Source organism: Zalophus californianus, chromosome 9 (genome assembly GCF_009762305.2).
Source record: "Zalophus californianus isolate mZalCal1 chromosome 9, mZalCal1.pri.v2, whole genome shotgun sequence".
Taxonomy (NCBI): domain Eukaryota; kingdom Metazoa; phylum Chordata; class Mammalia; order Carnivora; family Otariidae; genus Zalophus; species Zalophus californianus.
In genome coordinates this window covers 65,272,643-65,344,556 of record NC_045603.1, presented here as the reverse complement: position 1 = coordinate 65,344,556, position 71,914 = coordinate 65,272,643, and the positions used below count along the sequence as shown (strand labels likewise).

At 41.1% G+C, this 71,914-nt stretch overlaps 2 protein-coding genes and 1 long non-coding RNA gene across 5 annotated transcripts; 2 read left to right on the top strand and 1 right to left on the bottom strand.

The window, feature by feature from the left end:
• Positions 1-21,278: 21,278 nt before the first annotated feature.
• On the top strand, positions 21,279-68,339 carry LOC113921748. Its single transcript, XR_003519780.2, has 3 exons — positions 21,279-21,326; positions 65,877-65,990; positions 67,886-68,339. It is a non-coding gene; the product is annotated as an uncharacterized LOC113921748 (long non-coding RNA).
• Positions 46,979-48,014, top strand: LOC113921747 (testis-specific H1 histone). The gene has a single exon (XM_027592909.2). It carries the CDS (start codon positions 47,075-47,077, stop codon positions 47,846-47,848), a length of 774 nt encoding a protein of 257 aa, XP_027448710.1. The 5' UTR covers positions 46,979-47,074; the 3' UTR covers positions 47,849-48,014.
• ZNF641 (zinc finger protein 641) lies at positions 56,075-67,340 on the bottom strand. Of its 3 annotated transcripts, none has more exons than XM_027592908.2 (6): positions 67,112-67,340; positions 63,575-63,783; positions 62,945-63,036; positions 61,656-61,785; positions 60,919-61,032; positions 56,075-59,822 (listed from the first exon to the last, which is right to left on the bottom strand). In XM_027592908.2, the coding sequence occupies exons 2-6, from the start codon at positions 63,756-63,758 to the stop codon at positions 59,068-59,070; spliced, it is 1,275 nt and encodes a 424-aa protein (XP_027448709.1). In that variant the 5' UTR covers positions 63,759-63,783; positions 67,112-67,340; the 3' UTR covers positions 56,075-59,067. The 3 variants fall into 3 exon arrangements, with proteins under 3 accessions (XP_027448709.1, XP_027448706.1, XP_027448707.1); XM_027592905.2 differs by lacking the exon at positions 67,112-67,340 and adding an exon at positions 66,741-66,868; XM_027592906.2 differs by lacking the exon at positions 67,112-67,340 and adding an exon at positions 66,009-66,138.
• Positions 68,340-71,914: the final 3,575 nt, after the last annotated feature.

Genomic DNA, 71,914 nt, shown 5'->3' with positions numbered 1-71,914 from the left:
AGTTGCATATAACACCGAGAACTCATCATATGCCCTCCTTAATGCCCATCACCCAATTACCCCATCTCCCACACACCTCCCCTCCAGCAACCCTTAGCTTGTTTCCTATAGTTAAGCATCTCCCATGGTTTTTCTCCCTCTCTGATGACTTCCCATTCAGTTTTCCCTCACTTCCCCTATGATCCACTGCACTGTTTCTTATATTTCACACATGAGTGAAACCATAAAATTGTCTTTCTCTGACTTATTTTGCTCAGCATAATACCCCCCAGTTCCATCCACGTCAATGTAAATGGTAAGTATTCATCTTTTCGGATGGCTGATTAATATTCCATTGTATGTGCGTATAGTATAGAAGATATACCACATCTTCTTTTTTTTAATTTTTTTATTGTTATGTTAATCACCATACATTACATCATATACCACATCTTCTTTATCCATTCATCTGTCAATAGACATCTTGGCTCTTTCCACAGTTTGGCTATTGTGGACATTGCTGCTATGAACACTGGGGTGCAGGTGCCCCCTTGGGATCAATACATTTATATCTTTGGGGTAAATATCTAGTAGTGCAATTGTCATAGGGTAGCTCTATTTTTAACTTCTTGAGGAACCTCCATACCATTTCCAGAGTGGCTGTACCAGCTTGCATTCCCACCAACAGTGTAAGAGGGTTCCCTTTTCTCTGCATCCTCGCCAACATTTGTTGTTTCCTCTCTTGTTAATTGTAGCCATTCTGACTGGTGTGAGGTGGTATCTCCTTGTGGTTTTGATTTGTATTTCCCTGATGACAAGTGATGTTGAGCATTTTTTAATGTTCAATTAGCCAATATTAGTTTTTGATGTAGTGTTCAGCGATTCATTAGTTGCATATAGCACCCAGTGTGATGTTGAGCATTTTTTTTTCATGTGTCTATTGGCCATTTGGATGTCTTCTTTGGAGAAATGTCTGTTCATGTCTTCTGCCCATTTCTTGACTGGATTATTTGTTTTTTGGGTGTTGAGTTTGATAAGTTCTTTATAGATCTTGGATACTAGCCCTTTATCCATAATGTCATTTGTAAATATCTTCTCCCATTTCATAGGTTGCCTTCTAGTTTTCTTGACCATTTCCTTTGCTATGCAGAAGCTTTCGATCTTGATGAAGTCCCAATAGTTCAGTTTTGCTTTTGTTTCCATTGTTTTTGGAGACGTGTCTAGCAAGAAGTTGCTGCAGCTGAGGTCGAAGAGATTGCTCTCTGTGTTCTCTAGGATTTTGATGGATTTCTGTCTCACATTGAGGTTTCCATCTATTTTGAATTTATCTTTGTGTACGGTGTAAGAAAATGGTCCAGTTTCATTCTTCTACATGTGGCTGTTCAATTTTCCCAACACTATCTGTTGAAGAGACTGTCCTTTTTCCATTGGATGCTCTTTCCTGCTTTGTCGAAGATTAATTGACCATAGAGTTGAGGGTCCATTTCTGGATTCTCTATTCTGTTCCATTAATGTATGTGTGTTTTTGTGCCAGTACCATACTGTCTTGGTGATTAAAGCTTTGTAATATAGCTTGAAGCCTGGCACTATGATGCCACCAGCTTTGGTTTTCTTCTTCAACATTCCTCTGGCTATTGGGGGTCTTTTTGTGGTTCCATACAAATTTTCGGATTATTTTTTCCAGCTCTGTGAAAAATGTCAATGGTATTTGGATAAGGATTGCACTGAATGTGTAGATGGCTCTGGGTAGCATAGGCATTTTAACAATATTTATTCTTCCAATTCTTGAGCATGGAATGTTTTTCCATTTCTTTGTGTCTGCCTCTATTTCTTTGAATCAACTTTTTATGACAGAGCCAGAGAGCTAGCCCATATTCATTCTCACCCTTATTTTTTAACAAAATCGTGGTCTCACTTAGTGTAGCAATGTGCTCAGCTGAAAAAAAAATTTTTTTTTCAGGCTTCCTTAGATATAGAGATGGTCATTTGACTAAGTTCTGGCCAGTGAGATAGAAGCAGAAGTTTCTGGGTGGGACTACCTTTAAGAGGGGTAGGGGCTGACTCTGATGGTTTTTGCCCCTTGCTTACTCTCCCCTTCTCCCTTCCCCCCTTTCCTTGCCGTGGAATGAAGATATTGTCATTGGGATCCAGAAGCTCTTTTGCAACTGTGAGAAGATCCTGACGATACTAGCACACTATTACTTCTGCCTACATTCTATTGGTCAAAGAAATGATCATGTCCAGATTTATGTGACAATGGATAGGAATTATTATTGTATTTCAAGGAGAGAGAAACTAGTCTATTAAACCAGTCAATACAATTGCTCATTCCAGAAACCTAGGAGTCATCTTTGATGCCTCCATTTTCCTCACTATTCACATCTAATCCATTAGGAAGTCCTGCTGAATCTGTTGTTAAAGGACATACAGAATTCATACATTTTTCTCTGCTGCCCTAATCCAAGATACCACCACCTCTTTCCCAGGCTCCAGGAGTCTCTTAGTTGGTCTTTTCCCTTTTACCTTCCTCTCATCAATTTTCCTCACTGCTTCAAGAGTAATCTTAAAATGCAAATCAGTTTGCTTTGTTCATTCACTTAAAAAATGACTTTATGGGGTGCCTGGGTGGCTCAGTCGGTTAAGTGTCCAACTCTTGATTTCGGCTCAGGTCATGATCTCAGGGTCATGAGATGGAGCCTGCTAAAGATTCTCTCTCCCTCTCTGCCCCTCCCCCTATTCATGCTGTCTTACTGAAAAAAAAAAAAAAGACTTTACATTGCATTTAGAATAAAATTTGAATTCCTAATAATAGCATTCAAGGCTATGTATCATCCTCCCTCTGCCTGCCTCTCTAATCTCATCTCATTCTGGTTTCTTCTCTATTTCAGCTGCATGAGTCTTATTTCAGAAACTTAAACTTCTAAGCTTTCCTATTTCACTGCCTTTTCATATGTTGTTACATCTTTCTTGAATGTTCTTTCCTTAATTTCTGCCATGACTAGCTCACTCTCATGCCTTAAGTCTTTGTTAATGTATCATTTTTTCAGATCAGCCTTCCCTGATCCTCCTCTTTAAAGCTGGTCCCCTTGCTATTCTCTGCCTAGCTCCTTGTTGGATTCTGTCGTAATTCTTTTTTGTCTGTTTACTTACCTCCTCAAATAGAGTGTAAGCACCATGCAGGCAAGAGCCATTTCTGTTGTTCACTGTTATATCCCCATACTTGGCCTTGACCCTGGTACTTTGTAGGTTTTAGACAAAAATGTTGAATGAGTGAGTGAATGGATAAATGAGATAATGAAGGTCTGATCCAGGACAGTGGCCATGGGTAAAAAGGGAAGGAATATTTGAAAAAAATTTTTATTTTATTTTATTTTATTATGTTATGTTAGTCACCATACAATACATCACTAGTTTTCAATGCAGTGATTTCACGATTAATTGTTTTCGTACAACACCCAGTGCTCCATGCAGTACATGCCCTCCTTAATACCCATCACCATGCTAACCCGTCCCCCCACACCCTCCCCTCCAAAACCCTGTTTGTTTCTCAGAGTCCACAGTCTCTCATGATTCATCTCTCCTTCCAATCCCCCCCCTTCATTTTTCCCTTCCTTCTCCTGACGTCCTCCATGCCATTCCTTATGTTCCACAAATAAGTGAAACCATATGATGATTGACTTTCTCTGCTTGACTTATTTCACTTAGCTTAATCTCCTCCAGTCCCATCCATGTTGATGTAAAAGTTGGGTAGTCATCCTTCCTGATGGCTGAGTAATATTCCATTGTATATATGGACCACATCTTCTTTATCCATTCATCTGTTGAAGGGCATCTCGGCTCTTTCCACAGTTTGGCTATCGCGGACATTGCTGCTACGAACATTGGGGTGCATATGGCCCTTCTTTTCACTACATCTGTGTCTTTGAGGGTAAATAACCAGTAGTGCAATTGCTGGGTCATAGGGGGGCTCTATTTTTAATTTTCTGAGGCACATCCACACTGTTTTCCAAAGTGGCTGTACCAACTTGCATTCCCACCAACAGTGTAAGAGGGTTCCCCTTTCTCCACAACCTCTCCAACATTTGTTGTTTCTTGCCTTGTCAATTTTTGCCATTCTAACTGGTGTAAGGTGGTATCTCAATGTGGTTTTGATTTGAATCTCCCTGATGGCTAATGATGATGAACATGTTTTCATGTGTGTTTGCCATTTGTATGTCTTCTTTTGAGAAGTGTCTGTTCATGTCTTCTGCCCATTTTTTGACTTGATTATTTGTTTTTTGGTGTTGAGTTTGAGAGGTTCCTTATAGATCTTGGAAATCAGTGCTTTGTCTGTAGTGTCATTTGCAAATATCTTCTCCCATTCTGTGGGTTGCCTCTTGGTTTTGTTGACTGTTTCCTTTGCTGTGCAGAAGCTTTTGATCTTGATGAAGTCCCAAAAGTTCATTTTTGCTTTTGTTTCACTAGCATTTGGAGATGAATCTTGAAAGAAGTTGCTGTAGCTGATGTCAAAGAGGTTACTGCCTACGTTCTCCTCTAGGATTTTGGTGGATTCCTGTCTCACATTGAGGTCTTTCATCCATTTTGAGTTTATCTTTGTGTATGGTGTTAGAGAATGGTCAAGTTTCATTCTTCTGCATGTGGCTGTCCAATTTTCCCAGCACCATTTATTGAAGAGACTGTCTTTTTTCCATTGCATGTTTTTTCCTGCTTTGTCAAAGATTATTTGACCATAGAGTTGAGGGTCCATATCTGGGCTTTCTATTATGTTCTATTGGTCTGTATGTCTGTTTTTGTGCCAGTACCATGCTGTCTTGGTGATCAGAGCTTTGTAATATAGCTTGAAATCGGACAACGTGATGCCCCCAGTTTTGTTTTTCTTTTTCAACATTTCCTTGGCGATTTGGGGTCTTTTCTGATTCTATACAAATTTTAGGATTGTTTGTTCCAGCACTTTGAAAACTGTCATTGGAATTTTGATCGGGATGGCACTGAAGGTATGGATTACTCTGGGTAGCACAAACTTTTTTTTTTTTTTAAGATTTTATTTATTTTTTGACAGAGAGAGAGAGACCTGAGCTGAAGGCAGACACCTAACGACTGAGCCACCCAGGCGCCCTTGGGTAGCACAGACATTTTAACAATGTTTATTCTTCTGATCCATGAGCACAGAATGTTTTTCCATCTTTTTGTGTCTTCTTCAATTTCTTTCATGAGTGTTCTGTAGTTCCTAGAGTATAGATCCTTTACCTCTTTGGTTAGGTTTATTACGAGGTATCTTATGGGTTTTGGTGTATTGTAAATAGAATCGTTTCTCTAATTTCTCTTTCTACAGTTGCATTGTTCGTGTATAAGAAAGCAACTGATTTCTGTGCATTGATTTTGTATCCTGCCACATTACTGAATTGCTGTATGAGTTCTAGTAATTTGGGGGTGGAGTCTTTTGGGCTTTCCACATAAAGTATCATGTCATCTGTGAAAAGAGAGAGTTTGACTTCTTCTTTACCTCCTCAAATAGAGTGTAAGGACCATGCAGGCAAGAGCCATTTCTGTTGTTCACTGTTGTATCCCCATACCTGGCCTTGACCCTGGTACTTTGTAGGCTTTAGATAAAAATGTTGAATGAGTGAGTGAATGGATAAATGAGATAACGAAGGTCTGATGCAGGACAGTGGCCATGGGTAAAAAGGGAAGGAATATTTGAAATCTTTAAGACACTGGTTAAGTGCCCAGGCCTCTCTGAGGTCTCTCCTTATCTCTCTAGTCAGAAATTGAGTATACTGCCCCATGGCTGAACATCCTCTCATTTCTGTTTGTCCCTCACTTGTGCCCCTTAACATGCCCTAACTCTTATAGTGATTTTTTAATGACTTTTTTTCCTGCCAGATTTTTACCTATCTTAATGCAAAGATTACATTTTATTTACCTATCTCCCATAATGTGCAGCATTGGCACATAGTAGACTGAATATATGTGTTGAATAAAAGAATGAGGGGATGATCTGAAAATTTTCCAGTTCTAGGGTAAGGAGAAGAGGTTTCCATAGACTGGGTACCTGGGTAGCTTCCCTGTGAATCAGCCTCTTGGGGAGGAGCCCATCCTGCTTGAAAGTTTTCCAATCTCATTACAAAGGTTCTTTGTCCAGGGCATGAGCTTACCATATTTCACTTTCTGAAGTAAACCAAAGAAAGATACAAATAATGGACTGATCTTCTAGATTTAATAATCTCAAGTAAAAGCCTGCTATTCCCCCAGTGAATTATAATACAGAGCATTTGAGCATTTCCCAGCACATCCCAGTTAGACCAATAGAAATGACCTTGAACTTCCAAACTTTGCTACCTGGGGAAGCCTGGTAATAGTATTGAGCATACTCTGAGGAGGTACTTGGGTCCCAGCCAGTCTCTGCTCAGGCTGAGCCCCTCATCCTCCCTCCTTCTCTGGTGTCTGCAGGAACAGACCTTGGGGGAGAAGAAGGTAAAGTCGAACTGAGACTTTCAGGGCCTCATTAGCATTTGCTACTTAGAGAGTCCCCAAAGTTCAAGTGTGGAAATCCCCACAGGCAGCTTTACTTTAGATCAATTAAGGTCAGCCTCAGATTTGCTTTTATTCTAAATAAGTCTCAAGAGGTTAGTTAGAAAGATGCCTACAGGAACTCCCCAAGTGACAGCCCAAAGAGAATCAGCAGGGATTTATTAAAAGAGTAAGTAAAGGGCACATGTCCAGGAAGTGTCCCTACAGATCTTATTCCAAGCATCTTGAGTAACCTGGCAACTCCAGGGCCAGCTATCTCTGCTATGTAACTTAAGGACTGTCCCTGGAAGACCCTCTCTACTCCTACCCTAAATCTTTGCCCTGCAGTCATTTCTGGATTAGTCAGGAGAGGCTAATCTCTGACTTTGGGACATCTTTGTTAATAAGCACTCTCTAATCTACACAAATCACCAATAGCCAGATTAAATCCCCTCTGGAAACAAAATCTTCATCTCATCATACCCTGCATTACAGATTGTTTCCAATAACAAAACAAAAAGAACCCAAACAAAACAATTATTCAAAAAACAAATAAACTGTAAAATATGGAAACACCTATATAATGGCATTTTGTGCCGTCACCGAAATATTTATGAGTTCCTTACTCCAAGAATAGCTATTTACCTACAATTTTAAGTGAAAAATCAGGATCAAGAATTCTATATATCATATAAAAAGCTCTGTAAAACCACATTTAGGCAAAGGATAAATGGAAAATACCAAAATGATAACCATGAAAGTATTATGGATACTATTTCCTAATTGTTATTTTTCTTTAAAATTTTCTATTGTTTTAATAGCATGTATTACTATCATAATCAGGAAAAAACACATTAAAATGGTAATGGAGTCATTTAGCATAGACTTATGATGCTAGATGGCAAGGAAGCCCATGATGGAGACCATACAGATTATTCGCTGGGAACAGTGACCAGGGTGGAGAATGGATTTGTAAAGGCAAAAGGAAGCCATCCAGCACATGGATATTTATTTAGTGTCACGGGTGTTTGTATGCTTGCACAGAGGCCTTGGTTCCTCTCTAGTATACAAGAGGCTACCCTCAGTTCCTTGCCACATGAGCCTTCCCACTTTGCTTCATTGAAGCACACAAGAAGAGCCAAAGAGAGAAAATGCCAGCCAGATGGAAGGAGAAGTCCCTTATAACCTAATCATGCAAATGACATCCCATCATTTTTCCTGTATTATATTCAGTAGGAGCAAGTCAGTAGGTCCAGTCCAGACTCAAAGGGAAGGAATTAAACAAAAATGTGAACAACACTGCTCCCCTTTATTCTAATAGATTCCTAATTTTGTTCCCTCTCTTCCTAATGATCAAATGCCCCAGGGGTAGTTGGGTCTCTTCCCAGTTCCAGGGGGTCAATCTTTTCTTTTTCTTTTTTTTATCTTTAAATTTTTTATTGTTATGTTAATCACCATACATTACATCATTAGTTTGTGATGTAGTGTTCCATGATTCATTGTTTGTGCATAACACCCAGTGCTCCACGCAGAACGTGCCCTCTTTAATACCCATCACCAGGCTAACCCATCCCCCCCACCCCCTCCCCTCTAGAACCCTCAGTTTGTTTCTCAGAGTCCGTAGTCTCTCATGGTTCGTCTCCCCCTCCGACTTACTCCCCTTCATTCTTCCCCTCCTGCTATCTTCTTCTTCTTTATTTTTTCTTAACATATATTGCATTATTTGTGTCAGAGGTACAGATCTGTGATTCAACAGTTTTGCACAATTCACAGTGCTCACCATAGCACATACCCTCCCCAATGTCTATCACCCAGCCACCCCATCCCTCCCACCCCACCACCACTCCAGCAACCCTCAGTTTGTTTCCTGAGATTAAGAATTCCTCATATCAGTGAGGTCATATGATACATGTCTTTCTCTGATTGACTTATTTCACTCAGCATAACACCCTCCAGTTCCGTCCACATCGTTGCAAATGGCAAGATCTCATTCCTTTTGATGGCTGCATAATATTCATTATGTATATATACCACATCTTCTTTATCCATTCATCTGTCGGTGGACATCTTGGCTCTTTCCACAGTTTGGCTATTGTGGACGTTGCTGCTATAAACATTGGGGTGCACGTACCCCTTCGGATCCCTACATTTTTATCTTTGTGGTAAATACCCTGTAGTGCAATTGCTGGATCATTTGGTAGCTCTGTTTTCAACTTTTTGAGGAACCTCCATACTGTTTTCCAGAGTGGTTGTACCAGCTTGCATTCCCACCAACAGTGTAGGAGGGTTCCCCTTTCTCAGCATCGCAGGGGGTCAATCTTAATTAGCCTATACCAATTATGGTGGTCCTGTTTCCCTTGCCAAGCATTTTAAGTATAAGAGTATGATGAAATTCCACTAAAAATATGTGAGGTTGGGGTGCCTGGGTGGCTCAGTCATTAAGTGTCTGCCTTCGGCTCAGGTCATGATCCCAGGGTCCTGGGATCGAGCCCTGCATCAGGCTCCCTGCTCGGCGGGGAGCCTGCTTCTCCTCCCCCACTCCCCCTGCTTGTGTTCCCTCTCTTGCTGTGTCTCTCTCTGTCAAATAAATAAATAAATCTTAAAAAAAAAATATGTGAGGCTAATCTCCTGGTAGCCTTCTGGGAAGATTATCCTCACTCTTTAAAGGGACATAAACACAGGGACACTGCCTGCTCCTCTGAATGTGTGATGTCCAGAACTTTGTCAGCCATCTTGGAAGTAAGGGACAACCAGATTAAGAAAGCAAATCAACACCCAGTGAGGACAGCAGAGCAGAAAGATTCAGAAAACACTTGGGCGGGGCGCCTGGGTGGTTCAGTCGGCTAAGTGTCTGCCTTCGGCTCAGGTCATGATCCCAGCATCATGGGCTGGGATCCCATGAGCCCTGCATCGGGCTCCCTGCTCGGCGGGAAGCCTGCTTCTCCCTCTCCCACTCCCCCTGCTTGTGTTCCCTTTCTTGCTGTGTCTCTTTCTGTGAAAGAAAGAAAGAAAGAGAAGAAGAAAGAAAGAAAAGAAAGAAGAAAGAAGAAAGAAAGAAAGAAGAAGAAAGAAAGAAAGAAAGAAAGAAAGAAAGAAAGAAAGAAAGAAAGAAAGAAAGAAAGAAAGAAAGAAAGAAAGAAAGAAAGAAAGAAAGAAAGAAAGAAAGAAAGAAAGAAAGAAAGAAAGAAAGAAAGAAAGGAAAGAAAGAAAGAAAGAAAGAAAGAAAGAAAGAAAGAAAGAAAGAAAGAAAGAAAGAAAGAAAGAAAGAAAGAAAGAAAGAAAGAAAGAAAGAAAGAAAGAAAGAAAGAAAACACTTGGGCTTCTGATGAAGTTACTGAGTTGCTGAATTAACCAACTCTGGATCATCCATCTCTGTAGTCCTTATTATGTGATTTAACCATGTATTCATTGTTTTGTCACTTTTGGTTGGATTTATATTACATGCGACTGAAAGCATCACAACAGATAATAGTGTGCCTTATTTCTTAAATAGCTTCTCTTACACACAGAATAACTCTTTTTTTTTTAAAGTCTGAGACCCTGAGCAAGTTATTTAATCTCTCTTTACTTCACAAAATGGGAGAAATAACAGTATCTACATCACATATCCCTTGCAAAGATTAAATAATGTACATAAAGTAAATAATGCCTGACACATTACAATGGTGCAATAAATGTGTGGTATTATTATTACTTATGTCAGACATTAAACTAGGCAACTTACATGGTGATTATTTTTTTTCCAGGGAGGCAAACATTATCATTTTTATTTTACTGGTGAAAAAATGAGATCAAGTAGATGAAATAATTTATTCAAAGTCGCAGAATGACTATATTAAATAGAGACTGGTATATTTCCATTTTATAGATATGGAAATTGAGGTTTGGTCACACAACTAGTAAATAGCAGAGCCAGGATTTGAAGCCAGACATTCGAACTCCAGGGACAGTTTTTGACCATTTTTCTATGTACTACCTCCACAGATGGATCATAATTTATTGAGCCATTCCCCTGTTGTTGGATAATTGGGTTTCTAAACTTTGTTACAAGTAAATGAAATGAATATCTTGTACAAATATCCTTGACACAGCTGAACAATGATTTCTGTATGATAAATTCCTAAAAGTGGAAGAAGGTCTGTTTTTTAATAGTCAGCAGTGCCTTACATAACCAGAGGAGCAAAAATCAGAAATTAATAGAAACTTTTTAACATGCTCTAGAGCAAGGCATCTGAGCTGAGGAAGAAAGAGATCTTTGTGTATTTTCTAAATTGGACTTGGCCATGCAAATTAGGAGATCTGTGCTCCCAGCCCCTACCTCATCCTCACAAATTTAGGACTCTTTTTTTTTTCGATATTACCTTGAGATTAAAGCAAGACTATGACACAAAAAAATCAGAGAGGAACTCATGACAGGGCTTCCCAGGAATGGGGCTGCTTGCTCTAGTCCCTCCTCCAGCTACTCTCACCCTAAGCAGCTTCTTTCCCCTTTTCTTCCTCCAGACCTTCCCCTACCTTATTGGAAGGCAGGGATGTAAAATGACTGAAGGGAGCTGTTCCACTCACAGGAACTACATGGCATTATCCAGAATTAACATTCACAGATGACATCATGATTTTGGATGTTGGTGTTATCTGTGTCATCCCCATTCATTTATTCATTCCACAAATATACACAGATTGATTATCATTTGTCAGGCAATGTTCTAAGAACCAGGGATACATCAGTGAACAAGAACCAAAATTCCTTGTCCCGTAGAACTATATTCTCTGACAAGGTGTTGAATGAATGACTATACATATCTGCCAATACACAGATTCATTATGTCATTTTGAATACTAATACATTCAGAAAGTCTCTTCTACCTCATTCCAGAAATTCTCTCTAGCCTTACCCTGTCCCCAGAAATGTCCAAAATATTTGCCTCTCCAGCTAAATGATGCCTTCCTTAGATCCACTACTCCAAGCTTAACTTCTTCACCTGAGTGATGTCCTGCCCAAGGAAAATGCACACCTCAATCCACTTCCATCAGGCTGTTAGGCCTACCCTTGTCCAGAAACTATTTAGGCACAGCAAATTCATAAGCAAGTCCCCCATTCTCCCTTTTTAAGATTACTTTATTTTTAAATAGATAATATAGACACATAATTATGTCTCCAGCTTCCAAGTTTCCTTTGCCAGAGGCAACCACTGTTTCCACTTATTTATTATTTCAGGGGGAAAAAAAATCACTGTAAGTGTAACTCGTGTTGAGTGGAACTATCTTTGTTGCTCCAGAATCAGTGTCTAGGGCCTGTAGTGAGGCAGAGAGTTATTGAAATCCTCATGGAAGAGAAACCACCAAGAAGCCAGCCACACTTGGGAGTCAGATACTCCCTCCAGGTTTAATAAGATTCAGACAAACCAGTTCTGCCATGCTCAACTACGTACTCCACATTTCCCAATTCATAAAATGAAAAGACTAGGGAGGGGAGAGGAAGAAATTCTTAGAGTTGTGACAGCTCAGAAAAGATTTATGGCTTTTTTCTCCTTTCTCACAGAAGACAGGGCAGCTTCCTCCACTACCACACCAAGAAAAGTAAGGAGGGAAGTCCCCAGAAAATCCCCAGTAGGTTTTAGGGAGTGTATTTAGAAAGAGGAGGCAAGTAGATAAATCCCTGGTTGGATGCTCACAGAATGGTGGAATTGATAATGCTACCATCATAACTTTTATGGGGCACCTGTCATGTTTATATGTTTCTAAAGTTGTGTGCCTACAATTTGCCTTGAAATATCTGGACGTGAGGCTTGCTGGAGTAACCTGAGCCAGTGGGGCAATAAGGGGCAATGGAAGTACAATGGTTGATTTTACATGTCAATTTGCCTGGGTCACAGGATGCCTAGATGTTTGGTTAAACATTATTTCTAGGTGTGTCTGTGAGAGTGTTTCTAGAAGGGATTAGCAGTGGGACAGGTAGACTGAGTAAAGCAGACTACTCTTCCCAATGTGGGTGGGCATCAGTCAATCTGGTGAGGGCCTATAAAAGATTTAAAAGGCAGAGGAAAGGAGAATTCACTCTCTTGTCTGCTTGAACTGTGGCAACAGTTTTCTCCTGTCCTTGGACTGCGGCTTATATTGTTGGAACTCCAGTTCTCAGGCCTTTGGACTCAGACTGCAACTACACACCAGCTTTCCTGTGTCTCTAGTTTGCAGATGGCAGATTGTGGGACTTCTCAGCCTCCATAAACCTATGAGCCAATTCTTCATAAATCTCTTAAGATATATATACTATGCTATTAATCCTTATCCCAGCCTTCCTGAAAGGTAACTGTGGCCTTTTACCAGAGCTACTGTGCACTGGGAAAGGGAAATAATTAGACTTTCAGAGACTACTGGACACTGACTCTTAACGGACTCTGAACTGATGCAAATTCCAGGCGGCTCAAAATGTCACTGTGGTCCCCCAGTCAGAATAGGGGCTTATAGAGGTTAGGTGATCAATGGAGTTTTAGCTCAGATTCACCTCACAGAGGGCAAAGTGGGTCAACAAACCTACCCTGTGGTTATTTTTCCATTTCTGGAATACATACTCAGCAGCAGGCAGAATCCTCACATTGGTTCCCTGACCTGTGGAGTGAGGGCTATTATGCTGGGAAATGCCAGACAGAACTGCCTCTATCTAGGAAAATAGTAAATCAAAGGCAGTACCACACTCCTGGAAGGAATGCAAAGATTAGTGCCACCATCAAGAACCTGAAAGATAAAGGGGTAGTGATTCCCACCACATCCCCATTCAACTCTGGCCTGTGTGACGGATCCATAGATTATCATAAACTTAACCAGGTGGTGATTCCAATTGCAGCTGCTGTACCAGATGTGGTTTCACTGCTTGACCAAACTGACACATCCCTTGGTACCTGGTAAGCAGCTACTGATCTAACAAATGCTTTTTTCTTGATACCTTCTAGTAAAGATCACCAGAAGCAGTCTGATTTCAGCCGACAAGGCCAGCAATACACCTTCACTGTCTTACCTCAAAGATATAACAACTCTGCAGAACTATGTCATAATTTAGTTCACATGGATCTTGGTCACCTTTTCCTTCCACAATATATCACACTTGTCCATTACACTGATGTTGTTATTGGAAGTTTGAAATTTTCTTTTTTCCTTGGATTGAAATAATTGTTTTATAAAGTAAGGATTTTCTTAGCAATGTCTTCATCATGATAGTCAAACAGACTGTGTATTCATCACCAGTGGAAAAAAAGCCCACGTTTTCATGTTTATACATGAAACCTTAGAAACCATGGAAATTATATAAGCTTTAAAGACATCACGCACCCTCTTGCCTTCTCGCCTCAGACTGTAGTCCCTAGGGAGTATGCCAGCCACCCTTATTAATCTTACTCTTCAACACGGAGCTAATTCCATAAGTGGACCCAAGACTCCTCTTTGGAAAGGATGGTATCTTTTTCTCTTTGCAGGCATACCTGGGAGTATGTGGTCCAAAACTTAGAGTTGGGGATCAGGGGAAAGTGAGAGCCCCCACTTAAGCCTTGAGCCTAAGCAACACTTGCTAACTCAGAATTTACCAGAAAGTCCTATGCTAGGAGTTTTTAGAGACTGACTCAACTAATTAATGACTCTCATTCTGTCAATTCTCCTTACTTCTGGGTCTAGGATAAGGTCAGTGATGTACAGGCCCAGTGAAATTTCAGAAGAAAGATCAATATTAGATAAGGCTGGGGGCACCTGGGTGGCTCAGTCGGTTAAGTGTCCGCCTTCAGCTCAGGTCATGATCCCAGGGTCCCGGGACTGAGCCCAGCATCAGGATCCCGGCTCTGCGGGGAGCCTGCTTCTCCCTCTCCTCCTGCCCTTCCCCCCTCACTGTGTGGGCTCTCTCTCTGTCTCTCTCAAATAAACAAAATTAAAAAAAAAAAAACAAGATAAGGCTGAAGTCTAGTACTATCCAAAAGATTTATCACTGATTCCCTCACATGAAATGTACCCACTATCTTGGTAGTATCCTATTTTAAAATTCCTCACTTTCTCTTTCCTTAGCTCAATGTTATTCTCAAATAGTAGAAAGACAAATAGTTATATAAATATAAAAATAAACAAATATAAGTAAACTTGAGATTTAATACTTGAGGAATGTGGTTGTATATTTCCTGACTCCTGTGCTATTTCACATAGGAACCAAATCTCTCTATACCCCAAGCAGTTATTATGTAAGTGATGAAAAGGGGTAGAGTTTTTTAAAACTAGCAACAAGAGCAGGCAACAAGCAAAAGATGTGGAAGTCAAAAGGAAGGTAAGAAGTTTGCTTAAGGAAAGATAGGAAAGAATAAGCATCAACTATGCTCCAGACATTCTTTTAGATGCAGGAGTTGCAGCAATGAAAAGACGGATGAGTTCTCACTATTATGGATTGTAGATTCTGGAGGAAGGGGAAGTCAATTAACAAATCAATAGGTAAACAAAGAGGACATTATTCAGATAATAATAAATGCTATTCTACCTTAGACTGGGTGGTCAGGAAATGACCTGAGACAAGAATGATGTGAAGGAGTAAATATCAAGATTTTGGAATAGAGGATTCCAGGCAGAGAGGACAAAAAGTGTCAAAGTGCTAAGGTGGGAATAAGATTGGTGAGTTCATGGAACAGAAAGACTAGAGGGACTGGAACAGAGTGGAAAGGACAGAGAAGTGACAGATCATGTAGGGTTTATAGATCAGGGAAGGAGTTTGAATTTCATTTTACGTGTGTAGAGAACAGAATTCTCTAGAGTAGGATTCATAACTTCATCACAGAGAAAGGTAAATGAAGAAGAACTGCAACAGGTGGCAGCGTTCTTTCTTTTTTGGTTGAACATTTCTTTTGCTTTCAAAATAGCTTTATTATATCATATATCAATTATGAAATCACCTTCCGGGGAAAAACATAAACAAGAATAAAAAATACATTAAAAAAAACAAGGATTTCTGGCTAAGGAAGAATTTAACTGACAGTTAAATATTAATACTCCATTAATAAGAGCTTTTACAAATAGAATCTACTTAATTAATAAAATATATTCATGAAGAATACGTTCTTAAATAAAACCATAAAAATTCTTCATATTCTAGAATGCTATTTTTTAATTTTTTTTATAATCTTTCATCTCCTCCTCTATTTGCTCCTCAGCATCTAGCTGTGGTAGCAAAGAGATGGTGTAAAGAAAATGGAAACATATTTGAAATGCTATTAGGCAACACATGATTTTTTTTAAAAAGTTTAAATAATAGTAAATAGTGAAAATAAAGGGGCGCCTGGGTGGCTCAGTTGGTTAAGCCGCTGCCTTCGGCTCAGGTCATGATCCTGGAGTCCCGGGATGGAGCCCCACATCGGGCTCCCTGTTCGGCAGGGAGTCTGCTTCTCCCTCTGACCCTCTTCCCTCTCGTGCTCTCTATCTCTCATTCTCTCTCTCTCTCTCTCAAATAAATAAATAAAATCTTAAAAAAAAATTTATAAAAAAATAGTTAAAATAAAGAGGTAAATTTGTCAAAATGATGATTTCATGACAATTTGGCGAACTGGCCATTTGCTTTTGTTGCACTGGCATCCTATATATTGTTAGTGAATTAACTGAGGGCTAATAGGAGAGGTCAAATTTCATGGGAGCCAGAATATTGTACTTGGAATACAAACATCTAATTTAGCAAAGGGATTTTTTTTGAAAGACACAAACCTACAGAGTAACCAAAAGATAAAACATCAGCACAATATATTTTATTTTATTTTTTAATGAAGATTTTATTTATTTATTTATTTATTTATTTATTGAGAGCAAGTGAGCGAGCAGAGGGAGAGGGAAAGAGAAACTCTTAAGCAGACGCCATGCTGAGCGCAGCGGAGCTCGATCTGATGACCCGGAGATCAGGACCTGAGCTGAAATCAAGAGTCAGACGCTTAACTGACTCTGCCACCCACTGGCCTCAGCACAATATATTTAGAAATGGAAGGCAGAGAGATGCATGGTATCTGATTTTGCAGAACTAAGAAAGACAAATTTTAGGCAGCAGCTAGGCGGGAGGATGGGACTAAGAACAAATACGATGTGTGAAATCCTCTGGAATTGAGAATGTGTGGGGTGGAGGCCAAAATGGGAAGAACTGGTTGGAAGTTATTTCAAAAACTTTTTAATCCTTCATCCTTTCCCCCATTGCAATAGCTGTGAGACCATCTCTTACCGACCCTAGCAGAAAATCAGAAATTTATTCTTTGGAGACAGTAAACAGAGTGATTTCATCTCAGCTACAATAGGTCTACTTGAAGGCATTAATATTATGCCAAAAAATAGGGGGATTAAAGAAACATATGCTTCCTAAATGCTAAGATTCTCAGATCTCTTTTCCCATTTAACTCCCAGAATGCTGGCAGCTAGATTTTTAGCCTCTAAGTAGACCAGAAGAGTCTTTTCTGATGAATCAGAGCCACCCAAGAGGAAAAGACCTAAACACATTGATAGCAGGGCTTCCTAACCAAAGACTCAACCAGTTTAACCTATAAAGAAAGCTCATCATTGACAAGTCCCCACCAAAGCACTTTGGAATTTCAATCTATATTTTAGTCTTCTACTCTACATATGAACAGACAACCAAGTTATTACCAGGCAAATGAGAAGTTTCCAGCATGAAAGATAAAGGCCAAATTAAGGCACGTGTTGTGATGAGCACTGGGTGTTTTACAGAACTAATGAATCGTTGAACACTACATCCAAAACTAATGATGCACTACATGTTGGCTAACTGAACATAATAATAATAATAATAAATAGTAAAAGAAGAGGGGGAGGAAACAGAATATGCATAGAAAAGAAAATCAAAAGTCAAAATTCAAAGATACTTAGAGAGATGAAATGCATCCGTGAAGCAAGTACAGGATGCTATGAAAAGGAATATGTAGAAAACAAACAAATTAAGGGCTCCTAGAATTAAATATGATACAGAAACAGAATATAAGAGTTGGAAAATAGCTAAGAGTATCTCTCAGGAAGTAAGGCAAAGAGCCAGAGACTGTCATTTTAACCAATTTTAAATGGTTAAAAAATCAGAAGGAGAATAATATTTTGTGACACATAAAATTATATGAAATTCCTATCTCAGTGCCCATGCTCATTGGTTTACATTTTGTCTCTGGCGGCTTTGGTGCTACAGTGGCATGGCTGAGTAGTTGTGACAGTGACTGTGGCCAGCAAAGTAAAGAATATTTGCTATCTGGTCCTTTATAGAAAATGTTTGCCAAGTCATGACTTAGAAACTTAGTAAGACAGGATGGTACATGTAGGACCATCTCTCCTCTGTTAGCACCTTTCTGAAATCATATTCTGGAAATACAGGCACATATAAGCAAATGCACTCTCCAAACTATCAGAAAATCATCTCTCCTAGTTTCACCATCAAACCTTTTGTCAGATTTCATCACAGCAGGGATTTCCTGGCAGCCCCCACTTCCCAGCACTATGATTTCTGAATCAACTTGTGGCCTGTCATCCTCTCAATAAGAAACAAAGAAAAACTTACTTGGGACCTGACTGTAAGAAAATTGGAGATACCATCTTCCAGTCTTTAGCATTACTGTCATCAGGAAGAGAAGGAAACTAGGAAGGTGAATGATCTAGAAAAGAAGAAAGTAATTAGAAATGAGCAATATTCTGATTTTCTTCATTACAAGCGGGCCTATCTCCCCAAAGGTAGTCCTATACTAGCAACACTAGGAAAATGAAAACTGAACTGTATTTTTTGTTTTTTTTCATTACTGACTTGAAATCTAGATCTGTTCTCTATAAAATTGATTCTAGAAGGGTAGTTTGCCTTCAGGACCTTCTGTTGCTTGGCCGTAGGGTGGTCCAAAACTGAATTTGCATCTCAGAAAGTGAGACTAAGAAGTTTGGGATGCGGAGAAGGATAGAGGCCATAAGCTGTTTGCTGTCTATATTGGGTTTAAACAACTGAGACATTTCCACTTACCTGGGCCTTCCCTGTTCCTCTAATCTGGGGTACAGATACTGTGACCCCTTCTCCTAGGGAAGTCCTTCAAGTTACGGTTTAGTTTTCTGTACTGGGGAAGTCAGTGATGTTGACTCCACCAAAAGAACTCCCTGGTCCTATTTCTGGACCGAGACTTGAATGCTGTAGCACTTCAGGGTCAAGACTTCTTGGAAAACTAGCTTGAGTTGTGCCTAGACCTGAGGAATAAGAGAATGGGAAAGAGAAAACTTTTGAGTCCTATTTTCAGGGGTTATTTGGGACATTAAATAAATTTCCAAAAGATTCTGACCTAAAGATAAAGCTAGGATCTACTGAAATATAGGGTACTGAGAGTTAGCAGAAGGACCTTATGATCTCTACTCAACTTTGTTGCCCTGTATTATACCTTTATTTTCACTCATTCTCATCATGCCTCTGCAATGCTGTTATAGTTTATAACTTCAAGCAAAGAGACAAATTAATATTAGAGGAATAGGGCCTTAGGAAAGAATCACAAACCTCTTCTCTGAAAAGGTTAGAAGCCCAAGAGAAATACAAATCTTTATAACACAAAGGAAGGATATTGGCCCAAGGATACATAACCTCCTTCCTCACTGCTGCTCATTGTTTTCCTTTCTGGCAGAAAATCCTCAAGAACATTTTCTAGTATTCCACATACTGAATTTGTATGTGTCTTTATGGGAAACAAAGAGGCAATGAGCCCTATTCCTTCTCTCCAACTTTGCCCTTCTAGCTTCCCTCCCTCTCTGATCACCTTAGTGCCCCAACTCACCTACTATGTGAGCTCCCAGGACTCTTTCTACAAGTTTTCTTTTATGTCATGGTTACACATTCCTCATCACTTTTTGAATTCTGCTACTGAACATGGAACTAGATATCCTCAGGCAGAAGATTTAAGAATTTGCTCCTGTCACTCCAGGCTCTGTTCTCTGGTGTGGTTCTGACCTCAACCCCTTAAGGCATAGCTGCCAGAATTGAGTCAGAGCTAATTCAAAGAAGCTATGGCAAGAAATCTTTGGGCCAAAAGAGTTCCCACTTAGGTTGAACTCCTGATCCAGGGAGTTTCAACACAGGGTACTCTTCTGTCTCTAATACCTGGCCATTATCTAGCTCAGAGGACAACTGCAGGCCAGGGGAAAGGCAACATTTAAGAAAAGAGATACAGACTTTCAGAAGTGCATCCTGGTACATACAGGAGCCCTACATGCTGGCATTCCAAATTTTGGTTATATACTCCCTGCTAACCATTCCTTCAGTGAAAAAGATCTCCCCCATAACTTCCTCTAAATACTTCTATTCATGTTTCTTACTTTCCTAGTTCTTCAACTACAACTCAGGGACATTTGGGAAATGAAGCTCAAAACCCTTGAAACCAGCGCACCCTTTACCATGTGTTAAGTATTTTACTTTGGTATAAATCTCATTTGTGTTCTACCACAGCCCCATGAAGTATCAGTACCCCCATATAAATAAGAAAACTCAGAGAAATAACTTGCTTATATCAGATTTACTGACATAGCTGGGACTTGAATCTAGGCTTTTCTAAAGCCAAGGCCTCTGATCTTTCCAAGTCCCGTGCTGCTGGTCATCATTCAATTGGGAATTCAATTTCTAAAGGTTTCTAAGAAGAAAAAAATAAAATCCTCTACCTCCAAAATTTCATAGGTTAGGTTAGAACTGATAATAATAATCATGAGGAAGAGGAAACATGAAATGAAAGGGATAATATAGCTTAGGCTGGAGCATAGGATACAACTGAGTATGTCTACTTTACCAGTCTCATGGGTCCCAGGCTCCTTATCACTGGAGATTCAAACCGTTATTCCTCACTTCCCAAAGCTCATGGGAAGGGTAAACTTGTTTTGTATAGCCGAACTACACAGGAGAGTCCCTGGAGCAGAAGACATCCATTTGTCTAGGCAGAAAAGCCAGAACTCTGACAATGCCTTTCCCTGACACCACCTCTCTGGCCTTTATCCTCCCTGAGAAGTGTGAGAAGCTTCTCGCCACACTTCACTGGTCTGCCTGTATGTCAATCACTGGAGAACGAGCCCTGTGTACTAGTTTCAGTGCTGTTGCCATGCAGTGGTGGGACCTTGATCAGGGCCCTTTCTCTCTCAGTTTTTTCTTCTGCGAAATGAGGGAATTTTCAAGATATACTTATGGGGTGTCAAGCAAGGACAGACCCATAGATCTCTGACCCAAACCATATTTTTTCTCCCAAGTCCCCATAATGGTAATCACTTTTACTCTCAGAGCCCTTTACCATGTTAGAGACAGGCCATATACCTACTGGCTTCTTTGTGCGAGCACTGTGCTAAGCATCTTCCTCAAGCTTCCCCAGGCACTCTCAGGGAGAAAAGAACAAAAACCAAACACAACCCCATCCCTCACTCCAATGCTTAGGTGATCAAAGTCCTAGTCAGATTCTGGAACCCTCAGCAGTTTCAAAGAGACTGAAGGAGTGTAGGGTCTGTTCTTCAGGAGGGTGAAATTTAAGAAGCTGCTAAATTCTACCCAGATTGTCTATAGCTATCTGCTCACCCATTTCTCATCTTCTACGTCTCATTAATAGGGAGCACAACAGCCTCTTCCTTCTGAGCCAAATCACTGATACAGCGTCTTGGGGCAAAGGCCTCTTACTCCCATCTCAGAATCGGGACATAGGAGGCCCTGAGACTACATTCCCCACAAGACACTTGCTCCGCTTCCGGTCTCGGAATTTCCTTCCTCGGGGGCACTCATGCTCTGACGGTTAGTACAAGATCCCGGTGATTGGAGGATAGGCCAGTTAGACCCACCCAGCCTTCAGAATATGGTAAAGTACTCAAAATATAGGCACTCTGGGCTTTTACCCAACTCCTGGCACCCAATCTTTCTCCAGCATCTCTTGCGGTGGCAAGAAGGAGCTGCCTTGTGATTTGGGCTTGTGTTACGTTTGGTAACAGCATGGTTCCTCAGTCCGATGCTGTGGTCCCTGGAGAACAGGAGTCCGCTGCGTATGTCTCCTCAGCTTTACGGCAAGAGAAAAACCAGAGCCCCAGGAAAGGGACTTCGGCGAAACTGAACATAAATTATTCGTGCAGCTTGCATAATTTAGTTTTAAGTGTAGTAGGCAGGGAGAAAATTGTGAACAGGAGTGAGGCAAGCAGTCAGTTTCTTAGCCAATCGGTAAACAAACTGATGTTGCAGACCTGAAAAACCCGCCCCGTTGCCACGGCAACAGGGGACTAAAATTTTGGTTTCTTTCATTCTTGAATCTCAAATACACCGAGAAAGGCCCACCAGATAAGATTTGGCCTTTGCTCTCCAGGAGGTGAAGTAAGGAGGACAGTTGGTCAGTCGCAAATACTTATTAAACTCCCTACTGTGTAGGCACATACTAGATGGAGGTAAAACAAACTAAACGCTGCTCTTGCTATGAAGCACATTTTCCTAAGAAGAGATGATTGTTGTGATGTATGCTATGCGGAAAAAAAAAAAACACAAAGACTCCTAACCCAGACTGTTGAAATGGAGAGCTAAAGAGTCAAGGAAAGTCATCCAGAGAAAGTGATAAAGTGTCTAGATTTGCAAAATTCAATCTCATTACTACACACAAATTTAAAGTCCAGATGATTAAAGAACAAGGCTTAAAAAATAACAGTTTAAAAAGAAAATATAGGATATATTTTTATGACCTAAGGCAGGGAAAAGTCACAAAGCTAAGAAGCCATAAAGGAGACTGTAAAACTGACAACATAAAATTAGCAACTTATCAATAAAGAAGATACCATAAACAAGGTTAAGAGATAAGAGAACAAGGGGAAAATATCTGTATCATGCATGAGAGCAATCAATCTAGATGTCTGTGCCCACCAGCCAAAAGTGCAGGAAACATACTTGTAAGCAAGCAGATTTGGGTTTTTACATGTTGAAAAGGAAAGACTGTGCACCATGGGGAAACCTATTGGACATCTCATAAGAGGGGGTTAAGAAGGAACTGTCTTGTGATTTGGGCTTGTGTTATGTTTGGGGACAGTCCGTCAAAAGTGGGGCAATTCCATGATTGATAGCTTAATTATTATCTTGGTGGTAGCACTTGAAATGGAGCTAAATCTGTATTTAAGCAGTAGCAGGCCTCAATGTTAGCTGGGAGGAGATGTTTGGTCATTTTTTTTTTTTTTTTTTGGTAATTTTACAATGTTTTTGCCCTTATCTGTGCTCAGATGTGATTACAAAGTGGTTGTATTGTTGTCTTGCTCAACAGAGTCACAGAATAACCTGTTTGATGTTGGTGTTCTCTGAAATTGTTTCTGTTAAGTAGGGAATTTCTGGGCCTAGGTTCTAGTTACGGCTGGTTATCGGACACCAGTCATTTTCTTTCTTGTAGAATATATAAAGAACTTCTACAATAGTAAAACAATATAAAACATGATGGAAGGATAGAACACAATTCACAAAAGAAATACAAATGAATGAAAATTAAACACATGAAAGATGTTCAACTGCACAACGGGAAAATGCAAATTAAAAACAGTAAAACACCACTGGCATTAACTTAAATTGGTTTAGCATTTTTAGAGGGCAATTTGCCAATACACCAGAACATTATTACATGTATCCTTACCAGGAATTCCATTTCCAAATATCCCTCCTAATGAATTATATGCACATTACACAAAGAGGAGGTGAAGAGAGACTTACTGTAGCATGTTTGTAATAGTAAAAACTGTCAAGGGGAATAATTAAACTCTGGAAATACTATACAATACTTATGTCAACAGGCACTAATCTAGGCTAACTGGCTTGGCTAAATGATTGTCAAAATATAGTACCTATACAGAAAGAGCTCATATGGGACAAGATTTTCCCAAAGTACCCAGACTCTATGACCCATTTTAAAATTACATGATGGCTTGCAGGAAGAGTTGGTTACTCTTATGTACAAGTGCTGCCAACATTTAAACTGATTTAGTGACCTTGGTGACATGTTAATACTGTTTTAAAACGCTTTTGTTATTTCTAATTACCAAGCATGTGAGCCGCAGGCCTTTTATTCCTGTGTCTTATTCCAATTGGGCTTGCCAGAGAGGGTCAAGGTTTGGGTGAGGTTTGAAGAATGAGGTCAGGAGGAATGTATAATATATTCATAGGATATATAATCTATTCAGTAAAATATTTAAACTGTTTCTATAGACATAACTTTCACTGAAGGTTAATTTTCCTAGTTCTGGAATATTTCCTTTTATTAACTCAAATGTAAAATGCCCAAACCCAAATATATCATTTCCTCTCACAATGAGCCACTATTTAATAATTAACCCAGAACTTTCAGAAGAAAATGACCAAACTCTAGGCCTATTCCACCTCACTGCAGAAAAACCAAAGCCTAACAAGCTTTTTAAAATTTTGACAAAAGTGTACCCTACAGTTGCCGATCTTATCTGACTGTATCCAAGTAATTCCACCATAAAGAAGAGAATGAAAAACGTAACTAAGAAGTAAGTTCAAGGAGGCCCGAGTGCTGAAGATGAGTTATATACCTGGACTCAGGCATATCTCAAGTTATGGTGTAGTAAGGGTCAGGCTCCCAGGGAAATTGCCACATAGACTTTGAAGTAGTTTTGTACAGAGAGATAAGATTGAGGGCATCAGTGGGTTCATGAAGCAGTTCACTGTATAACACTGTGATAACAGGTAAACATGATGATAGAAAGCTTATGCATATACTCAAGAGTTTAGAACCAACTAAGTTCTATCTTCTATCTCCATTAGAAGATATAGGTAAAGCACACCTACTGTAATATGCTTAGATCCAAACGTCATTACAACTAGATTGGTATTATAGTTCTAGAGAGTGAGAAAATGGTCCGGCTTCATTGGGCAATTTCATTTGGGCTTCACTTTAACCGTTAGGAGAATAAAAATAGTGATGATAATAATATATATAATAGCCAAACTTTTTGCATGCTTAATATGTTGAAAGGTCCTAAGTGCTTGATATTCATTCATTTAACCAATATTTATTGAGAACCTAGTGTGTGCTTGTCAGCACGGTGCTAGTTGAGAATAGGACAGTTAACAAGTCAGACAAGATTCTTGGTCTCATTGGGCTCTTCTTTTCTTTTTAGTTTCAGGTGTAGAATTTAGTGATTCATCACTTACATACAACATCCAGTGCTCATCACAAGTGCCCGCCTTAATACCCATCACCTATTTAACCCATCCCCCAACCCACCTCCCCTCCAGTAACACTCAGTTTGTTCTCTATAGTGAAGCGTTTGTTTTCTGGGGGCGCCTGAGTGGCTCAGTCGTTAAGTGTCTGCCTTTGGCTCAGGTCATGATCTCAGAGTCCTGGGATCAAGCCCCATGTCGGGCTCCCTGTTCCGTGGGAAGCCTGCTTCTCCCTCTCCCACTCCCCCTGCTTGTGTTCCCTCTCTCACTGTGTCTCTCTCTGTCAAATAAATGAATACAATCTTTAAAAAAAAAAAGTACTTCTGATTTGCCTTTCCCCCCTGCCCCATGTTGATCTGTTTTGCTTCTTAAATTCCACATATGAGTGAAATCACGTGGTATGTTTTTCTCCGACTTATTTTACTTAGCAGAATACACTCTAGCCCCATCCACACTGTTGCAATGTCAAGATTTCATTCTTTTTGATGGCTGAGTAATATTCCATTATATATATAGACCATATCTTCTTTTTTTTTTACTTTTATTTTTAATTTTTATTTTTTTTTAATTTTTTTATTGTTATGTTAATCACCATATATTACATCATTAGTTTTTGGTGCAGTGTTCCATGATTCATTGTTTGTTCATAACACCCAGTGCTCCATGCAGAACGTGCCCTCCTCAATACCCATCACCAGGCTAACCCATCCCCCTCCCCCCCCTCCCCTCTAGAACCCTCAGTTTGTTTTTCAGAGTCCATCATCTCTCATGGTTCGTCTCCCCCTCTGACATACTCCCCTTTTCTTCCTCTCCTGTTTATCTATTCATCAGTTGATGCACATTTGGGCTCTTTCCATAATGTGGCTATTGTTGATACTGCCGCTATAAACATCAGGGTGCATGTATCCTGCTGAATCAGTATTTTTGTACCCTTTGTGTAAATATCTAGAAGTGCAATTGCTGGATCGTCCAGTACTTCTATTTTACACACACACACACACACACACACACACACATTTTTTTTTTTTAAGTAGGCGCCACGCTGGGCCTGGAGTCCAACATGGAGCTTGAACTCACGACCCTGAGATCAAGACCTGAGCTCAGATCAACTGTCAGATGCTTAACCGACTGAGCTACCCAGGCACCCCTCTTCTGACCATTTTTTAACTGGATTATTTGTTTTTTTGGGTGTTGAGCTTTGATAAGTTTTTGATATCTTTTGGATACTAACCCTTTATGAGATATGTCATTTGCAAAATATATTCTCTCATTCCGAAGGTTGCCTATTACTTTTGTTGTTTCCTTCACCATGCAGAAGGTTTTTATCTTGATGAAGTCCCAATAGTTTATATTTGCTTTTGTTTCCCTTGCCTCAGGAGACATATCTAGGAAGAAGTTACTATGGCTGATGTCAAAGAAGTTACTGCTTATGTTCTTTTCTAGGATTTTTATGGTTTCAGGTCTCACATTTAGGTCTTTTACCCATTTTGAATTTATTTTTGTGTCCGGTGTAAGAAAGTGGTCCAGTTTTCCCAACATCATTTGTTGAAGAGACTGTCTTTTTTCCATTGGATATTATTTCCTGCTTTGTTGAAGATTAATTGATCATAATTGTGGGTTCATTTCTGGGTTTTCTATTCTGTTCCATTGATCTATGTGTCTATTTTTGTGTCCATAACATACTGTTTTGATCACTACAGCTTTGTAATATAACTTGAAGTCCGGAGTTGTGATGCCTCCCAGCTTTGCTTTTTTTTTTTTCACGGTTGCTTTGGCTATTCAGGGCTTTTGTGGTTGCATACACATTTTAGGATTGTTTGTTCTAGCTCTGTAAAAAATGTTGGTGGTATTTTCATAGGGATTGCATTAAATGTGGAGATTAATTTTGGGTAACACAAACATCTTAACATTTGTTCTTCCAATCCATGAGCATGGAGTGTTTTACCATTTCTTTGTGTCATTCTCAATTTCTTTCATAAGTGTTCAATAGTTTTCAGAGTATAGATCTTTTACCTCTTTGGTTAGGTTTATTCCCAGATAGCTTACGGTTTATGGTGCAATTGTAAGTGGGATTAATTTCTTAACTTCTCTTTCTGCAGCTTTATTATTGGTATAAAGAAATGCAAGAGATTTCTGTATGTTGGTTTTGTATCCTGTGACTTTACTGCGTTCATGTATCAGTTCCAGCAGTTTTTTGGTGGTCTTTTGGATTTTATACATAGAGTATCATGTCATCTGCAAATAGTGAAAGTTTGACTTCTTTGCTGATTTGGATAACTTTTATTTCTTTTTGTTAATCTGATTCCTGTGACTAGGACTTCTGGTACTATGTTAAATAAGAGTCATGAGAGTGGATATCCCAGTCTTCTTCCTGACCATAGAGGAAAAGCTCTCAGCTTTTCCCCGTTAAGGAAGATATCAACTGTGGGTTTTTCATATATGGCCTTTATGATGTTGAAGTTTGTTCCCTTTATCCCTATTTTGTTGAGGGTTTTTATCATGAATGGATGTTATACTTTGTTGAATGCTTTTTCTTCATCTATTGAGTGGATCATATGGTTCTTATCCTTTCTTTTATTAATGTGGTGTATCATGTTGATTGATTTGCAAATATTGAAGCACCCTTGCAGTCATTGGGCTTATTTTCTTGTAGATTTCATGAGTTATATAATCATTTCAACAATGTCTCATAGGTAGTATTAAACATATTTTATAGATAATGAAATCTGAGGAACAGAGAAATTAAATAATTTCCTAAAAATCACAAGAGTAGAAAGCGTCAGAGTTAGGAAAATGAACCCAGATGGTACGACTTCAAGGTCACTTCAAAATCTTTAGGTATGACCATGGTTAATTGATCAAGGACAATAATACAGTTCCATATGTATATCAAGGAGTTCTTCTACTGTTCAAAATGCAGTAACTTTTGAGGGGAGAAGAAAGGTCCCAATCACTACTCAAAAGGAAAACTTATTCTTAGGTCTAAGACCAATTAGAGAGATCCTCCAACATTTATGATAGCCTGAATCTTATCGTTCAACACCAAGAGCAAAGCAAAATTACCTTTTATAATTCTTAAATGAGAAACAACAAATGTGAGGTTTCTACAAATGGAATGTAGTGAGAAAGAAAAAAAAACTATCCCTAATACTCAGGAACTGATTTGACACTTACACCTAAGCTATGTTGTCTTCTTATTGGACATAAACGATCTCACAAGAGCATCCACTTCAGACAAGATCATTGTACAACCCACAAAATGCCAAACATTTCCTTGTCAACTAAATGAACGAATGCCACTTCTTTACCAATTACATTTTTGCCTTTGCTCTAGTTTGCCCTCCCTATAGATAAAATTTATTGAGATACCCAATCACAGTGTTGCCCTGATTTCTGGCACCACCAAATCTAGAAGCTCTACTTCCTTGGCCCCTCCCCAAAATTAGCCAAACAAAGCCCAAATCCCAAAATAAATTCTAACATCCACTTACTGAGACACCCCACAGCTCCCCATGGTGTGTTCTCTCTTGCTACAGTGAGTAAAAGATCCAACTTGTTTAACTGTAGGTGTTCCCTCAGCCTTTGACTGAAGAGCACTGATAGTAGTATTAATAATAAGTAACTGCTGGTAAATTTCACTAACCATTTATTGAGCCGATACTATATGCAAAGTAATGTGTTAGTTTCTAGGGAGTATTTGTGCAGAGGAGCTTATAATCTATTGAGGGTGAAAGTAAGTACACTAATGAGGTACAAAATCCTTGGATTTTAAGAAGCAAAGGTTATATTGAGGGAATGAGGACAACTTCATGAAGAGGTGTATTTTGAGATTCATTTCAAAGTAGAGGAGGGTTTCTGGTTTCTACGTGTGGAAATAAGAAAGAGGATATTTAGAGATAAGGTAAGAGTACTGTATTTTTCTTTCTTAAGCTATAACAACATTTTAGAGCACTAAGTGCTCTAAAAATATAGGCCTTATTTATTCCTCGTATATCCACATTTTATAGATGAAATTGAGAGAAGTTAAATCACTTGCCCAAGGTCACAAAGCAAGTAAGTTACAGAGCTGTGATTCAAACCCAAGTATGTTTGACGCTCAAGTCCATAAACCTTAACCACTACAACAGTGCAAGCCAGGCTTTGTGAGTAATGGCAACTCTGCCTTGATGCCCTCCAATGTTGAAGTTACAACTACAATTTTAAGCTACTTAAGTACTGGACTCAGTCAATGTTGATAAAAACAAGCAAGCAAGCAAGCAAGCAAGCAAACAAACTGAAAAAGGTTTGAAGGAAGAAAAGAAAAAAAAATAATTGGTCAGTGTGGATAAGAATATTGTTACTGCCTAATACATGGAAAAGTACTGTGGTTACTCATATCCTCATTTGAGTACATACATACTCATTTGAGGATATGAGTAAACACAAAACTCTCCAAGGCAAATTATTCTACTGAATTTATATTGACCAGATAAAGGTCCATCACAGTTGACCCAGTGATAATGTCTACTCTGATTGGAGGGGCCCTTCATGGGAAAAAAGGGACCCTGAAGGATGGTAGTCAGGAGAATAATTTACTTCTGAAGGTAGTAAATATCAACAGTGACCACAAAATGGTAGCCATGAGACACATAAGAATTATGAAAGAGAAAGGTGGTGTAATTTCAGGACAAGTAGTGGTTCAGAATCCTTTTAGGGTATGACAAGCTTTAATGCAGGAGATAAAGTTAATAAATGATGTTCAATGTTTAAGGAAATTTGTCAAATTTATAAACTAAATGAGCACTAAATCTAAAAAGAAGCAAGTAAACATAAACTTTTGCAACAAAATCTAGGTTGAATTTAAAGTTTATAACCTTACTATTAAAAATTAAGACAAAAGTCACTATGAGTGTTACCCTTCTGTAATACACACAGATATAGGTGCCCCTCCGACATTAAAACCCACTAGGTGGGCAATAGGTGACAGGAAAATTTAGCATCTCTCCATCTCCCAAGGATTTTTTTCTCCTTAGTGTGTAATATCTTTACTGAGACCATACTATGAATTACATTAATTCAACATGAATTAAAGAAATAAGGTAATTAGCATGAATTATATGACTTAATATAACTAGCCAAATGTAGAGGACAATAAACTGGTACCTCATGGACCCCCATGGGGGACACCCTAGTAACGAAATAGAACTTTGCCTCTCACTCCAGAAACTCTATTTGCCTTGTCCCAGTGATAATCCTTTCTCCCCCTCATATGTAACTGCTATCATGACTTTTAAAGTAATCACTCCTAGCTCTTTCAAAATTTTATCACTTTTTCAGTTTTATCACTCAAATATGCATCCCTAGTTATGATTGTTTCATCTTGTCCATTAAAAAATGTTTGATTTATTTTAGGCTTCTTTTAATCTATAGAGTTGTCTTATATATCTTTTCCTTACAATTTATATACTGAACCCAGGCCCATTTGCCCTGTAGTTTCCCACAATATAGATTTTGCTGATTGCATATTCATGTCTAATTCTACATGTAGAACTTATCTTCTTTATCTTCTGTAGTTTCTGCAAATTAGCAGCTGGATCCAGAGCCTATATCCAAACTCAGGTTTGATCTGAATATTAAAAATATATATGGTGAGTAATATTCCATTGTGTATATAGGCCACATCTTCTTTGTCCATTCATCTATGAATGGATGCTTAGATTGCTTCCATATCTTGGCTATTGTAAACAATGCTGTTATAAACTTAGGGGTGCATATGTCTTTTCAACTTAGTGCTTCTGTTGAGGGTATAATGCTAAGTGAAGTAAGTCAAAGAACGGTAATTACTATGTGATTTTACTCATGTGGAATTTAAGAAACAAAACAAATGAACAAAGAAAAAAAGAGACAAAAAGCCAAACTCATAAATACGGAGAACAAACTGGTGCTGGCCAGAGGTGCAGTGGGTGGGGGGAGGGGTAAAATAGAGGGAATCAAGAGTATACTTACCTTGAGCACTGAGTAATGTATACAATTACTGAATAATTATAGCCTACACCTGAAACTAATATAACACTATCTTAATTATACTTCAATTAAAAAAAGAAAAAAATTCAAAGATTCATAGCAAAAAAAAAAAAAGATATGTGTGATGTTTGCCAAGACTATAGAAGGCAAATATCTAGTCTCTTTGTGATGTTAACAGCCATTGATGCATCATGCATATATCTCTTAATTCATCAGGAGTTGCAGAATGGTGATATGCTTCTAGTTTTTTTCCATGTGTTAGTTGGGATACTTTTATAAAAAGAGATACTTCATCTATTTCATGTACTATTTGGTTATGCAGTGGTATAGTACATATGGGAAAGGCCAGATGAACACTTGATTCTTTCATTTACCAGATAATGAATTGGTTTCCTATTATCTTCTGTGAGTGGCCAATCCTTTCTTTTTAAATATCTATTATGAACTCATGGATTTAAACCCATCTGATGGGTTTCAATCTATGGTATTTCTCATCCTTACTGATACTCAAATAATCCCTTCTTAGGTTAATGGATTATCTTCCCTTGGCTGCTGATGTCTTTTGATATGACCCTCCTAGTCTTTGAAAGCTTCCTAACTATCTCATGTGTCAAGACTGTCCAAGCTTGTGTTGTACAATTCCGGCTTCAGATTTGGAATTGGCTACTTCTCTAAGAAGCCCTGGTTTCAGGTAAGAGTGGCTCAGTCGGTTAAACATCTGCCTTCGGCTCAGGTCGTGATCCCAGGGTCCTGGAATTGAGCCCCACATGAGGCTCCCTGCTCAGTGGGGAGCCTGCGTGTCCCTCTCCCTCTGCAATTCTCCCTGCTTGTGCTGCCTCGCTCTATCAAAAAATAATAATAATAATAAAATAAAATCTTAAAAAAAAAAAAGAAGCCCTGGTTTCCTCTAATGTGAAATGGTATTTCAAGACCACAATATAAATGCTAGGGATGCTCACTGCTACTGTTCTTTTTATTTTCTTTTCCTTATTGTTTTTAGGAATTTCCAGTGGATATAGCAGCTATATATTTATATTTATACCTTATGAGTTCACATTAATGTTTCCAATTCAAATCCAAGACTAGTTTTTTTTTTCTTTTTCTTTTTTAAGATTTTATTTATTTGACAGAGAGAAAGCACACAAGTAGGCAGAGCGGCAAGCAGAGGCAGAGAGAGAAGCAGGCTCTTGCTGAGCAGGGAGCCCAATGCGGGGCTCGATCTGAGGACCCCGGGATCATGACCTGAGCTGAAGGCAGGTGCTTAACTGACTGAGCCACCCAGGCACCCCAAGACTACAGAGTCTTTTTTTCTTTTCTTTTTTTAAAGATTTTATTTATTTATTTGACAGAGAGACAGAGAGAGCACACAAGTAGGCAGACTGGCAGGCAGAGGGAGAGGGAGAAGCAGGCTCTTGCTGAGCAGGGAGCCCAATGCGGGGCTCAATCCCAGGACCTTGGGATCATGACCTGAGCCAAAGGCAGCTGCTTAACCGACTGAGCCACCCAGGCGCCCCAAGACTACAGAGTTTTTAACTTAACATTTTTTGGTATTACTTCTGTGTCTCCTTTGTCCTACGTTAATAATCCTGATTATTATTAAGAATGAAGAGACAACAGAATTAGAAAATTTCATGATTACTCATTTGCTTTATCCCACATCAATACATTCTCAGAATAACAATACTAAGACTACCACCATAATGATTACTGAAACACTAAATATTTTGGGTATATATTGTTGCTTAGTTTTGCCTATTTTGAGCTTCATATATATAGAATCATACAAAATGTATTCATGTCTCTTTTTTCACTCTATAGAATGTGAGATTCACACTAATCAGAGGGTTTTTTTCCCACTGTCAGGTAATGTTCTACTATATAATTCATAGAAAATGAATAATTATTTAGAAAAATTTATCTGGTTCAAGTGCAGTGATCATTTATCACTCATAATAGAAGTCTAAGAATTTGGCCTCAGGGATCACATAGCTTGTACTGTCTTTGGATTGGTCTCCAGACCCCAAAAAGTGTGTTGATATAAACGGCACTACATTTTCCTGAACTCCATTTTCACTTCTCATTCACATTTCATCTCTGGGCAAAGTAAAGAAATAGAGATATTGATGGAATTATCCTACACACTCAAGCCTCAGTCAGGCCAGTTAGATTGATATAGTACAAATTTCCATAATCTTATGTCAGCACTGAGCCTATAGGAAGCCATACCTTCAGAGAATCATCTATATTAGGAGGAAAAACCTTGAAAATCAACCATTTCTGTGTGTCAAGCCTTTGGTCTCCAAACCTCTAGGAGTTAATTAACAATTTTTAATATTTGAAATGTTCTAACAGAAATCTCCTAACTACCTATATAAATCTTGTTTCTCTCTTTGCCTGACATCTCAGCTCAGGGCGGCAATCATGGTTATCTAATGCTACAGAAACAAAAATGTCTTTAATTAATAAGAAATATAAAACAAAGAGTTTCTTAACAAATACAGTACTTTGCAAGACAAAATCTTTCAAAGCATGGGACCCAACGAGGGAAAGTAGTAACAAATTAGGGTTCTTGATGGTCTAACTGCTGTAGTCCAACCTACCCAAGTTGAGGAAAGGTGAAATGATTCACCCAAAGCTAGTCTCCTAGGGAACATAGTTCAGTAAAGGTATCAAAAATTTTTTTAATTGGGTTAAAATACACATAACATAAAGTATACCATCTTAACCATTTTTCAGTGTACAGCTGGGCGGTATCACATATATTCATGTTGTTGTGCAGCCATCACCACCGTCCATCCCCAGAACTCTTTTCATCTTGTAAAACTGGAACTATACCTATTAAACAACAACTCAACATTCTCCCTCTCTCCTCAGCCCTGGCCACCACATTCTACTTCCTGTCTCTAAGGACTTCATATAAATGGAATCATACAGTTTGTCTTTTTGTGAATGGCTTATAATGTCCTTAAGGTTCATCTATACTATAGCACATGTCAGAACTGCCTTATTGTTTAAGACTGAGCAGTATTCATTGTATGTACATACCACACTTTACTTTTCGAACTATAGAAATGATCCCTGAATGTATAGTCTTGTTTTACTTATCTTTTTCATCCATCAATGGACACTTGGGTTGCTTTCAAATTTTAGCTATTGTGAATAATGCTATGAACATGGCTGTACAAATATCTCTTTGAGACTCTGCTTTCAGTTCTTTTGGCTCTATGCCCAGAAGTGGAACTGCTGGATCATATAGTAATTCTATTTTTAATTTTTCAAGGACCATCTCACTGTTTTCCACAGCAGTTGTACAATCTTACATTCCCACCAATAGTGCACAAGGATTCCAATTTCTCCATATTCTTTTTTTTTTAATAGTAGCTAGCCTAATGGGTGTGAGATGTGATACTGAGCATCTCATGTGTTTATTGGTCATTTGTATAGTTTTGGAGAAATGTCTATTCAAGTCCTTTGCCCATTTTTGAATCAGGCAGTTTTTTTGTTGTTGAGTTTTAGGAGTTCTCTATATATTCTAGATATTATCTGGATATCCAGATACATGATTTGCAAATATTTTCCCCATTCGATAGGTTGCCTTTTTACTCTGTGGATAGTGTTTTTTGGTATACAGATTTTTAAAATCTTCATGAAGACCAATTTGTCTATTTTTTCTTGTGTTACCTATGCCTTTGGCATCATATCCAAGAAATCATTACTATGTCCAATGTTATGAAACTTTTATCCTATGTATTTTTCTAAGAATTTTATTGTTATAGGTCTTACATTTAGGTCCTTGATCCTTTTTTGAGTTAATTTTTGTATATGGTGTTAGGCAAGGGTCCAAGTTTCTTTTACATGTAGATATCCAATTTTCCCAACACTACTTGTTAAAAAGAGTATCCTTTTTCTATCAAATGGCCTTGTCACCCTTGTCAAAAATCATTTGACTGTATAAATGAGGATTTATTTCTGGGTTCTTTATTCCATTGGTCTGTATGTCTATCTTTATTAGCAAAGGTATTTTTAACCGTAGCACAATAGTGTTCTCTTCGCCTGCTTATTGTTTGGATCAAAGAAGAACATGAAGCTGGGTTCCAGCCTGAGGGTGGAGAGGTGTGTTTTTGTAAATTTCAGCCTTCTCTAAGAATGAGTAATCTCAGTCATTAGCCTCAGCCAGATTTTCTCCCCATAAGAGAAATATTAACCCCATATGTTACCGTTTTGATAAGAATGGCATGTAAAATAAATCACTCATTTAGCACAATGCCTGAACTTCGGTAAATTTTAGCTATTAGATATGCTAGGCCAGTGGTCCCCAGAACAGCAGCAACAGCATCAGCTGGGAATATATTAAACATGCAAAATCTTAAGACATAGAGATGACCAACAAGTACATGAAAAAGATGCCCAACATTACTAATCATGAGGAAAAGCAAATCAAAACCACGGTGAGCTATCACCTCACACCTATTAGAATGGGTGTTATCAAAAAGAAGAAATAACAAGTGTTGGTGAGGATGTGGAGAAAAGAGAACACTTTTATGCCATCGGTAGGAATGTAAGTTGGTGCAGCTACTATTAAAAACAGTATAGAGGTTTCTAAAAAAACTAAAAATAGAACTACCATATGGTCTAGCAATTCCACTTCCAAGTATTTATCCCAAGAAAATGAAACACTAACTTGAAAAGATATCTGCACCTCCATGGTCACTGCAGCATTATTTACAATAGCCAAGACATGGAAACAGCCTAAGTGTCCATGGATGGATGAATGGATAAAGAAAATGTCATATATATTTATTCAGGGAATATTATTCAGCCATAAAAAAATGAAATCTTGCTATCTGTGATAATATGGATGGAACTTGAAGGCATGATGCTAAATGAAATAAGTCAAAGAAAGATATATACAATATGATATCACTCATTTCTGGAATCTGGAGAAAAAAAAAACAGAAGAAAAAACCCAACTCATAAATACAGAGAACAGATTGGTGGTTGCTGGAGATGCGGAGGGATCAGTGAAATGAAGGGGGTCAAAGGTACAAATTTCCAATTAATAAGTCACAGGGATGTAATGTATAACATAGTGAGTATAGTTAGTAATACTGTATTGCATTTTTGAAATTTGCTAAAAGTAGATAAAAGTTCTGATCACAAGAAAAAAATTTATAACAGAATGTTAGCTAGATAGAGTGGTGGTCATTTCATAATATATACAAGTATCAATCTTTGTGTTGTATACCTGAAACTCATGTTATATCTTATACAAAACAAATAAGTACAAATTCTTGGGCCTCATCCTAAACCTACTAAATCAGAAACCTGGGGTAGGATCTCTTTTCTTAACAAGCCCTTCTTCAGGTGATTCTGATATGCAGAGCCAACGTTTGAGAATGAAGGCCCACTATGATAAAAACAAAAACTGACATTCTCCTGAAGGTATCTTATTTACAAATATCTTGCTATGTTTATCACTTACACATTTTTTAAAGGTATAAACTAGCAGTAACACAGGGAGTTAAAATTTTTTTTTTTAAGATTTTATTTATTTATTTGACAGAGAGAGCCACAGAGAGAGAGGGAACACAAGCAGGGGGAGTGGGAGAGGGAGAAGCAGGCTTCCCGCGGAGCAGGGAGCCCGACGCGGGGCTCGATCCCGATCCCAGGACTCTGGGATCACGACCTGAGCGGAAGGCAGACGTTTAACGATTGAGCCACCCAAGCGCCCCAGTTTTTTTTTGTTTTTTTGTTTTTGTTTGTTTTTTCAATTGCGAGCGCGCGCTGGAGCGTGGAGGGACAGAGGGAGTAGAGAAGGAATCCCAAGCCGACTGGGCGCCCAGCCCTGAGCGGGAGGCGGGCCTCCATCTGACCACCCTGAGATCCTGATCTGAGCCGACATCAAGAATCCGAGGCCTAACCAACTGAGCTGCCCAGGCGCCCCTTTTTGTTTTTGTGGGTTTTGGGGGGAGTTAATTTTAATAACACATCTGGTGAAAAACGGGCTGATGGGCAGGAGAATGAGGTAAAGAGAGCCTGAGTGCTCAAGGCCACTACAAGCGTCTACACGGAGAGCCGAGAGTAGGAAAGATCGTCAGAAGATGAAGGAAACACTTACAGGGGGACACAGGAAGGGAAAGGATTATTTTTTCGCGAATTATTCAGAAATAGCTGTTGTAAGTGCAGGAGAAATGATGTCTTGTGGCTCTGCCCATGCCATCCTTTCTGGCTAAGTGTCTTGTGTCCTATATTCTCTGCCCATGTAGACGTTTCATTAACAACTCCTCACCTGCAAGAGTCTCCTCCGCCGGCCAACCGTCCGTCCGTCCGTCCGCTGGGCCAGCATGTTCCCCTCCCCCCTTACCTATTACTTGTCTCTTTTCGCTCCCCCCTATTCCTCGCGGGGGGTGCTCTTTGAGAGCAGGCACCACAGTCCTTTATAACTCCCCGTGGGCTCTAAAGGAGCCGCCTCTCTCCAGCCTCAGGGAGAAAGGGCGGGAAAGCCGCGGGAACAGATGCTCTCGTTGGCTAACGTTTGCTTTCCTCACCGCGCCCGGGGCCTCCTGGGAGGAGAGTTTGAGGGGTTTTTGTTTGTTTGTTTGTTTGTTTCCTGTTTTTCTTCTTGCAGCGGAGCACTGCCCTAATTCGTGGGCCTCGCTGCTGTTGGGGGCGTGAGTTCCGGGCTGTCAGGGCCCGCCGGTCATCTTCCTCTGTGGGCGGGGCAGCTGTGGGAGGCTCTGCCCCCTCTCCCGAGATTACCTGTGAACCATCATTTTAATTTGGACTCCTTTGGCCCTATAGGGGGCCCTCGACCTCCCTGGCAAGCCTTCTGCCTGCATCACCGCATACGTCTTACTGTTGTGAGCAACACTTCTGGAGTTTCTCAAGATTGCGAATTTTTGAAGAACGATTTTTGAAGACCTAGAAATGGAGGTTTTCTGAAGACAAATATTCTAAGCAGGGCAAGAGGCAGGAGACTCGTTATGTGATCAGGGCAGGTAAAGTGAACAGGACAAAGGTAGAAGAAGCAGGGGAAGTGTTGCCCACTACATTTTCTTTGGGAAAATTTCAGCACACAGCAGAATTGCTTTAGATACAGACATAAATATAAATAAATATAAATTTCTAAATAAATATTTAAAATAAAAATAAATATAAAAATATTTTGCTACACAATATTTATTAAAAAGAAGGGTAATCAAGGGTTGAGATTTAATAAAATTATAATTTTTATTGCTTCATCAAAGATATTTCAAGTAAAACTTGTTTTCCATCCCTTCTTTTCTATCAGTGTGTAGCAGTAAAGAATATAGTGCCTTCTAGTACAGTTTGGTACCACTGCCTTGATTCATGCTTCGAGGCCAGCAGTTTTACCCACTATTGGTTTTACACTGTTGAAGTAAATATCAACACAGGTAAATAATGTCTAAGGATTATTATGAAAGGTTTTGACCTCGTGATAGTCCCCTGAAAGTCTTGACTCCCCCAGGGGTATAAGGACTACATTTTGAGAATCAGTGCCCTAGGGAATAGTAAGGCCTTTTCTTTCTCTCTCTAATCCTCATTCAGAGAAGGTAGTACACTTTAGTGAATTATTCAGGATCTCCTTTATGTGTGTGTACAGTTGTCCATCCAATTACGTGCAACACCATATTCAATTTGCAACCCACAGAAGAGATTTTAGAAGCCATTTGGACCAATAACTAATCATTTTAAAGATTTTATTTATTTTATTTTAGAAAGAGGGAGGGCACGCAGGAGCAGGATGGGGGAGGAGCAGAGGGAGAGGCAGAGAAAGGGGGAAAGAACCTCAAGTAGACTCCCCACTGAGCCCTGCTGGGGCTCAATCTCAGGACCCTGAGATCATGACCTGAGTTGAAACCAAGAATCTAGGGGCGCCTGGGTGGCTCAGTTGGTTAAGCGACTGCCTTCAGCTCAGGTCATGATCCTGGAGTCCCAGGATCGAGTCCCGCATCGGGCTCCCTGCTCAGCAGGGAGTCTGCTTCTCCCTCTGACCCTCTCCCCTCTCGTGCTCTCTATCTCTCATTCTCTCTCTCTCAAATAAATAAATAAAATCTTTTAAAAAAAAAAAAAGAAAGAAAGAAACCAAGAATCTAACATGTAACTGACTGAGCCACCCAGGTGCCCCAAGAACTAGTTATTTTTAAATGTTCTGGCCTGAATGCCATCATTTGAGTCTTTACCTAAATGTAATGTCTTATAGTTCTTTGTCTGCTTTTAGGATTTTTTTCCTTCAGTTTTAAGCAGTTTGATTATGATGTGTTTGACTATAATTTTAAGTTCATCTGTTTGGGTTTTTCTGTGCTTCTTGGATCTGTGAATTTATACTTTTCACAAAGTCTGGGTAGTTTTCAACCATTTTGTATGTATGTATGTATTATATACTTTTTTCTACTCCAATCTCTCTCTTCTTTCCTTCTGAGAAATCTGTGACATGAATATTGTTCCTTTTGATATTGTCCTACAGGTCTCTAAGACTAATTTCAATTTATTTCATTCTTTTTTCCCTTCTCTTATTTATACTGAATACATTTCATCTTCAAGCTCAGTGACTTTCTTCTGTCATCTCCATTCTGCTGAGTCCCTACAGTGTTGCTCTAGGGTTCTGCTATGCTGAATCTACCACTGCTGCACAGTGGGGAGAGGGAGTAGCTCTGCTCTTTTTTTTTTTTTTTTTAAGATTTTATTTATTTATTTGAGAGAGAGAGTGAGTGGGAAGTAGAGGGAGAGAGAATGTGAAGCAGACTCTGTGCTTAGTGCAGAGCCTGACACGGGGCGGGGTTCAATCCCAGGACTCTGAGATCATGACCTGAGCTGAAACCAAGAATTGGACACTCAACTGATTGAGCCACCCAGGCACCCCTAGCTCTGCTCTTTATTAGCACTTCTCTGGTGTAGAATAGAAGGCTGAAATAGGGCTTTCCTCTTCAGGGACTACCTCACCGCTGGTGAGGAGGGGAAGGCGTGCTGCCAGTTTGGGGACAACCATGGTGTGGGGTGGGTAAAAATCAGAATGGTCCCTTTCCTATTTGCCAGTCTTACAGCTAAAGAATAGAATCTTCTCTCTTCTTCTTCTTCTTTTCTTTTCTTTCTTTTTTTTTTTTTTTCCTGTCTGGGCCATTGGAAGGTCTGGATTTTAGGCTGCTCTAGTGTCCAGGCAGGGATATATATGAGACAAAAAGAAAACCCAAGGAACTTGTAGCTACCTTGTCTCCTAAGTCCTGAGACCCTTAGTCTGCTTGTAACTGCTTTTTGGAGTCTTCTGGTAGTTTTACATATTTTAGTCCAAGGTTTGTGGAAATTGTTGTAGGAGAGGTTGAATGGAGGGTGATTAGTTTGTTTTATTTAGAAATAGAAGTCTCTTGGGGCGCCTGGGTGGCTCAGTTGGTTCAGCATCTGCTTTCGGCTCAGGTCATGATCCTGGGGTCCTGGGATTGAGCCCCACATTGGGTTCTCCCTCCCCCTCTAACACTACCCTCTGCTTGTTCTCTCTCTCTCAATGTGTGTCAAATAAATAAATAAAAATCTTTAAAAAAATAGAAGTCTCTTATCTGTTTTTATTAAAAAATAATTTGTTAGGTCAAAAATTATTACTCATTTTGTAGTTTTGCTATAGTCAAAGGAAGACCTTATTTTTCACATATTAACCATTATTTTCATTTCTACATTGCTTAATTTGGGGGTTTACTCTTTTTTTTTTTTAAAGATTTTATTTATTTATTAGAGAGAGACAGAGAATGAGAGATAGAAAGCAGGAGAGGGAAGAGGGTCAGAGGGAGAAGCAGACTTCCTGCTGAGCAGGGAGCCCGATATGGGACTCGATCCCGGGACTCCAGGATCATGATCTGAGCCGAAGGCGGTCGCTTAACCAACTGAGCCAACCAGGTGCCCCTGGGGGTTTACTCTTAATTTTGGAATAACTCATAGACTTTTTTTAGCAGATTTTTTCCTGTTTGCTTTTTTACTCTTGTTTTAATTTTTTAATGTGCAGAATTTTAAGGTTTTTATAAAATGTCAGTAATTTCCTCTGTGATTTCTTCCATTAATTTTATGCTTAGAAAATCTTTCTTCTTCCTAAAATCCAATAAATACATATATTTTTCCCTGCTTTCATTTTCTATGTTTAACTCTTTGATCCCTCTTAATTTTATTAGTGTTTGGTGAAACATGAGTATTGTGTTTAAAAAATTTCAAGTTATTAACTATTGTATCCTATACATTTTTCTCATTAAAAGTTACTCCTAACTTGTTGAAAGTTAGGTCTAATGACAAATAGATAAAAGCTCCAGAGTCTTTTTTTTTAAATATAAAGTGATTTTAAGGATTGGAATTTTATTTATTTATTTATTTATATTTTATTTATTTATTTATTTATTTCTATTTTATTTATCTATTTATTTTTAAGTAAGCTCTACGCCCAATGTGGGGCTTGAACTCACAATCAAGTGTGTCGCATGCTCAGGGAGCCTGGGTGGCTCAGTTGGTTAAGTATCTGACTCTTGATTTTGGCTCAGGTCTTGATCTCAGGGTCATGAGATTGAGCTCCACATCAGGCTCCACGTGGCTGGGTGTGGAGCCTGCTTAAGATTCTCTCTCTCTCCCTCTCCCTCTGCCCTATCCCCCACTGTGCATTCACATACTCTCTGTCTCAAAAAAAAAACAAAAAAACAAAAAAAAACACATCCTCTACCAACTGAGCCAGCCAGGTGTCCCAGATTGTAATTCATTATAAAGATACAAGTTTGTTCTTCAGTGCCACCAGTAGAGAATTGGGGACTGTATATTTGGTAGCCAGCATAGGTCCTGGAGAGTGGTGAGATATGGCCAAGGCCAGGGAGGCATATGTTGGGAGTGGAGCGTGAAATAGAGGTGGGGACATTATGTCTTGTTCTCTGCAGCTCAAAGTGCTAGTCCACCTGAGTTGTGGCTACAAGCCACACAGAAATAGGCAGCAGGCTGGTTTTGGCCCATGGGCCACAGTTTTCCAACCTCTGCTCTAGTAACCTTGGTAAAGGACAGACCAGAGAACGAGAACTAGAAGGGAAAACCCTCTCCTCCTGCAGTCTCTCCAGTACCCTTTACTACAAAGCTTAACATCATGTCAGCTGAAAAAAGGAAAAATATTTAAAAGGCCCAGATCTATTTTCACATTCAGGTAACAAAAACAATAAATTGGTAACTGGCATAACCAGTATGGTAGAAATTATAGTGAGAAAGGAGAATCTGAATTTCTTGCTCAAAGCTTTGATTAGTGAAATGATAGAAGAGGTGGTATGGCAATTTCTTTTCTCTAGGTGGAAAATGAAAAATAGGAATCTTTGGGTTACCTGGGAGATATAGGGAATTCTCATTCCAAACTTTTCCTTCAGTACACCATTTACCTTCTCATCTGTAAATGTGAATAATATTATCCACTTTTCAGTGTTGCTGAAAGAATTAGTGATAATTTATACACAATACCTGATCCATAGAACTTCAATAAATAAATAGTAGCTCTTCTTCCCCAGATGGATCAAAGGCCAAGAAAAAGCCAAGGGAAGAAGGATTAAAATAGAAAATCAGATGTGATTTTTAAACAGGAAATGGAGATGTGTTTTTTGAAATGAAATATTTAGAACCGCAGTTTTGAAGGAAAAAATGAGGAAAGTTATGCAGTATAATTCCAGAATGTGTATTGTGAATTGAGAATGCAAATAAAGCTTACTCTTGGTTATATTCCTGAGCATGGGCATTTATTTATACCACTTAATTTGGAGGAAAGCAATTTTTAATTAGTGAATTTGGATTTTCTGGAATTTTAGATCTGTAGAGATTAGGCTAGAAATAAGCTTCTCTGTAGTGGGTTGTAGGTCTGGGATATTTCAATTCTCTGATTCCAAGAGTTACATATATATGGTAAATGATTTCTACTCTGCCATTTGTGTGTGTGTGTGTTTCTGCTTTGGCTTCATTTGTACAGGATTCTGGGAATTGACAAGGGCATGGAATGGCTGGGAGTTACTATAACAGAATTGAATGTTGTCCAGAATGTAGTGTTATTGTGGGACTGCAGCTTGTCTATGTCCTGGGATGCCCTGAGCCTCATATTCAAAGTAAAAATCCTCAGAGAAATGGGTTTTTGGTTTTGAGATTTAACTGATTGTAGCAGAATGGTTCTTGGAGGTCCCACATTATGGGCTCATGGAAAGATATAACTATTAATAAAACTTGATTTAATTTATGAGAAATTTAAATTATATAGACTCCTTTGGGTGAAAAAAAAAGTACTTGGGTAGGATTTTGCTAATACCAAAGCCCTTATTTCTCTCGTGTCATTTTTGGAGGGATGAGTATAGATTTTATATTTGTGGGGCGGAGTGTGTTACACTGGGTGTTTAGAGCTTCTTGGGAGGAGTCAGGGAGACCAGATCTTCATATTTTGGGGATAATTGCTGAGAAATTTTCCTGGTCCTCCAATAAGATCACCTGGATCTATAATCTCTAGACTCACTTCTGGACAATTGTGCTGAGGATTAGAAGGATGAATGCCCAATTGCTAGTCCGTCTCCATGGTTTATGGAATCTTAATATTTTTATTTTCACATGTGAACCACTTTAGTTCTCCCCAAAGCCATGAGTTGACTGGTGGGTTTATTTGCTGAAATGACTGTTGTGGGGTTATTTGCATTAAAGTGGAAAGCACAAAGTGATACAGGAGAGGAAAAGAGTCTTTTGGGGAAAAAACAACTAGCAGTTTAAGGTTAAGTTGGGGAGTTGTAATAGATTGTTGAAAAGGTTTATATTATTCGGTTTTGGGAGAGATAAACTGAATCAATGCAAGATAATTGAGTAAGCAAGAACTAGAACCTTGGGGTCCCAGGACTGTGGGTCAAGGAGGGGCAGATTATACCAAGGAGGTATAGATTGGGGTTAAATCAGAGTATGCTACTAAATTTTGCTGTACTCTTGTATGGAGTTTTTCTTAATGAAGTTAGAGCTGCATAACTCTATGTGAGGGAGTAAGATTAATAAAACTTCTGACGTCCTTAGAATTTTGTATAGTAATTAAAGGTTCCTATGCCTAAGTCAACCAAGTTCCTCTGGAGTCCTCAGTCACAATCACTATAGAGGACATCAACAAAAAACAATAGATCTTGCTCTGGAACTTGAAGCAGAAAGATTTAGGCTGAAGATTATTCCCAAGTATCCTTTTTCTTCACCACCAGCCAACCCCAAGCCTTCCAGAAATTAAGAGCTATTGATCTTTCTCATAACAGGGTGGTGCTAGGTGGTAACTTCTGGTTTATAATCATAGATGATTAAAATTGGAAGGGATGGTTCAGTCTTGTTTTTCTGGAGCTGGAGCTGGTGTCTCCTGATTAGAGGTATGACACTTGTTTGTACTGACTCTTTTCCTCAAGAAATTGTTTTTTCTGAAGTGTCTTTTTCTTTGGGATATCAGAAGAAGAGGGCTGGCGAGTAGATTTATTCCAAAGAGGAGCAAAATAACTCCAAGGGATTGGTGCAGCAGAAAGTTTCTGTCAGCTAGCTGGCTTTCTTGTCCTCTGAGCCAGCTGAGTGGTAGTGGGGCATTGGTTTCCTACCTCTCATTTTTTGTTATTCCCCTATTACTTACAGTATATTTATACAGAAATCTACATAGAAATGAATGGTTATGTGTAAATGAAAATGTTTTGTTTTGTTTGGTATGTTTTTTTTTTCATATAATTCTTGTCCTTTGATTTCAGCCTTTCCCAAAGGTTTCTAATTGGTCTCTTTTTTCATCACAGGGGTATCAATAAACATGGTGGTTTGATTTGGTTCTTTTTTTTTTTTTAAGAGATCCAGGGGAGGGGCAGAGGGAGAGGGAGAGAAAGAATCTTAAGCTGCTCCACTCCATACTCAGCATGGAACCTGATATGCGGCTCAATGTGGGGCTCAGTCTCACAATGGTGAGATCATGACCTGAGCCAAAATCAAGAGTTGGTTGCTTAACCGACTGAGCCACCCAAGTGCCCCTGATTTGGTTTTTGTCTTTCTTTCATGATGATACCACTGTGTGCAGCCAACCTATCTTTACCTGGAGTCAGTTGATATGAAGGTCAGAGTTCACTTACTCTCCTCTTATTCTCAAAGCAAACAGTTTTGTCTTTTTTCTCTGATGGTTGTCCCATCCTATGGCCAGTGGCCTATGCAACCAGGAAGTATAGCCAGACCAAGAGACTACACAAATGAGAGAAAGCCTGCTCCATGTGGTTCTGCCTCTCAGTCTGGCAGCTCTTCATTGGTGCACTGTCCCTGTGCTAATGTGTTAGTCTCCTGTTCTTGGAGATCCACAGTAACCTCCTCTAATTTACAGACTGGGAGAAGGTACAGTGAGTGCTTGTAGATCCTTCTGATTCTGAGCTGTGATTGTGGAGATAAACTTCTTCTTGTTCTGTAGTGGAGATAAATAAAGGTGTGGAGAGGGTCAACCTTGGAGAAAATGAAACCTAGCTCAGTAATTAACAACTCAGGCCTTAGAATTAAGTAGACTTACGTATGAATCCACACTCTACCTCTTACTGCTGTGTGACTCCTTACAGCTGTGTCATTATGTTATGTGTCCTTCATACCTTGGCCCTAAACTACCTTTCCAGTCTAATCTCCTGCCACTTCCTTTCTCATTGTCTACTCCCCACTCCCCAACAGTTGTGTTTTCACCAAGTGGAACTACCTAGAAGCTTGTTGGAAAGGTAAAACCTCTGGCCCCATCCCAGACCTAATGTATTGGAATCAGTACTTTATGAAGTACACATTAAAGTTTAAGAAGCACTGGTCTAAGCTACTTCCTGGCACTTTTATTCCTGGCAGAAACTATGTCGCAGTCCAGCCTGTGACTGCTGAGTATATGGGAATGTCCTTTAGAGAAGTATGATATGCTTTTGCAATTTGAGGTATTCTTTGAATAATTCCCAACTAAGTTGTGTCCAAAATAAGAAGTCCTTGAGTAACTAGCTTCCTTGGTCCCCTTCATTTTCAACCCTTTGAGATTTATCCCTTTATTCCCTATCTCCTTTCTCCTGATTTCCTGGGCATTTCCTTTGAATCCAGAGAAATCCTCCTCACCAGAGAGAAGCTTACACAGACTCAATTAAATGCCTGCTCTGTGTATAATGAAGAATAGTGTTAGGTGCAGCAGGGGCCATAGAAATTCAAAGGCTATTTGGCTCTCAGGAAACTTTTATTTAGTTGGAAAGGCATAAACATTCAGAGTAAAATTAATTTTATGCCTTATATTTGGGTAGTCCTTTGTCATCTACCATCACCTCTTCTGAACCTCTCCAATAGTTCTGTGATGTTGGTAGGAAGGGATTATTAGCCCCCCCCTTAAAGATAAAGAAGTCAGATATGGCATTTATCAATGCCATACGGCTGTTAAAGAGCTGGGGCGGGGGTATGTGTCCATGTCTTTCAGCTCTAAGTCCAGGCTGTTTTCTTTTTAAAATTCTTGTGCTGCATTGTACTCTCTACTACCAGATTAATTTAAAATAAAGAAAATGCAGTATAGGATTGCAAAAGTTTAATGTGGTAGTTAAGAGGAGAGAAATCATTTGCAAGAGTGAGGGGGCTTCAGTGAGGGAAGGATTCAACAGGATTTTGAAAGATGAGCAGAATATATCTGGACAGAGAAAGAGGGTGAGCAATCCAAGAAGAGGGACAAGAGGTAGAAAAGCAAAGTCTGGTGAAAGAATAATGATTAGACCAGAGTTCTTGGTCTATTTGGAAACTGGATTGTTTTGATCCAACTGAATGAGGCATCTGAATTACCCAGGTGTGAGAATCATTGTTTAGGGTAGAGGGACCACAGTGATTCCCTCTTTCCTTCATATTTTTGCACAGAATCCCCCATGTGGAGAGTCAGGGAGACATGACTGTCGATCTCTAGATGGTGGGACCTAAAGGTGGGAGTTTCTAGGTCGGGTTTTGTTTGATAGACTACCACATTTACTTTTTAAAGGCTTTGTATTACCTGTTTTAGATAGTTGGGAGTAGCTTCTTTCACCTTAGGGAAATGTGAGTAGATGGGTGTTCAGGATCACGGAAAAATAGTGAACTTCAGAAAGTGGTTGAGATCCAGGTCAATGAGAAGTGGCAGCATTATAAAGGGCAGGGAACAAACCCTGGAGATTATAAAGGTGATTCTTAGGGGTGTACAGGCGCCCAGATCTGGATTGGTTTAGACCTAGAAGGAAGTGGAGTCTGATTGGACCACCTACCTGGGGGGGATCTGGCAGCTCGCCAAATAGGACCTGAAAGTCTAGGCTGGGCATGCCATTGTGACGTGGTCCAGCCGGTCTCAGCTTAAGCTCGCGCCTTGGTGGGGGTGGCCCACAGCAGTGGCCCCGCAGAGGCGGGAGCGGGGCCATGGCTGAGGTGGCTGGGTCCACTGGTGAATCCAAAGGCACTGAAGTTAAAACCCAGCAGGCCGCGGAGAAAACCCTCACGGCCCTGCCGAGGCAGGGCCTGCGCTCCGTGCTCAAAGTGTCCCAGCTGTTGCTCCGAGCCATCACCGAGCACAAAGGGCTGACTCTGGCTGCCCTCAAGAAGGAGCTTGGAAATGCTGGCTACGAAATGCGACGGAAGTGCTGCCGCCACTCGGGCGATGCACTCTGGTCTGAGGTTAAGGGCACGCTTCTCCGGGTCAGCAGCAGCGATGCTTCTGGCTACTTCAGGGTTTGGAAGATTCCGAAGCCGAAGAGAAGGCCAGGACGCCTGAGGCTGGAAGAGGGCGTGCGCTTTTCGAGGAGGACCCTTCCCCGGCCTTGGAGCCCACGGCGGCGCTGCACTCATCGCAGGGCCGCCAAGAAGGCCAGGGAAGTCTGGAGACGCAGCACGAAGGTAAACACAAGGGGGCGGAAGATAAGGCCAAGAGCCAAGGACTCGGTGCGTTCCAGAGCCAGGGAGGAAGTGAGGGCCAAGGGGATGGACGAGGGGAGAGGACGGACCAAGAAGGAAGACATCAGGCCTAGGACCCGAGAGAAGAGGCCAGGCCCGAAGCCCAGGGAAGAGAAGCAGCAGGACCCGGTGAAGCCGGTAAAACGCACCATCCAGAAGACAGCTTTGGTTAAAACTGACCGACATTCTAGCAGTCAGGGGAAGACTCATGACCTAAGGGCTGCTCGCACAAAGACTTACTAAATCTGAAAGTCTTTGGAATGCAGCCAGTTATTCGTAGTGTGGGAGCAATTTCCCTTCCTCCAGGCACAGATGCCCTTCCCCATAGGCTCTAATGAGAGCAGCTCTCACACACTGAAGTGGACAAAACTATATACAAGACCTTTCCACTACATCGTGTCCGTTTCCTCTTTGCCGCACATGGGTACGGGTGGGTGTTGAGGGGAGACATACAGCAAGGGGCGTATGGGGTGAAGAGACAAAAAGATGTCGAGATTCTGTTCCTGCTTCAGGCCACAGGACAATGCCTTTCAGAAGGAAAAAAGAAAACAGGTAAAAGAAAAGCAGCAACTTGGGGGGATTAGACAGAAGTGTTGAATTAACGTTAGACACCCAATCAAATCCAAATTGAGTTTTGGGGAGAAGGGCTTGTAAAGAGAGAAGTGGGGGGCATCGTCCGGGCAAGAGAAGAGTAGACAACTTTAAGTTGAGCGGTCCCACTGATCCAAAGTGTTCTTAACTGAAATTCCTTTTAGGAAAAAGGCCCTTCTCCCAAAGTTGATTGTAATGGGTCTGGAGTTTTTGCCTGACTTGATAATAGTATTTTAACTGTAAAACTTTATTAGGTCAGTCTTCAGTTAAATGAGAGTGTGTGAAAGCATCTAGAACAGGGCTTGGCACAGGGTAGGTGCTCATTACTGAGAGTTAAATAAGAGTATAAATAGTTTGTGATGATGTGATAATATGCTATAGCAGAAAACTCTGCCAGATCAGTACTTAATGAGACCAGGATTCTAGTCAAAGTTCTGCTACTCTGACCTTGGCTGAGTTGTTACTTAACCATTTATAGTCTTGTTTTCCTTCTCTGTAAAAAAAAGGTTGGAATAGGACTAGGATTGTTTTAGGTGGTTTTAAGTGTTAGTAAAATAAGGACTTAAAATATCATGACATTAGGCTTTGTTTGACAAAATGCAGTGAGGGAATTTTCAACTGGGAAAATACTAACTCCTAGAGAGGAAATAATTAAGATTTATAGAATACATATCAGAAATATAAGGAGATGGGAAGGCTAACTAATGAATAGCTAGGTCTTTTGCTTTTCTTAAAAAACAACATGTATTGAGCACCATATACCAAGTATAGAGCAAATGTATGATTTTTTTTTTTTTTTTTTTTTTAGTTCTGAATGCAGAGATTAAGAACAGCATGGGAATAGTGCTCATGCTATAGGTCATAATAGGACACAGAAATGGTTCCTAGGGAAGTAAAAACATCAGAGTAGCCGGTTCAGGGAAATGACTTGCTGTTTCCAGCTGAAGCCAAAGGAGTAGGGAAAAGGGAAACACTGGGAAGGTGCTTTTCATTCTTGTAAAGAGGTGAGAGTGACGGTGGGAGATGAGAATGATTTGGAACAACCTGGGGAGCTTTTTCAGTGTACCCTACCAAGCTTTTCCCGAGAGTCTGATATCTTCTACAAGGGGGAACAGGGTATGTGTATTTACACACACACAGAAGGGAAGGGAGGGAGGAGTGGGAAAGAAAGCTTAAGTGATACTAATATTCACCCTCTCACACCCGTAAATGAGAATCACTGCTTTAAACCTATGCAGAGCTACTAGCAAAATGCTTGCCGCGCATCTCATCTATAGATGATCTGAACTTTGAAAGTCCCCCCTGCTGTAATTAGGTTCACTGTGCACTTGAATTGTCTGTGAGTAGCAGAATGAAGCAAACAGAGTAAGAGAATAGGGAGCCATCTGGTAAAAGGTAGTGGGAAACATTGTCCATTGAGCACAATTAGAACAAAGTTAATCAGATGTCTTTATGATAGCCAGATGTACCACCTCTTTATGGTCCTGGGAGGTTTTTACCTAAACAATCAGATGGCCCAGAACTAGAAGCCTTTTCTCCTAAGATGGGATGGGAAGGACACTGGCAAAAATTTTTCTAGATTTACTAAGAATCATCACAGTTCTATATGTATTGTGATGATTTCTTTATTTAAGCACACTCCCAATCATTCAGTCAGTAAATTTGGCAGATCTATTAAGTGTCAGAATCTGACTGGTCATTTCAGATTATTTTTCATTGGTAAATTTTATGGTGGCTATACTCCAATGAAATACAAGAAATGATTTTAACTCATTGGCAAGCTATCCATATTATCTAGGTCATAATGCTAGCTGGGTACTTCTGTGAAAGGAATTCCCAAGAATAGTTAATCTCATCCCAAGTATTCACTAATGACTAAATGCCTGCAAGTATTCTGGGCACTTTGCTGAATGAAGATGGATAAAGCATAATCCCCACTTTTCACTGCTCACATTCTAGTGACATATTTGGGTTTTTAACTTTAGTCAGAGCAAATGGAACATCCCTGACCTCAATTCTTTGCTTTCCTTTTATCTCAACTGCCTCATGTGATGATGATCAGAAAATTGTTGGACTTTAGAGTGGTAACAAAGTTTAGATGCCCTCTAGCATCATATATTCAATGACTGTTGATGAAACAGTTAACAGAAATACAAATGGCCTTTAAAAACATGAAAAGGTACAATTTTACTCACAAGGGAGATGCATATTAAAACAATAAGATAATATTTTTTTAATCAATTCAAAGGTTTTGAGAACCTACTCCATTGGTGAGGCTGTGGGAGATCAGGCACTCACACAATGCTAGTGAGTGTGTAAATGGAAGGAATCTGTCTTTCATAATTACAAATGCAAATGTCCTTTGATCCAGCAGAACCACTTTCTCTTTTAGATGTAAATGGATTTGTGAAAAGACTTATGTCCAAGGTATTCAGTGCAGCACTGCAGTAACAAAACAGAAAAGGAAATAATCTAAATGTTACTAGGGGACTAATTAAACTGAAGCTTCCAATACAGTGAAGCTGCATGCAGCTGTAAAAAGGAGATTCTCGATGTATTATTATGACAAGCACCCAAAGATATAGTAAGTGAAAAAACAATTCAGGACATTAAGTATACCATACTACCTTTTGTGTAAAATGAAGGAAAATATACCTCTTTGTAATTGTATAAAATTCTGGAAAGATACACACACAAAAACTTACTGGTTCTCCACTGGGAGGGGAAGATGATGGGAATTGTAGAGGATACATAGAAATGAGACTCTCTTACTCTCTCTTTTTTTGTATTTTCAAAGAACATGTACATTGTAACTTGTTCAAAAATAAGGTAAAAAAATTCCACACAATTGTCAGTTATAGCTTTTTCATTTATAAGGTGGTTTGTACTTTTGCATGCATTATTTCATTTCATTTTCACCTCAGTCTCTTAGATCTTAAGTGAAAAAGCTAATGTTTGGAAAATGTGCACTTTAGAAATTGGCTTTTAACTATGGACTCCAGTGCTCTCTTGTCTACAGCTACCCATGCCAAAGGGGACCTCACCATCCACTCAGTAACTCTCTGAGACATCCTTTCTATGTAGGTAAAGGGCAGGAGTTAGAACTCATTTCTACATTGTTTTAAAAGTTTGAGGTTTCTTGTGGGGGAGGGTGTTCTCAAACACATTGCAGGGTGTATTTTCAGAGCATGGAAACATCTCCATTTGTCAGTGGTCTCCAAACAGTAGCTGTCCCCCCTCCTCTGGGGAGCTCTGTGATGACAAGTCTATGAGGTTGGGCTGGAGATCACTTCAGCCACAACCTAAATGCCTAGCAAGGAGAGGAAGACATTCTGGGAAATAAATATAGGGGCACCATGTCAGAAAGAGAACTTTAAAAAGAGAAAAAGCCAAAGGATTTAGAAGAGAGGAACTGAAGACTGAGGGGGTGTCAGCATGAAGCATTGGATGGGGCTGAGAAAGGCACTGAGAGAAGGGAGCAAGGAGAGGAAGGCAAGATTTCAATAGACACCACTGGAGATGGCAGAGAGAACGGGGTGGTGGGAATGCAAGCTGGTGCAGCCACTCTGGAAAACAGTATGGAGGTTACTCAAGAAGTGGAAAATAGAGCTACCCTATGACCCAGCAATTGCACTACTGGGTATTTACCCCAAAGATACAAATGATCTGAAGGGGCACCTGCACCCCAATGTTTATAGCAGCAATGTCCACAATAGCCAAACTATAGAAAGAGCCCAGATTTCCATTGACAGATGAATGGGTAAAGAAGATGTCATATATATATATACAATGGAATACTACTCAGCCATCAAAAAATGAAATCTTGCCATTTGCAACGATGTGGATAGAACTAGAGGGTATTATGTGAAGGGAAATAAGTCAGAGAAAGACATTTATCCTATGATCTCACTCATGTGGAATTTAAGAAACAAACAGGATCATAGGGGAAGAGAGGAAAACATAAAACAAGACGAAATCAGGGAGACAAACCGTAAGAGACTCTTAATCATAGGAAACAAACTGAGGGTTACTGGAGGGGATGGGGGTGAGGGGAGGGAGTAACTGGGTGATGGACATTAAGGAGGGTACGTGATGTTCATTACATCCCATGCTCATTGCACTGGGTGTTATATGCAACTGATGAATAACTGAACTCTACCTTTGAAACTAATAATACACTATCTGTTAATTAATTGAATTTAAAGAAAAAAATAAAAATAAACGGCGAGAACAGGGGCCTCAGTGAACAATCACAGCTGTGTTACTCTTCCCCCTTTTTGGTTAGGAGAAAGACCAGACTTGTCAAGAGTATTACTCCAGGTGACTGGAGGAAGTAAGAGTGAACACAAGAAAACAGGGAAATATGAAGCATGGTGGTAGGTGTCAGAACAGCCTGGCTGGTGCTCAGGGAGCTGTAGAGGTGGATCATCCCCTAAACAGTAGGCCTGAAGCTCCATTAAGGCACCTCCCATGGAGGAAGAGCAAAGCCTTTGGGTTGCACTCAAGGCCCGGGGAGGGGTTCCTTCCCCTCTTTCCCACACCCCAGGAAGCTCCACAGGTGGGAGGCTGTGTCAGTGGGTCAGAGGCTGGCAATTTCCATGCCAGCTTCCCGTGTTTTCTCCCACACTATTTTTTTCTGTTACCTTATTCTCTTGATAACTTCTGCTATATGCCCATCCTCTTTACCCACAAAGGTGAGTATGTCTGGTGGACCCAGCTCCTGCCTAACCCCATCTGTGCATGCCTCCTCGGGTTCCCCTCACATCGCCAATTATTGTAAATTTGCCTAGGGGGTCAAGTCACCACCATCACCTCAGTCTCTAGACTCGGCTTACCACTTTAAGGGGCTCCCAAGAGCAGGGTCAGCACTTGAATGACCCCGAGATGGAAGGCCTCCTCAGATTTGCTCCCTAGGCCCTTACCTGCCTTACCCTAGGCCTAGTCCTGCTCAGTACTCTGCTTCCCTCATCTCCAGGTTGGGTTAAGACCAGCTAACTGGGGAGGGACATCTGGAAGCCAGGACACCAAGAGGGAAATGGGGAGGCCTAACTTGTGGCATCTTAAGGTTTATGTTTTTGGGAGGGGCAGTGAAGGGGCTCACACATGGCTGTGTAACTCCCCCCAGAGCTATCTGGGGTCCCCCACTCTGTGGCAGCCTTTTGATCACCAGAGAAGAGCTGAGAATGGAGGAAAGAGGAGAGGAGAGGACTGAGATAGGAAATCAGTGATACAGCCAATACGACCTTTATTCAACTGACAGGGACCACAGGAACATATTAGAGACCCTAAGGATACAGACCAAGTTCCCCAGTGGGTAACCCATGGGAAATTCACAGTCCATCAGAGGGAACCAAGTCAGACAACAGCTAGAAATCTGGCAGGCACAGAGCAGTTGGGCTGGATAGCAAGTGGGCATACACCTCCGAAGCTTCCTGTATGAGGGTGCCGTGGTGGCAGTATTGTGAGGCATGGCAGGAAAGTGGTGCCAGGGAAGGGCTCGGCTGAGGAACATGCTGAGTACAGGGCCTGTGTTAACACTTGTTCTCCCAGGTCTGGGATAGCAGTGCCTGGCACATAGTGAGCTGGCCAAAAATGGCTTTAGAATTGAAACTGATTCTCAGAAACCACAAGAGACAGGAAGGGACTAAGCAAATCAAAGTAGCAAAAAGTAGAAATCCACTTTGGAAACTACATCAAGGGAAAAAGAGCCTGCAGGGAATGGAGTGCAGGGCCTGGACTTGGCAGTATAGACAACCTGTTGGCCAGATTAGGGTGGGTGAGGAAGGGTCAGAGAGACAGAAAGAGATGCAGAGTGGTGAGATGGCAGCTGAGTTGCTAGAGCCAAGCCAAGGATCTGAGGGAAGGAAGTGGGAAGTATGAGCAATTGACCCTGCTTCGTAGGCTTAAAGCTGACAAACTGGACAACAGGCAGAGGGACAGAGGGCTCTTAATGGAACAGAATTGGCTAGAAGCTTGAAGAGGACTAACTATGATGGAAAGAGGATAGGGACTAGAAGAACAAATACCCTTGGGGAGGTGAGGCATGCCCCAGGCGAAACAAAAAAAACAAACCAAACCAAACTAACAGAAAAAGAGAAGTGGGAGTGAAGAGTGAGGAAGGAGCTCCATTTATTGGGAAAATGGAGGCAGGGACTCCTCCCTGGGGCCTGAAGTTGAAGAAAACTATAGCCAAGTTTCTCCATCTTGGGGAGAGGGGCTGATCACCTCCCCCCAAACTCCAACCTTTTGATCTTGGGAGAGCCCCACAGGGGTGGTGGGTTTGCAACGGTCAGTTCAGTCCATCCTCATGAGTTTGGTTAGGAGAGGAGCTAAAGGAGGTAATGGGACCAGGGCCTGCAAGACAGGTCCCTTCCTGCAGTCTGAATTGGACAAAATCTTCAAAGCAGGAAATGTATTTTTGACATAGGTGCCATGGCTTAATTGATTACAACTCCACCTGGTAAACAGAGTCTGGGTTCAAATCTCGCTTGTGTCACATATTACTAAATGAGCTTGGTTCTTTCTTGTGTCCTGGGGGCTCTCCAATGCTTCTGTTGCCCTTGCCCATAGGGTAGGCAAATCATGGTTAGGAATCCCTTGCACGGTACCTCATTGATCTCCAATGCAATTGTGAGGTTGGAAAACTTGGTTCCTTAAGGGTTTGTGAGAGCCAGCCTTACTCTCTATCCTGAGCTAAATGTTCACCTTGAATGCCTCCAGGCCAACTTATTAGGCCAGGAGAAGGACCAGGTAACTAGCAAAGGAAGACCATTTCCTTGGATGTGGTTTTTCAGTTTTACATTGGATTTCCCCTCTTTGAGGTACCTGCTCCTTTTTGTCCTTTCAGATTTCTGGACCCATGAATCCTCAGTGTCCACTGTAGAAGCTCTAGCCCCAATCAGTCACAACAGTTCGGTAGTGGCCCCAACCAGTTTCTAAAATTGTTGACTAACCCAGTCCTGTCACTGATTTAAGGGTGGGGACTCAATGAGACCAGAACTGAGGACAAACTAGCCTTGAGGGGTTGCAGAAAATAAATTTGACAAGATTCCCCTTTCTCCCTATTTGAAGAGGGTGAGGTACCACTGATTGAAGTGGAATTTGAATCTCCTGGCCAGTAATTCTCAAACTTTAGCATACATCAGATGTTCTGGAAGGCAAGTGAAGACTGATTGCTGGGTTCTGCTCTCAAAAGAGTTTCTGATTCAGTTTGTCTGGGGTGGAGCCTGAGAATTTGCATTTCTAAAACAAGTTTCCAGGTGATGTCGATGTTGCTGGTTCAGAGACCACATTTTGAGACCCAAGACCTAATATAGCACTCCAGGGAATAGAAGGAAATTTTGCCAGCTCAGGATTTCTAAGGGGTCTAAGGGAATAGACTTCACCTTTCTGTTACTGTCCAGCACCCCTCATCCCCATCCAGTGCACTCATCTGAACAGAGATGTAAAGAACATGTCTCCTGGCATCTCTGGTTCTGAGTCAGGACTCACCTTGCCCTTGATGGAAATAAGGAAACAGTAGTTTGAGTGCAGGAGTACAGGAAAGGAAAGGATTTTGTCACAAATTATCACACCTTTAGCTCCCTGAAGGTATAACATCACTTTGACAAGGGAAAACTTTTGCCTTCCACTTCTACATCAGTGTTAAGGCTTAAAATGTAAATAACTCTGGTGACTAAACATAACATAATAAAAAAAATGTAAATAACTCTGGGAAAAGCTAACACTTTGAAGGGATTCTTTGCAGACATACTTTGATGGGGGGACAAAGGGGAGGTATTTGGGACCTGAACAGGGTAGAGGCACCACAGAAGGAAAAGGTGACAGGTTCCTGAAGATGGACGTCCCCATTTTACATTTGCCCAGAGAGAACACAGAGACAGGTTTTTTTTTTATTTAAAGGGGGTAGGGTGGACATGTGGCAAAGCCAGTTAGGAGAAAGATGGGAGATTCCCTGTGGGAAAAATCATTCAAATCTATTCACCCATCTGATGGCTGCTGCTTATTTTATTTTTTCGTCCAAGGGAAGTGGTATTGGACCGAGGTAGAGAAGACAGTGGTATACCAGAAATGACCTAAAGGGATGTCCTTTCTGCAGAAAGCTTTTAGACTCCATCATGCCTTTCATTTGGGTGCTATGACTGCACCCACACTTTGGGGGCTTTACTTGCTATCCTTACAATTACTAAAACAGATCAACTGCTGGAGGTTAACATTTGGTTATTAAGATGTGTGATCTGATAGTACAGAGAGTCACTTCCCACAAGTCTTTAAAATAAGGTTTGTGAGGAGCTCCATTTGTCAGCTTGTCATCTTTAAAAAAAAAATAGAGTAGAATATCAGCAATACTCTTCTAGTCATTAAAGACTAGACTCTGTCTTTATACCCTACTGCCTCTGATATCTTAGTCCTTAAAATATTTAGTGATCCTTGCCTTGTAACTTTTGACACAAATATATAAATGATCATATTGGGTCAGGGTAACTCCCAATGACCCCAGTTTAGTTATTCCATGGATAGGCTCTGAACCTGCTAAATGTGTATATAAAACTAAGTGAACTGCTAATGTCTGTTTTTCTCAAAAGGGTGTTTCTGGTTTTTATCAGAGTCTCATAAGGGTCTGTGACCTAAAACAGGTTCTGAACCATTGCTTACATAGAGCTGATCTGCATTAATGAATGAGGCATAGTGAGAGGGTAAAAGAAATGGCACAGTCCAGTTTTACCACTGGAATCCAATACTCTCTTATACCCTGGGGTATCTCTAATCCTAAAATGCTCCTGTCTCTGAGGACCTTACAAAAGGCTGGCCATTTTGCTCTATTTGTAGGAACGTAAGCAAGAGAAGTGCATTCCAGGCAAAGAAGGAAGGCTGCTCTGAGTGGCAGAACGGAGGTGGGGGCTGGGTTGCTCAAGTCATATCCACTCTAAGAAGCCCAGTCAACAAAATGACCCTATTTTCAGCTCCATTTGGGTCCAGAATTCTAAGGAGCTGTGATTCACCCAGTTTTTCCTAAGCAAATGCGACAATCACTAAACTAGATTGTTGCAGCTTACTTCCTCTTGCCTCTCTGGTTAATTCCACCAATTGTGGTCGAGAAATAAGTGTGTTAAGGAAAAACCAGAATCTAAGCATTAAAGAGAAATTATCCCACTTTCATCTGCTTTGCTCCTCTCTCCCTAACCCCAAACTGCTCTTACATACAAGATAATTTTTAAATTATAAGATTGGTATTAACACATTATCAATAAAGCAAAACAATGACCAACTCATCAACCAACAGATGCTAGAATACTTATGCAAGTCCTGGAGTTAAAAGAGTCTTAGTGTGGCTACCTTCCCAGAATTGGGAAGTAAACCCAATGCACACCCCCCCCCGCCCCCCATCAGCTGAAAAGCTAAACCATAGCCATTTCCCCTAAAATTCTGTTTCTGGGAGAATGAGATCCTCAAGAAAAACTGTCTCCTTGATAAGGCAATCAAGGTCAAATAAGAGAGATGACAACAACCTGCAAGCACTGCGATTCCTGTCCTAATTTCCCAGCACTAAAACAAGACAAAGAAAGCACTCAGCACAAAGCTTCTATATGTACCTTACTTGAAATCGACAAGAAACAGCTCACCTCACTGAGGATGTGTCTTTCTCTCTTCTCCCAGGCAAAAAGAATCTGTGGCCCAGAGATTTAGACCTAGACATATATTATCCACAGTTGTCTTGATCTCAGTAATACCGAGGAAGGCTTTACACCTCAACTCTCACAGCTTAACCCGTCACTTAACCCTTTCCACCAGGGCTCCCTTAATCGCTCAGCTTACTTCCTATCTTGAAACAAAACAAAAAATCCCATACAATCCCTACTACCCTCATCCCCAGAAAACAGTCCCTAGAAAATCTAGCTTGTACAGTTTGCACTTTGCATGCTCTCTTCAAAGACCCTGCACACAGATACACATAGACACAAAAAGACACAGTCAAGAGGAGAGGGGTCTGTTCACGGGGATAAAGATTTTTTTCTTCTGTGTGGGCCTGGGTCCCTTGGTGGGGTATAAGTCCATCTCTTAGCATTGTAGCGTGATCGCTCATCTGAACATGTGTATGAGGAAGATGAAGGGAGTTGGAATAAGGGTGAAAAGGTTCTTGTTTCTATTTTTCAACAGGTGGGGGTAAGAGGTGTGGATGTATATTTGGATGATCAGGGAAAGGGTGATGGACCCACACAGGAATGAGGTCTGCCCCTCAGCTTTCATTTGAATAAAAAAAAGGACTCTGGTGCCTGATCACTATCTCTTTCCTGTTTGCTCATTACTCTCTAACCCAGTGTTCACCAGTGTGTTTCATGGAGTCACCAGTTCTGTGGGATGTGAAATAGAAAGGACAGAGGTCAAATCCATTTAGGAAACACTGCATTAAAAGAGGCTTAACAATTCTCTGTATGAATAAGTTCTCAGAGCCTTCAACATGCTAATATGGTCTTTCTCTCTATATACAGAGAGGATATAATAGTTACAGTATACAAAGGTGTTACTCAAATATTTAACTGGCATGGCATAGACTCCAACCACTTAGAATGGACCTCAGCCATAAACTGCTGATTCTCAAGTGGTACCCTTGAGAATGGGCTAGGGCTGAATATCAGCCCATGCAGTAAGCATTGTTTCCTAAAAGTTTTGCCCAAAGAACTCCATTTTATGTGGTATCTCACAGAACTGGTGAGAAATGTCTGGCCAATGTTAGAACCTCATCTTTCGAGGGATGGAGCCAGGGCTCATGATTCTGGCCACTGGGGTGCAGGAGAGGGGCAGTTCTGGCAGAGACTCCTGGTAGCACCAGCTGCTGATAGATGTGACCACAGCTGCAGCAGAAACAGATTTCAAAAGACAGCTGTCCCTCTGTCCCAGCTGCTCCGGGGACTTTGTCCCTGGTGGGTCAGCAGGTGTCTGTCCAGGTGATGTTTACGGCCAAAGCTCTTTTCACAGCGAGGGCACTGGAAGGGCTTCTCCCCAGTATGGGTCAGCCAGTGTCTCACCAGGTGGTGCCGTCGGCCAAAACTCTTCCCACACTCAGTGCACACATGGCATTTTGGCACTGGTGGGGCACGCTGCCGTTTCCTAGCCCCTGGGCTCTCTCCAACCTCTTGGCCCTTGCAGGATTTGCCTTCCGCATGCACTCTCTGGTGGCTGGCCAGATGGGAGTTGCATCGGAAATTCTTGCCACACTCTGAGCACCTGCTGGGCTTGTCATGTAGGTGGGTTTTCTGGTGCCGGATCAGGTGGTGTCTTCGCCCGAAGCTCTTTTCACACTTGAGGCAGCTGTAGGGCCGCTCCCCAGTGTGTGTTTGCTGGTGCCTGGCAAGGTGGGAGCCCCACACAAACTGTTTCCCACATTGGGGGCATGTGTGTGGTCTTAACAGGGAATCCATCTCTGTGCTACATAGAAGGTTTGAGAAGCTATCTTCCTGAAGAAAAGGTGGGCCCAGGAGCATTCCTCTGGAGCCCCTGGGCATGGAATCCCAGCTCTCATCCTGTTCTGGGTTCCAGAGAACAGTATCTTCAGACACACTAGATAACATTCGGGGAGGTTCTGCTTCTAGTTCAGGGGTATCACCCTCGTGCTCACTTCCATCTCCTGTGGAGAAGGGAAAATACCAACCCCAAGAGGGGAGTCACAAGAGAGTACTCCGGGACCCAAGTCACACGTGAAGTTGTCTGATTCCTGTTAGGGCCTAAACCTCACCCCATAAAGGCTGGGAGAACAGACTCCAATGTTGTATAAGACAGTGCAAGAGGTGTAGAAGTTAAAAACCTAAGCTTAGGAGGCAGATTACCCAATTTTGAATCTCAGCTTTCCCACTTAACTTTTGTAAGCCTTCATTTCCTCTTCTGTAAAATGGGAATAATTATAAAATAGATGTTATAAGATAGGTACTATAATACCTGCACATAGTGAGCACTTAGTAAATGGTTTGTGCTATTGTTGTTATTTATTTATTTATTACAATTACTTCCATCTTCCTGCCTAAGCATAGATGGAGAGAGTTAAGAAATGTGCTGGAGTGCCTGCGTGGCTCAGTCAGTTAAGCGACTGCCTTCGGCTCGGGTCATGATCTCAGGGTGCTGGGATCGAGCCCCGCATCGGGCTCCCTGCTCCGCGGGAAGCCTGCTTCTCCCTCTCCCACTCCCCCTGCTTGTGTACCCTTCTCTCACTGTCTCTCTGTCAAATAAATAAATAAAATCTTAAAAAAAAAAAAAGAAAGAAAAAGAAAAGAAAAGAAATGTGCTGCAATCCTTACTGGCTAAGTGACCACCTGTCAGCAATACTAGAGACACTCCGGAAAGCATCTCCACAATGGGTGGGAGGTTGAACAATAACATCAACAGTAACAACAACAACAACTAACATTTATTGAGTGCTTATTATGTGTCTGGTACTGTTCTACTCTGTTAATATATTGAAATCTCACAATAATTTACTGATGAGCAACCCAAACAGGGGTTACTTTTCCAAGGTTCCCAGGTGTAGGCCTGGATTCAAATCCACAAAGTTTGGTTCTAGAGCCTGCCTTCTAAACCTTTCTGCTACACTGTCTTGCCTTTGAAGAAAAAGATCTGTAAACTTTTTGACTCTGTAACTCACTGAGCAGAGAAGGGATTAGATGGACATGTAACAATGACATTCCGAGAGGGTTGAAAGCAGTGGCTGAAAGTCTATACTAGGTGCTTACCTGTGTATGTGACCCTCAGGATGTCCCTCTCCTCCAAGTCCTGAGGGTCAGGAACCCATTGTTCTTCCCCTCCTTCCAGTTGAGAAAGCATGTCCAGTTTGGGAATTGGAAATCCTGCCCATGGGAAAGGAAAACAGAGATGTCAGTGAGTTCAACTGTAATTCCATTTCTGAAAAAAAGCTGTTTACTAGATTACTCCTTGGAACTGAAGATAAAAGAAGGCCAGATACAGGCCTCTCTCCCGTCCCCATTTCTGTTAAGTCCCTCTTCTTTCTCTTAGAAAATCATATTGTCTTACCTAGCATGTCTGTTTCCTTCCACTCAAATTTCAAATACTTCCAGCCCAACTGTCCTTAACTTCACTTAATTAGCCCTACCACAGCTGTCCTACCCCCACTCCCATCTTACCTAGATGGCTTGCTGAGTTTCCAAGGACTCAGGTTCTATCACTTAAATGTCCTTCTCTCTGCTTTGTAAGAACTTCCCAATTCCCAACCAAGAAGAGCCTGAAGTTCTCTTCACAATTCAGCATTATTTTGCTGTTGTTTTTAAGAAATGACACCTCATTTCCATTCTCTCTGGATTAGCCCTAATGCTCTTTCTCTGGTGAAAGCTTAGACAGATTTCCAGCCAAGGAAAGAACCCTAGATAGACACTATCCAATAGCTCTGGAGCAGATGGCTCCATCCTCCCAGAATAATAATCTTTTAAAAGTAGCTAGGGAAGATCATGCTTACTTAGAGAGACCACTATCCCACAGTTTTCCTGCATGACATATTCTCCATAAAAGTCTGTCTGAGAAGGGTCCAGGCTCCGCCACTCCTCCTGAGAGAAGCACAATGACACATCCTTGATGGTTACCAGGCCCTGAAACAAAATGTAGCATCATCTGTCAGTAATTGTTCCTTAAGGAAAATGTGATCCCAGTGTAAAAGGCTGAAGTAGTAGACGAGAGGCCATGACAGCATCTAGAGAAAGAACTTCCCAGAGGTCCCTGGGTAAAGCATATAGTTTTGGTGAAAGATAAATGAGCAGATGGGCAAAAGTATGGTCAGTGAGTGAGTGAGGATAATGTCTCTGGAGCAGTTTCCCACTGGGACCATGGGAAGTTGGAGGCACCATGAACTCATCGCTCCCTCTGTTTGACTACAGAGTTTGTCTGCCCAGTCTTTCTCACTTGCCTTATTCTTTTCATTGCAGAAATTGGGTACTAGCCTCTCCTTCCACCACTTGACCTTTCCTTTTCTATCAGCACAAAATCATTTAGATAAAACATTCTTTCTTGCCCTGCGCCCACCATGCCATATCCTTATCTTTTGAGACAGCATAGTATAGTGGTTAGGAGCCCAGATTCTTGAGCCAAATGACTCCTAGCTCTGCCACTTATTAGCAGTTTGTCCTTACACAAGTGCCTTAATCTCTTCCTACTGTATTTTCTCATCTGTAAAATGGGCCTAATTGGGTTTCTCTCAGGGTTAAATGGGTTAATATACATAAAGCATTCAGAGAATTGCAAGATGGTAAGCACTCTGGGAGTGTAGCTACTACTACTATTATTATCTTCCCCTGGGTCTCCCAGTGCCTTCTGAATCTAAACCTATTTCTCTGTCTGGCTCTGCCCCTCTTTACACCTCTCTATCTTCTCTTCTTTTCTATAAATCCTCCATTATCCACCCAGTCCTGCCTACTTTATGTTCTTTCAAGCTTCCTTCAGGTCCTCTTTTCCTAATCTTTCCAGATTTTTTTCTTAAAGGACATTAACAAATTGTTCTTAAAAAAAATCTCTCTAGGGATGGCATGGCCATCCATTAGAAACAACTTAACCTCTCGAATTCCCCTCTTCTTGTCATGCCTCCACTCATTTTTTCAAGGGTATTATAAGCCCCGTGGAAAGGTAATCTGTTCAGTTATAAGATGAAGATACCATTAGTGATGTGAGATAACAAATCGATAGGCTGATGCTGAGGCTACAGAAAGGCAGCAGTGATGAGACCCTGGGAGAGGCCAAGGGAAGCAGATAGCCCACCTGTGATCCTGCCGCAAGAAGTGCAGCTGCCATCTCCCAATCTCCGGTGCTCCCCTCCTGGGGAATGGCAGGAACCCAGGGAGCTGACTGAGCTGGAGAGGAGAAAGAGGAACCACTAGAAATGGACCATCCACCCTTTCCCAGTGAAAGCCTGGGCCCCATGTTAGAGGAGCTTAAGGGTCACATTTTCCTATATCTATGCCCCTTGGTAAAACTCAAATGCATACACATAGTGGAAGAGACATTCACTCAAAATGTTCTGCAAGGCTATTACGTGGTTTTTACAAGAGCTTATATGTCAGCCATCTCTACTAGGCTAGCTGTGGTTTGAATTTATATTATTTGAATATAATTTTCACCTAGTAAAGTGCATCTTACTGGGTGTGTTCTCAACAGTAATCGGAGTTGTTGTCACTTCCTTTGTCTCCCACATTCAATACCACTAACCATGCACTTGCAGCATGTGGAAGGAGTGATCATGCAAGAAATGGGAGAAGCCCAGTTTTATGGTTTACAGAATCCAGGGACTCCTTACATTCCTGTGACCAGGGCCCAGGAAGCCAGGACGAATGGACTAGTCCTGGTACAGGTTACCATACTCAAACACACATACACCCTCTAGGCTCTCACCCTTCTCCTGAAGGGACTGTGGCTCCTCTTCAAGGTCACAGCATAGGTGTTCCAGTGGCCCTGGTGCTGTTCTCCATGGCCCCTCTTCTTGGCTTCCCCTTTCCACCTGAGGCTCTGCTCCATCCAGCTGGACATTCATTGACTCCCATCCTGTCCCCAGGACTGCGGTCTGTTCTGAAAGCATTTTTGCTGCAAACCCAAATTGTGACCTGGAACAAATTCATTATCAGCTGTGCCCATTCAAAATGGAAAGGGGTGATATTCCTAAGGGAGTTATGGAGAACAGCCTCAGGGATAAAAAGATGAAACTGGGTAAGAGAAGCTTGATGGCAGATGAACTTTAAAAGCTTGGTGTGTTCCAATCAACTGAGCCTGGGCCAAGCTTCTTGGAGGAACTCAGAAGTGAGCAGGTGCTAAACAGCAAAGTCACTAACAGTTATTTTGGGGACCTCATTGCAGAAACAGAATATCACTGACGGCTGGAAGAACTTCATTAAAACAAACAAGCAAACAAACAAAAACAATCCTGGAAATTCAAAAGCTATTCATTTAATTCCAACAAATACAATGAAGTAAGCAATCTGGACACATGTAGGATGGGATGTGCACTGACTTACACTCAACAAAAATGGATATAATCACATATAAGATTTTCTGCCACAAATCCCATTCTCATCAATTAGTTCAGAATGAAATGATTACTATAGGTAGAAGACCCAGCCAAATGTGTGTGTGTATGTGTGTGCGTGTGTGTGTGTGTGTGTGTGTAAGGAGCACACCCCTCCTTTATAAGACTGAACCAAATGACACCTCACTTAAGCCTCAACAAAGAGACATAACCTGTCACTCTGAGGCAGAAAATGAGAACTGGTAGTAAATGTGGTGGAAAGACCAATAACTTAGAAAGCAGGTATAAAAATCCAAAATAACCATAACAGACAGGAGAAATTGATCAGTGAGGAATTGATTCTAATTGAAAAAAAGAACACAAAGGGTTTGAACCAGAGTGGATAAAGGGGAAATAGTTGATGCTAACATGACCTCAGTGGGTGAATTAACAACCCTGTGAGTTGAGACACAGGAAAGAACCTGAGACATAAGAAAGAACCAGTCAGATCTCATTAGAAAAATATATTCAGTTTTAAAGAAGGGTATGAAGAAGCCAGAATATGTTTCATCAGAAGAAACAAAAGTGGAGAAAGGGATGGGAAATATGGCCATTGGGAAAAGTTAAAAACAATAGACATAGTTTTCTCCTGTCTAGGGAAAAAAAGCTGATGAATGATGCTACTAAGAAAGAGAAATGGTTTATATCTCTGTATAGATCTATTCTGTTGATTGCAAGAGAAGAGATTTAGGTTAAAGATATTCTTTCTTTCTTTCTTTCTTTTTTACAGATTTTATTTATTCATTTTAGAGAGAGAGGGAGAGAGAGAAAGAGAGAGTGCACACAAACAGGGGGAGGGGCAGAGGGAGAAGCTGAGCAGGGGCTCGATCCCAGGACCCTGGGATCATGACTTCAGTCCAAGGCAGACACTTAACCAACTGAGCCACCCAGGCAAAAATTCTTAACAATAATTCTGTAGTGCACAGGACCAGGTTGTGGGCTTTTCTTTTCTCTGGACATCTTAGGAGTCAGAACAGGTCTCAGGTGTTGTGACAAGGGCTTCCCTGACTTCTGGCAGAGAAACAGTCTATGAGACTGCAGAGTCCTTTTTGCTTGGCAACTTTTTTTGTGTGTGTGTGATTATTATTCAGTACTCAAGCAGTCAGAGCCAGTGAAAGGCTTCCAAAAACAGGTCAGAACCTTGGTTAACTATCCTGGCTCACTCATATCTATTCAGTAACATTTGCAGGAACCCAGAAGCCCAGGACAGGTAATGACAGATGTCAAGTTGTTTATTTTCTTGCCTATCTGTCTTTGACAAAAGAGGTAGGTGGCAACCCTAAAACCAATGCACAGGAAGGCAACAAATTACCCTTTCATCTCAGAAGTCCAAAGAAGTCTCAGGGCCTCATGGGAACATCCTGGACTGATTCCCAGCTTAGGAGGTTTCCTTTTCAGAGACTTCTCGTGAGAAAGGAAAATTCCCAATAAAGCAATAAAGGGAAACTTCCATTTTAACTCTCTCTTCTGAATTCCAGCCCCTGTATTTGCCTTATTTTTAGCATATAAGGCACCAATTCCCTCTCCTCACTGGAGGTCTTCTTTGTTTCTCAAGCTCCCTTTGAATATCCTCCCTCAGCGTTTACCTACAAATACCTGGACACCTGTCTCAAACTCATTTCTCTATCTCCCCAGCACAGTGCCTTGATGGGAAGCCTCTTTCTGCAGAGCCTACTGGGCTAGCGGTGAGCCTCTCCAGACCACGGACAGAAAACCTCTGGAAGTGCTGAAAATCTCAGCAACAAGGGGGTGGGTACTTATCCTCACACTGCATTTCCTCCGATGTTCACTCTCTCAGAGCCAGCACCTGGGCAGCTAAGGGTGTCAGCCCTAACCAGGTTTCTCCTGGCTCCAGGATGTTCCCAGGCCTACTGGAGCGTGGGTTCTAGGGCTTCCATTTCCCACTTTTCCTCACATATCCGAGAGTCAGGGCACCTGCTGAAGGAAGTTTTTGCAGCGCGCGCTGTTGGACAGGGAAAAGAGGGTGTAAGGAAAGGAGCAGCCCAAGGGCACAGGGACGAGTCGCTCTCTGTCAGAGAACCCTGCCCTCTGCCCCGGGTGGGGCAGGGGCGGGACGGGCGCCTGCTCCTAAGTAGGGTTGCTTCTCCCCTCCTTCTTGTCACAGTGCCCCTGGAGAGGGTCAGATTTCAGAGAATCCGAGAGAGGCAGAGCTGGGGCAGGGGAAGTGAGGTCAGAAAAACAGGTTTCCCCTTAACCGGGGCAAAAGCAAGTCAAGAGAAAGGAGCCACGGGGTAACCTGTGCGCGAGTGACAGCGGCGGGAACCCGCGGGGCCTGACAGCGACGCCGGAGACGGGGAAGCCAGGGCGAGGGGCGGGCGCAGAATGTCAGTGGGGCCGACCCCCCGGTGAAGGCAGCGACCCGGAGGCCGCGTCGATCCTCCCCCCCGCCCCATGGGTGACTGGGCCCCCACCCGCCGCCCCGGGAAGCCTGGCGTCCCTCCCTCCAGCCGCGACTCCCTGCGGCCCGGCCCCACTCACCCTGGTCGGCTTGGCCTGCGGCCCGAGCCTCCCTCCAGGGCGCCGCCTGCCCCTCCCCTCCGCCCTCCGCTTCGTCGGAGCCGGCGGCCGCGGAGCCAGCGACGGGCGGAGACGGCGGCCGGGCGGGCGCGGGCGGGGCGGACACAGGAAATCCCCGCCCGCTTCCGGGGCTCGGCGGCAGCGGCAGCGGCGGCGGCGTGGGGGAGGGGGTGCGGGGGTGAGGGGGTGGGCAGGCCGCGGCCCCCACGCCCCCCGCGCCCGGGCCCGCCGAGTCCCGGATCTCGGCGCCCGCCCGCCCGAGGACGCCGCGGGCCCAGGCGTCCGGATCCCGCCTACGGTGGCCGCCCGCCCGCGCCCGCTCCCTGACTGACCATTTTCGGTCCCGGCCCCTCGGCCTCCCACGGGGTTCTCTGCACACGGGATCATTAATTACCCCGACATTTAATAACCGCGCGTTATATGCCAGACAATCGCTGTGAAAGCGAATTCTCAGGCAACAGTCCGGAATTCCTCGAAGAGCTTGACTGACTTCTAGGTTTCAAGACAGCAAGGATAGGGGGCTTGAGAGAGCCCTGAGGAGGAGTCACTCGTTCCGCTTGAGGGATAGTCAGGTTGACTTCACCGAGACTGTGCTCTCTGAAGTAGGCCTTGTAGCCGCATTGTCCGGTCTGCGGGAGCCACTAGCCCCATGTGGCTGCTGAGTGCTCGCGGGGTGGCTAGTCCAAACAGAGTTGTGTTGTAACACACACACCAGATGTAGATGAATTAACAAAATGTCGAAGAGCTAATAAGCAGTATTTGGCATGTATAGGGTTAAATACATTATTAAAACTAATTCCACCTACTTCTTTTCACTTTTTAAATATGGCTACTGAAATTATTAATTTATATATGTTGCCTGCGTTATTTTTCTATTGACAGAGCTACCTGGAACGAAGCATTAAGATAAGTTTGACTGAAAAAGATGAGAAGGGATTACAAAACAGAATAAACCATGATACCATTAGAATCTGTTTATAATCTACAAATCACATTATTTCATTATCACAACAATTCTATAAAATTTTATAGACAAAAAATAAGTGACTCACTTAAGGTCATAGGTGGCAATCATTCCTTTAATAAAAATTTATTTTTTTTGCCAGGCGCTGTAACTAAATGCTGGCAGTCAGAGATCCCAAAGGAATTAACTGTGGATTCAAGGACTCAGTCTTTGGAAACTCAAGTCAACAAATATTTGTTATCAAATGTAAGAGATGCTAAAATGGAGGAATATACTCTGCACTAGGAACAAAGAAATACATATGTATGGGAGGAAATCAGAGAATGCCTCACAGGAGTCTTGAGGCAGAGGAGAGTGGAAAGGGCTTCATAATGAGAAAGAAGAGAATGTGCTAGACGTGTAATTGGGAAAGGGTATAGAGCATATTCTAGAACCAATCATAGGATATGTGGGGGGAGTGGTACAGCCAGGTTTTCTATCTCAGGTCCTGGAACTAAGTCTAGGGGTTCTTTTCATTTATGTTACCACTGTTGATAAATACAAGGTGTGTTAACCAGGGTAGACTGATGAAACCAGTATCTCAGTGTTTTAACACAATAAAGGCTTATGTTTCATACAAGTCAGTGTATAGTGGGTTAACTGGGGCCAATGGTGGGCTGTCCCTTGCTCTCATGGAAGGACATGGCTTTTATCATGTGACTCCACCATCACTGGTTGCCTTGGAATCATCCAATCTATGTGCCTCAGATAAGGGAGGAGAGCCGTGGTGGACTTATTAGAGATACCACGGGGGCCAGCCCTAGAAATGGAGTACATCATTTTCACCCCATTCCCTTAGTCTGAATTCAGGTGTGTAGTCACATTGTCCCACCTAACTGCAGGGGTGACTGGAAAGTAAAATGCTTGTACCTGGTAGAAAAGGAAATGGGGTTTAATGAACACTTACATTGCCTCTGCTACACAGTGTTAAACTGAACTTAACCAAGCACCTAAACCTGACTTTACTTAAAAGGGATATTTGGGGAAAGCTGGCAGCCAGATAGATGGGAGAGGCAGCCCAGACTCTCCTCTCTTCTTCTTTGGGAAACAAACCAGTGTAAGATCGTATCCTTAAAAAAAAAAAAAAAAAAGGTAGGGGGAGGGTGAAGGGAGGCAAAATAGTCTTTGGCCTAATGGCATGATAGTGGGGTATTAATATTTAAGTAAACATGTGCTTTATGTCAGAACCTTGCCTTAAACATCACAGGGAAAAAACGTAAAATACCTCTGTATTATGCTTTGATGTGCCACCTCTTTACCTATCAGTCAACAAACTGTGAAGTGTAGATATTATCTCAGCATGGTTCAAGGGTATTAAGTGAACCAAAAGGCAAAATTAGGACTTGAGCTCTGGCCTTAGACTTAAAACCTGGCACCAGAGTAGTACCTTACCTTTCACAGTAATATATGGACAAATCCAAACTCCTACATAATGTTACAAGATAGAGTAATTAAGTATGCAGTGAGCAGCAGGTAGAAAATTCCATCTAAAACTTCCTGGTGGAAAAGTTTCAAGATCAGTTTTGGTGGCAAAATGTAGAAAGAACAGCCTGGATAGAGTCAGAAGGCAGAAATGGATAGGCTGTCACATGCTGTGGGATGAAGAACACAGATGTGGGAGTGTCTATCTAGAGTAGAGGAGAAATGAAATGGGGAAATTGATAGAAAGATTAGAATAATGGGTTTTTTATTTGCTATGTCAAGTAATAGGGAGTCTTTATACTTAGTGTTATATAAGGAAGTGATATACCTAATGGGTCTAATTATGTCATTCTAAGGAGACTTGGTGGTCTGGGGCTGCCCTATTGATAGAGTTCAGAACAACCGAATGGGAGGAGTTGAGCCCATAGCCAGATTCTAGTGTATGGAATACAGAGTTCTTTAGGATACAGCAGTGTTCTTTCTGAGGCTCAGGGAGAATTCCCAGACATTTAAGGTTTCAAGTTCTTTATAGGACTTTGGAAGACCTTAAGAGACTCAGTCTCTTGTCTATCAGCCTTGACTTCATTTCTGAACTCCCGTTCTGCTGTGGTTTGAACAAGAAAGTGCAATGCAGGTGTTCACCAGTTAGGATTGTGTTATAAGTTCCTTTATCAGTTGACTGTAATGAATTAACAGCTTGGCTTATAAAAGCCTATTCGACCATAATGAAACCATACCTTCCATTGCTAACTAGAAACTAACCACCATTTATGACACTGCTTTCCTTTCATTCAGTTTTAAAGCTTGATGTCAGAGATGAATTTTCTATGAACAGGTTAGTGTTGTTTACTTCCTCTTTGTCCTACATAGGAAAAGAAGAAAGGAAAGAGAAAGGTTGAGGGAAGTTTCAAATTAGGACTCCTATGGAAAGGGTAAGGGCCCCCTTGTCAGTAATTAATAATTGTAACTAACATTTGGACAGCACTTTACAATTTACAAAGTGCTTCTTGTATATGTGATCTTCATGACTCACAGAGATAAATTATCTTTATTACTAGTTTATGGTTAAGGAAATAGACATTTAAATTATAGAAACTCCCCTTTATATAATCTTGGGCAGATTTTATGTATATAAACCTGTTTCCTAATCAATAAAATGAAAGCCATTATACCTACTTGGTGGGGTTGTCGTGAAGGATGGGATGATGTAGGTAAACAATATAATACATAGTAAGAATTCAATAAATTATAAGACCTAAGAATTGAAGCTGCATAATGAGTAAAAAGAGGAGTTTGGTAGGGTGATGGACAATGCAAAGATAGGATGAAAGATCAATTTTATTCCAGAGTTTTGATGAGGTAGACAAATTGGTTGGAATGGAATGAGCTGAAGGTGTAGGTCACAGAGTGGGGTGCTTGAATTGGAGACAGGGAGGGGTTGCAGTTGTTGGTAATAACTAGGTATGGGGTATGATGGTGAGAAGAGTGGCCAAGATGGTGGACAAGGTCATTTCAGGTAAGAGAAAGTCAAGGAGCTTAGAGGGTAGGGTGTCAGCAGGATTAGTATTTACCAGTACTAGCTGGAGATGGATCCATCAAAATGGGTGTAGCCTGTAGTGCTGGTCCTGGAGGCACCAGTGACTATGAAAATATTTCAGTATTTTCATAATCACACTTGTGCAATCTAACCCAGGGCATAAGATGGAATTGTCCACGTGGATATTGAAGTCACCAGGAATGATGATGGGGTTATGGAGGGTGGTCTAGCAAGCTAGGGGAGGGAGTCTTTAATGAAAGAAGGAGAATGACCAGGATGTGTTAGGTGATAATAAGAAGGAAGGGTTCTGTGTAGAATGCTTTAATGGCAAGGGCTTCAGAGGCACAGGACATTATTTATGGAGGAAGGAGGGAAATGGTACTTGAGGCAGCAATGAAGAGCAAAGAGAACACTTTACTTCTAGCCCTAGGTAGTGTAAAGCCATCATTTATATAGTTAAAACAAAACTTTCATGAAGTAATATTCACCTCAACTACATGCAGTATATGCTGTTGATTTCTGTTCTATTACCATATTTAAAAAGTTTTCTATTTACCACCCACTAAATTGATTTTACAGTTCACTAATGGATTGTAGCTTATCATTTGAAAAGTATTGGTATGTAAGTTGTAGGAGCAAAAATAACCACCTCTTGAAATGACTGCATGGGAAGCATGCTTTGTTAAGGAACAACCAGGTTTTGACTAGATAAAGGAGGAGAAAGAAACATCCATCAAAGAGGTTGAAGGATAAAAGGTGTCTGAGTCTGTTCAGGCTGCTGTAACAAAATACCATAGACTAGGTGGCTTATAAACAATGAACATTTATTTCTCACAGTCCTGGAGGCTGAGAAGTCTAAGATCAGGGTGCTGACAGTGTCTGGTGAGAACCTGCTTTCAGATGTCTTCTCACTGTGTTTTCACACGGTGGAAGGGGTGAGGGAGTTCTCTGAGGCCTCTTTTATGAGGGCACTAATCCCATTCGTGAGCTCTCTGTCCTCATGACCTAATCACCTCCTGAGGGCCCCACCTCCAAATATCATCACACTGGAAATTAGATTTCAACATACGAACTTTAGGGAGACACAAACATTCAGCCTATAGAAAGGGGGTTTTGTTGATGACAGACCCTGAATTCCAAAGGTCACAATGGAAGGATTTAGAGGTTTTGGCA

Bases quoted from the DNA above. Each gene is read 5' to 3' on its own strand.
- LOC113921747 (XM_027592909.2), top strand. From the start codon at position 47,075: ATGGCTGAGGTGGCTGGGTCCACTGGTGAATCCAAAGGCACTGAAGTT.
- ZNF641 (XM_027592908.2), bottom strand. From the start codon at position 63,758: ATGCTTTCAGAACAGACCGCAGTCCTGGGGACAGGATGGGAGTCAATG. The intron at 61,033-61,655 runs GTAAGCATGATC...TCCCATGGGCAG, and splicing joins TGGGATAGTGGTCTCTCTAA to GATTTCCAATTCCCAAACTG. The intron at 59,823-60,918 runs GTAAGCACCTAG...CCTTCTCCACAG, and splicing joins CCTGAGGGTCACATACACAG to GAGATGGAAGTGAGCACGAG.